At 35.1% G+C, this 71,510-nt stretch overlaps 5 protein-coding genes, 2 non-coding genes and 1 pseudogene across 7 annotated transcripts; 2 read left to right on the top strand and 6 right to left on the bottom strand.

Moving 5' to 3' along the window:
* Positions 1-20,373: 20,373 nt before the first annotated feature.
* On the top strand, positions 20,374-24,253 carry LOC142623862 (uncharacterized). Its single transcript, XM_075797339.1, has 4 exons — positions 20,374-21,088; positions 22,845-22,937; positions 23,685-23,752; positions 23,947-24,253. The coding sequence occupies exons 1-4, from the start codon at positions 20,462-20,464 to the stop codon at positions 24,104-24,106; spliced, it is 948 nt and encodes a 315-aa protein (XP_075653454.1). The 5' UTR covers positions 20,374-20,461; the 3' UTR covers positions 24,107-24,253.
* Positions 24,254-26,705: 2,452 nt separating this feature from the next.
* On the bottom strand, positions 26,706-28,313 carry LOC142625901 (uncharacterized). Its single transcript, XM_075799650.1, has 2 exons — positions 27,322-28,313; positions 26,706-26,896 (listed from the first exon to the last, which is right to left on the bottom strand). The coding sequence occupies exons 1-2, from the start codon at positions 28,178-28,180 to the stop codon at positions 26,844-26,846; spliced, it is 912 nt and encodes a 303-aa protein (XP_075655765.1). The 5' UTR covers positions 28,181-28,313; the 3' UTR covers positions 26,706-26,843.
* Positions 28,314-29,070: 757 nt separating this feature from the next.
* Positions 29,071-29,158, bottom strand: TRNAY-GUA (transfer RNA tyrosine (anticodon GUA)). Its single transcript is given in 2 exon segments — positions 29,071-29,106; positions 29,122-29,158. It is a non-coding gene; the product is annotated as a tRNA-Tyr (tRNA).
* Positions 29,159-32,437: 3,279 nt separating this feature from the next.
* LOC142625549 (chaperone protein dnaJ A6, chloroplastic-like) lies at positions 32,438-41,393 on the top strand. The gene is made up of 8 exons (XM_075799181.1): positions 32,438-32,618; positions 34,307-34,464; positions 36,051-36,192; positions 36,374-36,431; positions 37,824-37,866; positions 39,835-39,883; positions 39,977-40,054; positions 40,145-41,393. The coding sequence occupies exons 2-8, from the start codon at positions 34,358-34,360 to the stop codon at positions 40,976-40,978; spliced, it is 1,311 nt and encodes a 436-aa protein (XP_075655296.1). The 5' UTR covers positions 32,438-32,618; positions 34,307-34,357; the 3' UTR covers positions 40,979-41,393.
* A 1,189-nt stretch (positions 41,394-42,582) lies between these two features.
* Positions 42,583-42,667, bottom strand: TRNAM-CAU (transfer RNA methionine (anticodon CAU)). Its single transcript is given in 2 exon segments — positions 42,583-42,618; positions 42,630-42,667. It is a non-coding gene; the product is annotated as a tRNA-Met (tRNA).
* Positions 42,668-43,607: 940 nt separating this feature from the next.
* On the bottom strand, positions 43,608-46,839 carry LOC142623654 (linamarin synthase 2-like). Its single transcript, XM_075797094.1, has 2 exons — positions 46,224-46,839; positions 43,608-44,555 (listed from the first exon to the last, which is right to left on the bottom strand). The coding sequence occupies exons 1-2, from the start codon at positions 46,729-46,731 to the stop codon at positions 43,624-43,626; spliced, it is 1,440 nt and encodes a 479-aa protein (XP_075653209.1). The 5' UTR covers positions 46,732-46,839; the 3' UTR covers positions 43,608-43,623.
* A 7,202-nt stretch (positions 46,840-54,041) lies between these two features.
* Positions 54,042-58,617, bottom strand: LOC142626340 (linamarin synthase 2-like). Its single transcript, XM_075800162.1, has 2 exons — positions 57,973-58,617; positions 54,042-55,082 (listed from the first exon to the last, which is right to left on the bottom strand). Exons 1-2 carry the CDS (start codon positions 58,481-58,483, stop codon positions 54,151-54,153), a joined length of 1,443 nt encoding a protein of 480 aa, XP_075656277.1. The 5' UTR covers positions 58,484-58,617; the 3' UTR covers positions 54,042-54,150.
* A 12,205-nt stretch (positions 58,618-70,822) lies between these two features.
* Positions 70,823-71,510, bottom strand: part of LOC142625477 (linamarin synthase 2-like) — a 1,311-nt pseudogene continuing 623 nt past the window's right edge.

Below are 71,510 nucleotides of genomic sequence, written 5' to 3'. Positions count from 1 at the left end.
TTGTTAGAATATGAGCAAATCTGGAGTTGTTTGGCTGCTTGTGAAAAGTCTGAGTACAATTGCAAAATGCCATTGTATTTTGGTTGTGCTGTAATGTCATTTGAAGGGAAGGGATCAAAGGGTTTTTATTTTATTTTTTATTACCATAGAACAAAAAGGGAAAGGGGGCAAAAAAGGCAGGGTTATTTTTTTATTTTTATAAATTATTAAATAGAAAGCCAGGTATTTAACTCACTTATGTTGAACTCTTGAGCCTAAATAATGGTGCCCTATACGCTTTTATAAGCTTTTCTATGGAGGGGAGGGAGGAGGCAAGCAGTGGCGGAGCTAGAAATTTTGTTTAGAAAGACCGAACAATTGTGTCGAGATAAACTCAAATCATATATATACACTGCTTTAAAAAAACAACCACTTATGAGTGTGTATGAAAAAAAATATATATATATATATCTATATATATACACACACACTCTAGCATTACTCCCGTGCGTTGCACGGTTTTGGTTATGAACTTTTAGAAAAAATTTATTGAAAAATTACAAATTAATAATCACTTGAGTCTTGATCATATAAATTGTATATAAAGTATTGTTCATTGGATTCAAACAATCACACAACATATTTATATGAAAAAAATTCTTGAATTTAATAATTAAAAACCTAAGGAAATTTAACCAGAGGTTTTTCATTTGCTAGAATGTTTGTAGTACATCTAAAATGTGTTATGCACTTTATTTTGTTTTTCAAACTTTTATTTAGAGTTATGTTTTAATACACTAATGACCTCTTTTATCTAAACAATGAGTGGAGAGTCATGAAGATTTAATATGAAAGGAGTCTTAATAAATAAAAATGATAAAGACCATGTTAGAAAAAATTATTAGTTCAAGCAAATGGTTGCATGATCATATTAAGATGTGAATTCATTTACATGATATAGATTTAATATTACTTGCTAATAGCAATCTTGTGAAGGAATATGTTGTTGATATTTATAACATGCTATGTTTAAAAACACATTCATGAATACTATTCAAATGTGTTGTGGGTGATAAATATAGGTATGGATATTGATATTTGTAAAAACCAAAATAAAAATTAATTACAGTGAAATTTAAAATAAAAAAAAAAAAGTTACATGCTCATAATGTTAGACAATTTCTTTCACACACATATAATATCATTAACAACAAAAATAAAAATGAGAAAGACAATTTCTTTCGCACACATATAATATAATTGTCAACTAAAATAAAAATGAGAAATAGTAACATAAAAATTTTACTTCTTAAGAAAATTAATTTAATCTAATAACACACATAAACACAACACAAATACAAATGGAACCCTTCTTGTAGGAGAGAATACAAAATTTGATAATTCTTAAATAATATTTATAGAGGTTTATATGATAGATTTCATGGATTTAAATTTGCATTTATGACTCATAAGCAAAACCTTAAAAAAACAAAAAAAAAAAAAAACAAAGAAGAGAAATGCATACCTGTAATAGGTTGGATGGTAGGTGTGGGGATAAAAGAACTGAGTAGGAGTATTGGGCCGTGGGCCATGCCCGAGGATGCCAAGGAACCCAAGGATAATCAAACAATAGGATAAGCATGTGGGTTAATGGGCCGTGGACGAGGACAAATAGCGACGAACAGGTAGTGTCTCCTGAGGAACCAAGCCTCCTCGGTGGGTGATGTGGAGGGTTGGAGTCTAGCTGCTTAGAGAATATTGTGCAAGAGGTAACCATGCTTTTGAGGATAAGCTTTAGAGAAATGAGTCAATAGTGAACTAAAAAAATATCTGAGAAGAAGGCTGCTACCACCACATTAAATGGTCTGCACCTAATCTCCTTGCCGCATTTATGTGAAAATGACGCTAGAATAGGGATATTTAGGTGGAGTTTGGATACAGCTTATCTGCGTTTGCGTCTGCTGCTGCTGCGTTTTTTTTTTTTTTTTCCTGCTGATGCACGGGTCAGGGGGGACAGCGGCTACTGTTCATGCTACTGTGCATGAACAGTAGCCGCATTTGCTGACTTTTCAGCCCATCTGTGGGTCCCGTGTACTGTTCACGGGACCCACAAACTTCACTTTACAGAATTTTTTTTATTAAAAATGGGTCCCATGGTACTATTCACACATTTTAAAATTATTTTGGTACAGTGTTTTCAGTTTTCAGCAATAAGCTCTATCCAAACGGACCCTTAGTCTTACAACTACATCCAAAGCTTTTAGGAGAGTTCTGATGGGACATGTATCCAAGAGATCATCTACCTAATCAACAAATGGAAGACTAGGATGAAAGGAGAGGGAAGGTCTATATAGGGGGAAGGCCTCCATGAAAGAGGGGGCATCTAATTTGTAAAAAATAAAAAAAGAACTCTTTGTACTTAGAAAAAGTTGGAATAAATATAAGAACATATCTTCTTCAGATTTGACCGAGGAGTGTTTTTCTCTTCAAATTATACTTCTCAGTCATTCTAACACTAAACCAATCTACTGTGGCCCACACTTGATTCATTAAGTCTTTACTTGAAAAATCCACTCTCTAACAAATTTTTTGTTGTGAGCTTGTTGGGCCATCACTCACATCTCTTGGGCTGAGGGGCAATTTTAGTCCTTATAGTAGGTTTGATAAAGACTTTACTATGGATTTCACAAACATCCAATTGCCTAAGTAATAAGAAAAATGAGAGTTAGATTTCTAAACAACATAGAAATTGTAAGAGAATGAGAATTATTGATAATGGGGGAGAGAAAAGAAGAAGAAGAAGAAGAAGTTGTGCCTAAGAGTACATAAAAATACGCTGAAAAACGTTATATATCGAGAGAGAATTTTCAATTGTGAGGAACTTAGATTCTAATCGTTCTAGAAATTATAAGAGAAGAAGAATTAACTTAGAATGTATATTTATATATAAAAAAAGTCATATAGTCATTGAACCGTATTTTTTTTTTAAAAAGGTAAGTAAACGTGAATGGTAATAAGGAAATAGGATAGAAATATATATATATATATATATATATATATATTAGTTATAATTAGTGTAGAAGTTTAAAGTTATCCAAAGAAGAAGAAGTTAAACTCAACATAACTATATCCAAAAAAATGATAAAGTCATAGAAGAAAAGTTGATAATAACAAAATTATATCTATAAATTTCTGCATGCGTAGTATATGTTGCTTTTTTTTTTTAATTAAGATTTTTTAATAAATGAGTAGTATGTTGTTTTTTTTTTAATTAAGAATTTTAATAATTGACCAGATGAGGGATTTAGATTGTAATCAAATTCAGATAAAATTTGGATTGGAATCAAAGTAAGATTTTTATCAATTTAGAAATTATAGGAGAAGAAAAATTATATCCATTTTTTCTTAAAATCTAAAAAAAATTATGCAGTATGGTGAATCCACTTTAACCAACCATGGCGTCTAAGCCCAACTTTTATTTTATATATATATATATATATATATATATATATATATGTATATATGTGTGTGTGTGGGTGTGTGTGTGTGTAATTACCAACTTTAATATGTATACATACATACCCTGATACAAGATCTTTTTTTAAGAGAAATTTATAATCTTCTCAAACTCTAATGAGTATACAAATCTTGTATAATTGGCTAACAATATACAAATATATAGAACCAAAAAAAAAAAAAACGAATATAGTATATTCCATCAAAGTTAGTGGCAGTTCTAGGAATTTGTTTTAGGGTGATTACTAAGAAATTTAAATTATATAAAATTTAATAAAGAAACAATTTGAATATATCAACGTCACGAAAAAATCACGCAAATACATTAAATATTACAATTTTTTGTACTAACAAAGAGAATAAGAAAAAATATAGACTAATAAAAGATAAAGTGCAAATTGAAAATGTTAATACAAGAATAATAATAAAGTGACCATAATAATTTAATAACAAATCTTATGCAACAAGTTGTTAACCTATTATTGGTGGGTAAAACATGTCAACATTGAACCTGTGGGGAGTAAAAGGACCCTGATGGAGATATGGGCCTTTAGGCCGTGCCAAAGAAGGCCGACCTGCTCTTGAGTTTAGAACTTGTTAGTACTACGGGTCGGCCCATACGCCGAGGATCCGAGGATCCAGCCGAGGGTGAGTTTCTCTTCGGACGGACACCAGAGAACCTGGGACTTCATGATAAACGTTAGGCAATGACATGGTTAAAACCGGTGGATAAAAGGGGTAAACCCTTGAATGTCCTGGAAGCACCGATGTGATAGAAACACCAAAGATTAAAGCTGTCACCTCCACATTAAAGACCCTGCACCTACCACCCTGGCCGCATTAATGGGAAAATGACACCTGAACAGTGAAATGGAGACTTCTGGTTACTATTCAAAGGCACTGAGAAAAGAAATATCTAGGCTAAAGGGGAGTTTGGGGCAACACGTGTACAGAGGATCAAAAAGAAGAGTAGTATTTAAGGAGCAACTTAGAACAGAAATAGGGACCCCCCTTCTTTGTAACCTAAAAGAAAGAGAAAAAAAGGAGAGAGAAATAATATAAGAACAGTTCTCGGCTTACGTCCGAGCAGGTTGATCTACAGTATTCATTGTTGTTTTCAAGTGTTTACCATCTTTGGCTTGTCATTTAATCCTCAAACACTTCTAACCTGGGTTTCAAGCCCACACTCTACAAAGTACATTGTTTAAGGCTCATTGGGCCTGGGCCCGTAACTGTTCTTGGGGCCAGGTGCAATTGTGCACTTACAATTGGCGCCGTCTGTGGGAAATCTAGTCTAGAAGGGACAGGGATACTATGGCAGGCTTAGGTGCTCACCATGCTGAGTCATAGGGATCACAGCCGGAAGATCATTTTGAACGTCTTGAACATCAAAGAGATCGTGAGGGGAGTGTCCATACAGAATATCCAGGTGCTGGCCATATTCATGAAGGGGGTAGCACCACCCACGATGAGGGTTCTAAATCCATGCAGAAGGAAATCAATCGTTTAAAGAGAAAGCTACGCCGCGCTAAGCGTAGGTTTTCACCGTCCTCATCTAACTCTTCCTCAGAGGAGGATAGGGGAGCTGGCCACAGCTCAAGGTCGCGCTCTCCCACCAGAGCAACATCCTCCAGTGAGGAGGGCGACCAGCCAACTCGCAGACGTAAGAAGCCTCGTTCTAGGGGCTTAGGCAACGATGCTATGAGTAGGGCGTTGCACCAGCTCTCCAAATCTCCATTTGCACATAGGATTGAGAAAGGAAGGCTTCCCAGAAGGTTTACCCAGCCCAATTTCACCATCTATAATGCCCGGACTGATCCGGTGGAGCACGTGAGTCACTTCAACCAGAGGATGGCGGTGCACTTTCACAACGAGACCCTGAAGTGCAAAGTTTTCCCCTCCAGCCTGGGACCTGTTGCTATGAGGTGGTTCAACGGCCTCAAGTCGGGGTCTATAAGTTCGTTTGGGGAGCTTACTAGGGCATTCGCTTCATGGTTCATCACGTGTAGCAGAGTACCTCGTCCATTGGACTCGCTGTTATCCATGACTATGAGAGAGGGGGAGACGTTGAAAGCATACTCCGATCGTTACTGGAAGATGTTTAATGAAATAGATGGTGACTTTGATGAGGTGGCACTTAATACCTTTAAGGTGGGCCTCCCTACTGATCACGACCTGAGAAAGTCTTTGACTAAAAAGCCTGTTCGCAGTGTACGTCGCCTCATGGACCGTATTGACGAGTATAAGAGAGTGGAGGAAGACCAACAGCAAGGAAAGGGAAAGGAGAAGGTTATCCCGCAGGAGAGAAGGGATTTCAGGTCGGACAGATATCACAATAACAGGCCGAGGAGAGATTACGTTGGACAGTCCGCCTCGGCAGCACCTCAGGCCGTGAACACTGTATTCCGGGAACCAGTACATCAGCTGTTGGAGAAAGTTCGCAAGGAACCCTTCTTTAAATGGCCTGATAAGATGGCAGGAGACCCTGCGAAGAGGAATCACAACCTCTTTTGCCAGTACCACCGGGATGTGGGCCACACTACCGAGAACTGTCGGACCCTGTGGAACCATCTGGAGCAGCTCGTCAGTGAGGGAAAGTTAAAGCAGCACCTGTGTCAGCCCACTGGGCAGGTCAGTCAAGTAGGCTCAAACAACCAGAGGAACAATACATCTCGGCCAGCCTTGGGAACAATTAATGTTATCTTCGCTGCCCCTGGCAGGACCGGCTCAGGTCCCACTAGGGTGATGGTGGTTTCCCATCCACAGACCGAGGACATGGGTCACAGGCCGAAGAGGTTGAAGGGCACTTTGCCCGTCCTAGATTTCTCGGAGGAGGATAAGGTAGGGACTATCCAGCCCCATGACGATGCTCTTGTGGTTACCCTCAGAATTGGGAACTATGACGTGAGAAGGGTGATGATAAATCAGGGCAGCGGTGCAGATATCATGTACCCTGATCTATTTAAGGGGTTAAGGTTGAAGTTGGAAGACCTTACTCCTTATGACTCGCCACTTATAAGCTTTGAAGGGAGAGCCATTGTGCCAAAGGGACAGATCCGTTTGCCCGTTCAGTCCGGCTCAGAAACGGTGGAGGTGGACTTCATCGTGGTTGATGCGTACTCTCCATACACGGCCATCCTTGCCAGGCCTTGGCTGCATGCGCTTGGAGCCATCTCCTCTACCTTACATGTTAAAGTTAAATTCCCCTCGGGGGAATGTGTTGAGGAAATCCTCGGCAGCCAATCAGTAGCCAGGCAGTGCATATCGGCTACAGTACTGCATCAGACAGAAGCCGAGTCTTCGGCTTTGATCAACAAGGACTTATAGCAGTTAACGGCTCCTGATTCATCTGGAGTGGTGACAGGAGATGAGACACAGTGCGAGGGATTAGAGAAGTTTCCAGTGGCCGATGACCCGGAGAGATTCTTCCAAGTCGGTGTACTTTTGCCACACCAAGAGAAAATGGAGTTGTTAGAGTTCTTGAAGGATAATGTTGATGTTTTTGCGTGGGATCCTTATGAAGCTCCAGGCCTGGATCCGGGCTTCATTTGTCATCACCTAAATGTCAACCCGGCTATCATTCCGAGAAGGCAGCCACCTCGGCAATCTTCTAGGGAACATTCCGAGGCTGTGAAGGAAGAGGTGCTTAAACTCAAAAGGGCTGGGGCTATCAAAGAAGTTTTCTACCCTGAGTGGTTAGCCCATACAATCGTCGTCAAAAAGAAAAATGGAACGTGGAGGGTATGTGTGGACTTTACTGATCTGAACAAGGTCTGTCCCAAAGATTCGTTCCTAATGCCACGTATTGATCAACTGGTGGATGCCACTGTCGGACATCCTCGGATGAGTTTCTTAGACGCCTTCCAGGGTTATCACCAGATTCCCTTGGCACTAGAGGATCAGGAGAAGACTGCATTCATTACACCGACGGGGAATTACCATTATAAGGTCATGCCGTTCGGTCTGAAGAATGCTGGGGCTACCTATCAAAGGATGATGACCAGAATGTTCGAACAGCAAATGGGGAAAACCATTGAAGTATACGTTGACGATATGGTGGTGAAAAGCAAAACAATACCCTCACATGTGAAAGATTTGGCCGACACTTTTCAGATACTGAGAAGGTACAAGTTGCGCCTCAACGCCTCAAAATGCTCTTTCGGCGTGGGGTCTGGAAAGTTCTTGGGATACATGATTACTCATAGAGGCATAGAGGTAAATCCAGTGCAGGTTAAGGCTATTCAGGACTTGCAGCCTCCTCGGAACCCAAAAGAAATTCAAAGGTTGACAGGAATGATTGCCGCTTTGAACAGGTTCATAGCTCGGTCAGCTGACCGGTGTCGTCCATTCTTCCAATTATTGAATAAGTGGAAAGGGTTTCAATGGACCGAGGACTGCGAGTTAGCTTTTCAACAGCTCAAGCAATATCTTTCCCGGCCACCCATTCTGTCTCGTCCCGAGGCGCATGAGATTTTGTTTGCTTATCTGGCAGTGGCCGTCCACGCGGTTAGCCTGGTCCTGATAAGAGATGATAATGGGGTGCAAAGACCGGTATATTACGTTAGTAAATCTTTGGGTGATGCCGAGGTGCGTTATCAACCCTTAGAGAAAGCGCTCCTGGCCGTGGTTCATGCCACGCGAAAGCTTCCCCATTATTTTCAGTCCCACACAGTGGTTGTTCTGACCCAATTGCCCCTTAAGGCAGTGCTGCGTAGCGCCGACTACTCAGGAAGGATAGCAAAATGGGGGACTATCTTGGGGGCTTTTGACGTCAAGTACAAGCCTCGCACCTCGGTGAAAGGCCAGGTTCTCGCAGACCTGATGGCGGAATTTGCCGAGCCCTTACTGGAAGAAACTCTAAAAGAAGCACACATGGATGAAAAATCAGTTGGTGTGGTTACAGCTGCCATGCCTCCGATTTGGAAAGTATATGTGGATGGGGCGGCTAATCAGAGAGGATCTGGTGTTGGACTTGTTCTGACGTCCCCAGAGGGAATTGTCTTCGAAAAATCTTTGAGATTGGCGTTCTCGGCTACTAACAATGAGACCGAATATGAAGCGGTCTTGGTAGGCATGAAAATGGTGCATAGGATGGGTGGAAGGGAAATCCACATCTTCTCGGATTCTCAACTGGTGGTCGGCCAGGTCACGGGAACCATGGAGGCTAGAGATCCAAGGATGCAGGAATATTTGGCCCAGATTAAGCGTCAGCAAACTCAATTTGGCTCCTTCGCATTAACTCATATCTCTCGGAGCGGAAACACCCATGCAGACTCCTTAGCCACGCTGGCAACGTCCTCGGCTCAAGGTTTACCTAGGGTTATCCTCGTTGAGGATTTACTAGAGCCCTCTCTTGTTATCACCAACGCGCCTCGTATCCATCTAATAAGGCCTGGACCTAGTTGGATCGACCCGGTCGCATCTTTTCTTAGGGATGATGTCCTTCCTGAGGACAAATCCGAAGCAGATAAGATACGCCGAAAGGTGCCACGTTTCTGGCTGTCCGAGGACCAAAAACTGTACAAACGATCCTTTTCAGGACCGTACTTGTTGTGTGTACACCCTGATTTAACGGAAGGGCTTTTAGAAGAATTGCATGAAGGGATTTATGGCAGCCACACTGGGGGAAGATCCTTAGCCCACAGGGCTCTGACTCAGGGTTATTGGTGGCCCAATATGCAAAGAGAGGCCCAAGACTATGCCAGGAATTGTGATCAGTGTCAGAGGTTTGCTCCTAATATTCATCAACCTGGAGGAGTTCTTAACCCCCTTTCCAGTCCTTGGCCCTTCGCACAGTGGGGACTAGACATAGTTGGGCCATTTCCGAGGGCAACAGGCAATAAAAGATGGCTTCTCGTGGGAACAGACTATTTTACTAAGTGGGTTGAGGCCGAGCCCTTAGCAAATATAAGAGATGTTGACTCCAAGAAGTTTGTCTGGAAAAACATCGTTACCAGATTCGGTATACCACACACACTCATTTCAGACAATGGTGTTCAGTTCGACAGTAAGGCTTTTAGGAAGTATTATGGTGACATGGGTATTATAAATAGGTATTCCACCCCAGCTTATCCTCGAGGAAATGGGCAGGCTGAGGCCGTTAACAAAGTCATTGTCAGTGGGCTGAAGAAAAGGTTGGATGATGCGAAAGGCAGATGGGTAGAAGAGCTCCCTCATGTTCTGTGGACGTATCGGACCACACCGCGCAGGTCCACTGGAGAAACTCCATTCTCTATGACTTATGGAGCCGAGGCGGTGATACCTCTGGAATCTGGTTTTCCCACCCTAAAGACCAGCTCCTTTAGCCCGGAGAATAACAATGGACTCCTGGAAAAAGGGCTAGATTTGCTTGAGGAACGGCGCAAGGCAGCAATGGTCCAAATGGCTTATTATCAACAGAAGCTAAAACGGGGATATGACGCCCACGTGAGGCTAAGGCCACTTGCACCTGGTGATCTCGTACTAAGAAAAGTTGTGGGCACCTCTAAGAACCCAGCTTGGGGTAAGTTAGGACCTAACTGGGAAGGCCCCTACCGCATTGTATCAGTAGCAGGCGTAGGGTCATATCGGCTAGCTGACCTAGATGAAAGAATTGTACCACGCCCGTGGAATGTAAATAATCTTAGAAGATATTATTATTAATAAAATGTGCTTTTGTCGGTGAACATTTCAAAGTTATGACTACCTCTGACGCATGAAGTTACTGTTCTTAAGAATCAAACAGAAACTTGGTTAAGTGCAGTCCTCAGACCACAAACCTCGTGGAAATTGATGTCTTGTCATTTGTTAAACAGAACCTTAGTTATGCCGGGTCTTCGGACCTCCTACTTTGGGGAAATTAACATTTGAAGTTACTGTTCTTAAGAATCAAACAGAAACTTGGTTAAGTGCAGTCCTCGGACCACAAACCTCGTGGAAATTGATGTCTTGTCATTTGTTAAACAGAACCTTAGTTATGTCGGGTCTTCGGACCTCCTACTTTGGGGAAATTAACATTTGAAGTTACTGTTCTTAAGAATCAAACAGAAACTTGGTTAAGTGCAGCCCTCGGATCACAAACCTCGTGGAAATTGATGTCTTGTCATTTGTTAAACAGAACCTTAGTTATGCCGGGTCTTCGGACCTCCTACTTTGGAGAAATTAACATTTGAAGTTACTGTTCTTAAGAATCAAACAGAAACTTGGTTAAGTGCAGTCCTCAGACCACAAACCTCGTGGAAATTGATATCTTGTCATTTGTTAAACAGAACCTTAGTTATGCCGGGTCTTCGGACCTCCTACTTTGGGGAAATTAACATTTGAAGTTACTGTTCTTAAGAATCAAACAGAAACTTGGTTGAGTGCAGTCCTCGGACCACAAACCTCGTGGAAATTGATGTCTTGTCATTTGTTAAACAGAACCTTAGTTATGCCGGGTCTTCTGACCTCCTGCTTTGGGAAGATTAACATTTGAAATTACACTTTTTTTTTAAGAATCAAACGAAAAATTGGTTAAGTCTTATCTTCGGATTACAACTTTGATCAAAGTTAACTTCTTATTATGTCTGGGTGTCAATGTGTTGCTGTTTATTAACTTGGATCTTAAGTTTCATATCTTTAAGTGTTGAGCAAATTTGTGTAAGAAATGGTCCTCGGACCTTACATCCTACTAGAAAAGATGTTGTACATTACAAGTGTTTAATCGTTACACAAGATCTTCTCTTCTTTTTTTTAATCAAAGGCATTGTTTAAGTGTCTCAACCATATCACCTTCTGTCAAATCTTTAATAGTGCGCGCATGATTATGTGGAAATTATGATTGTGCAATCCTTGGAGTTAGATTTGTTTACTTTGAGAAACTTTTGTTATGTATTAATGGGAAACTTTTGCGATAAATATAAAAAGAATAGAGTAAAAACATATGCAACACAAGTAAAAATCAAGTAAAGTTGTTCTTCATTAATCATTTGGATATGCATTACATATAAAGGCTGAACATGGAGAAAGAGAAGCCCTAAGCTAAGTCCTAAGCTTTTGGAGGAGGATCTTGCTGAGAAGTGCTGGTTCCCTCTGTCTCTTTCAACTCCAATTCAAAAGGAGACAGAACCTTTTTTCCTTTGTCTGCTTCTTTTGTTGGAGGAACATTGGACTCCATGGCTTGGCTAAGTCCCTTCTCGGCATCTCCGCCTCCTTCCTTGTCTTTATTGGAACCCAAAGGTTCTGTAGGATCTGGAATTGGCTTCCGGACTATGGGAGGAAGAGCAGGAAGAGTTGTCTCAGGGGTAGGAGTAGCAGCAGGAGCTTCTTCGATCTCCTGTATTTCCAGGGGAAGCCAAACGTTCTCGGACTTCCTCAGATCCGAAGATAGAGGAACTCCTGCTACGTTTAAAGCTTCCCCCCATACTTTTTGACAGTATTCGCGGCACAAAGCCGCGAACTCCTCTGTCAGCTGCTCCTCTGTGGTTGCTACCCCTTCATCAAAACTCGCCTGCTTGGCAGCTTGTAGAGAGAGTTGGAAGGAGCTGGCTTCTTCCTTCATCAGCGCCAGTTCCTTTTTCAGATCCGAACACTCCCTTTGAGATCGGGAGAGCTCTTCATCTCTTTCGCGAAGGAGCTTGCGCTGTCCTTCTATCTGGGTCTTCATGGTCTTCAAGTTTGACTCTACCCCATTTTTCTCTCTCCTCAGCTCAGCCATCTCCGAGGTAAGCTTCTCGTTCTCAGCAAGGGCAGTGCCCAAGGACTTCTCAGTCTCCAGCCTTATCTCCAGCTCAGTCCTGGCCTTCTTCCGAGTGTCTTCTATAAATTTCTTGGCCACGAAGACCTCCTGAATGGCCTGCAACAAAATATGATGGGGTTAGGAATAGTAAAAAAACTTATGAATATTGTTAGAAGTGGAATATTCCTAAAAAGGGGGAAACTTACCAGCGCTAGGTCCCTTTTTAAGGAAAGGAATAGTTGTGGCTGGCTCATTTTCTCCAAGGTCTCCATGTCCTTGGGCAATAGAAGAGGGCGCTCCAACACTTCGGCCAAGTGGTGGGCATGGCCTTGTTGAACCGCCCTTATACTGGACTGGCAGGAGATGGGTGCGCTGTCCAGTCTTAGGTCGGGGGACCAAGTGGTCGGTACTCGGCGCACTTTGGCCTCGTCCCTGATTTCCCCGCTTTCAACTGAGTGGGCCCTACCCTTGCCTTTGTCCAGCTTCTGCTGCTGGACCGGTGGGAGTTGTTGTCGTGGTTTTTTGGGGTCTTTATTGATCGTCCCCTCGGTATCCCCCTTTCTCTTCTTCTTGGGATCCTCAGCTGGAAGTTTTGGCTCAGCTGGAGGAGGGGGAAGTGGTAGAGATGGGGGAACTTGGGACGTCCCCGTCTTTTTCTCCACAACCTTTGCAGCTCTATTGGTTAGGAGACCCTGCATCCTGCCCATATCTTCCTGAGATTCGTCCTCGGGTAGGGCGACTACAAAACCTGCGATTCCAGAAGCCTCGGTGGTTTCTTCCTCCTCGTCGGAAAGTACGACGAATTGATTCCCTCGAGGTCTCTCGGTGTCTTCAAGTTGGAATTGATCTATCTCTTCGTCTAGTGTGTGCGAGGAAGACACCTGCTCTTCTAGAATAACAGTTGCCTGAGAGTGCACGGCGAGAGGGGTTGCCGCAATGGGTTGTCCGTATAAAACGGTGTCAGGGGCGTCAGGGAGCTCGCGGTTGTCCAAAAAGTGGGGCCGGGCTACGTTTATTCTCCTTCGTCTTCGGTCACCCGCAATTATGGCGTTCTCTATCTCCTGGAAGTCCGAGGATATGAGAGTGTACCCCAGAATGAGATGAGCAGCCCTGAGTTGCAAGTCTTCGCTAACGAACACCTCGGAACGAAGTACTCGGTTTAGGTCTGCGATGTTACAGTGACTCAAACGAGGGCGCACGTGTTGTTTATCTGCAAAAAAGACGTCAAAACAAACAAACAAGCCTGATCAGATCCACACAGATATGCAGTAAGTTTAAGTAATTACGAACACTCATTTTTGTGTGTGTTAGAGGAAATTGTGTTGTGGGGTGATTAATCCTATGGCATCGCACCCGGGTCCCCCCACTCAACTGGGCAGTGGAGGCCGTCGTGCCAGTTCCCAGAGACGATCAGGTGGTCGTCCTTCATGCCTTTGTTGGATTTGGGCAGACAGGAGATTAACCTAACGACACTAGAACGGGACTTAATGTAGTAACCTACATTGGAGAGTTTATGGGACTCGTATAGAAAAATGACATCATGCCAGGAGAGGTTTAGACCCATTTGCTCGTTTAGAGCATTGACGCTACCCAAAACTCTAAAAACGTTTGGGAGGCACTGATCGGGACACAACCGGTGGTTGCGAAGGTACTCCCTAGTTACGGGTTTCATTGGGAGGGTTATCCCACCCTCTATAAAGGCTATCATAGGGATGATAACCTCTCCCTCTTTCCTAGAATCGGCGATGGCTTCCGCCGGACAATATTCTAGACCTACGTCGCTGGGAATACGGTATTTGGCCCTAAAGCCTTCCATCCCAGCGACGGTATCAACTAGACACTTGAATCTTCCCATTACAGAGGAACGAAATATTAAACTCTAAGAAGGAGAATGCTTATAGTGACAGCCGAGGACAAGAGCCGAGGAGAAAGGGTTAAGAATAGAAAGAACAAGAACTTACAAAGTTGGAGGTGTGCAAGTTCCCACGGTTTTCTGCAGATAAAGTATGATGGCTGATGTTTTGATGGGATTAACCCCTGGTGAATTAAATGAAGGCGCAGGTTCCCGAAGCGTCACTGCGTGCGGAAAAGCGGTCTCGAAATTATATTTGTCCCGCCCAAATTTTCGTGGAGTAACGAGAGTCGTTGGATGCCCATCTCGCCGTTGAACGTGGGGGACAAAGTGTAACGTGCAGTAATAAATGCGCGCGTTTTTGAAAATAAAACCGCCAAGTGGCATCTCCTGGGACGCGAAATGATTTCCACGCGTGCCATCACTCACAAAGTGTGTGGAGTAGGTTCTTGTCAGATCAAAACCCTATTTTTCTCCTCGGACGTCGAAAATTAGTGTTTTGAGGGGCTATTGTGGGGAGTAAAAGGACCCTGATGGAGATATGGGCCTTTGGGCCGTGCCAAAGAAGGCCGACCTGCTCTTGAGTTTAGAACTTGTTAGTACTACGGGTCGGCCCATACGCCGAGGATCCGAGGATCCAGCCGAGGGTGAATTTCTCTTCGGACGGACACCAGAGAACCTGGGACTTCATGATAAACGTTAGACAATGACATGGTTAAAACCGGTGGATAAAAGGGGTAAACCCTTGAATGTCCTGGAAGCACCGATGTGATAGAAACACCAAAGATTAAGGCTGTCACCTCCACATTAAAGACCCTGCACCTACCACCCTGGCCACATTAATGGGGAAATGACACCTGAACAGTGAAAGGGAGACTTCTGGTTACTATTCAAAGGCACTGAGAAAAGAAATATCTAGGCTAAAGGGGAGTTTGGGGCAACACGTGTACAGAGGATCAAAAAGAAGAGTAGTATTTAAGGAGCAACTTAGAATAGAAATAGGGACCCCCCTTCTTTGTAACCTAAAAGAAAGAGAAAAAAAGGAGAGAGAAATAATATAAGAACAGTTCTCGGCTTACGTCCGAGCAGGTTGATCTACAGTATTCATTGTTGTTTTCAAGTGTTTACCATCTTTGGCTTGTCATTTAATCCTCAAACACTTCTAACCTGGGTTTCAAGCCCACACTCTACAAAGTACATTGTTTAAGGCTCATTGGGCCTGGGCCCGTAACTGTTCTTGGGGCCAGGTGCAATTGTGCACTTACCCGAATTAAAATTAGTAATAGCTTTACCAAATAAGATTTACTGTGAAATTATTGTATAAATGTTATGGATGTAGCATTATTCTTATATTTATTGAACAAAAAATTCTTATGATTCTCAAGAATAGGTGTTCAACATTTTTATTAGGGTGGTCAAAATTGGTTAATTTAATATATAATATATATTTTTTAAGTATATATACACATTTTTTTCAAGTCAGGGTTGTCACAAAACATATTAATTTAAAATGACTATATATATATATATATTTTTTTTTTTTTTTTGCATATATAATTTTTTTTTTTTTTTTGGACAAGTGAGCCGCCAATGATCAAAGTCATGTTCAACAATAATACTTCACGTAATAAACTTCATCAATTATTATTTTTATAGCAAAATTATTCATAATTTCATTTTTAATATATAAATTGTTTGCAAAACTTCATCCATGTTTGACAAATCAAAATCATAATGTTACAATTGAAGTCTCATATCTTGAGAATAGAAAATTTCAACCAAATTGCATATGTTATCAATGTTAATTTGTAAGCATTAATGGAATTTGAAATTGAGTTAAAAATTAGAAGTTCCACTATTTACTGACAAAATTTACTCCCTAATTATTTCATTCTATTACAATTGTATATCAACTCTAAAATTTCTTTCTTTTTTTTTTTTTTTGGAAAGGATTACTAGATGAGATTAGTTGGGTCAATGCTTTCTATTTGGGGGGAGGGGGAGACTCCAATTTTTTTTTTTTTTTTTTTCATATAACCTTTAAAGATTTATACCTATATTTAAATAAAAAAAATTAAAATTTTGGAGGGACCATGGCCCCAACCGTGCATGTGGCTTTGCCACCGGAGGCAGAGACGAATCTAATTCTTGGAATTAGGGTAGATTCCAATTGGACTACAAGTTTGTTGGCTGTGTCTTACAGACTTTACCTTCTCATAAACTCTTCTCCAGCCAACTCCATTAAATGATAAATGTAAGGTTTGATAATTCCAAATCTATGATATTAAACAGCCTGTACGTGAGTTTGCTAATTAAACAAATCTAATTCTTGGAATTAGGCAGGATGTGTCAAAGCCTAACCAGATCCTATTCAAACTTGGGTGTACCTTTAATGGCATAAAATAGGAAGCACAACCGTTGAGAAAAATAGCAATGAATGGATATTGGCATATAAGTTGGGGGCTTCCAACTAGGTACCTTGTAAAAAACCAGTGAAATTTTGGGCATGTTTGGTACATGTGCTTAAATATATATTTTCAGTTTTTAAACAACATTACACATATTTTTATATACTTTTTTACCCACATGTATTTCCAAAAAGAGTTGTGTTAAGGGCACTGTGCGGTGCCCGTTAACAACAAAACTTTTTACTTTTTTTTGGACAAAATTTGTCTTTTTTTGCAATTTATGTTATTTTTTCAGTTCTGTAGGTACTATTTGAGAGGCTTGATGCTTATTAATATTCTCATTCTAAAAAATACAAACAACGTTATTAGAATATCGCTACCAAACAACTCCTTTGTTACTAGAGTTGACTAATTCTTCCTTAGACGCGATGTGATACGCATGAGTCATGACCATTTTTAAGGACATGTATCGTGCCACGTTTTTAGTGCACAAGCGCATTGAAGGTACAGTCAAACCCCACCATATTTGCAGCATCTTATTACGCCAGTTTGACTCGACTCCCAGTAGAGATCGTGGTTGGTTGCCTACATTACGCAAGTTAATGTCAGCTTAACTATAATTAATTATGGGGAAAATTAACTGATCCTCTAAGATAATGTCAGCTTATTATGATGCGTGTGTGACGAGGAATTTTATTTTTTATTTTTTAGGTTTATATGTTTTACTCATAAAAAAAAATGTTATCTCTACAACTTTTTTATAATATTTTCACAACAAATTTTATGTAACAGGTTGTTATAGGTTATTATTGGTAAGATAGAAAAATGATTTCTAAGGTTCAAATTAGAACTAATAACAACTAACTACCTATAATTTGTAGTGAAAATGTTTTGGACAAAGTACCTCTTTTTACTCATAACAGTTTTATTTTGTTTTTTTAAAAGAAGAAATTGTATTTGTACCTGACTACTAATGTGAGAGAGAAATGTGAAGGTGGAAAAAAAAAACTGTTTTGTGATTAAAAAAAAAAGTATGTTTGTGGGAAAAAAGCAGTTTTTTTTTTTTTTTCAAAAATAAGAAGTTGTATAAGTACTTGACAACTAATATGAGAGAGAAATGTGGAGGAGGGAGAAAAACTTTTAAATTTTTTTTTAAAAAATTTTAGCTAAAAATTAGGAGTTTTTAAATTACTAATTTTACATGTCTAACCCTATGATTTAAGTTTTATAAACCGATGAATTTGATGGTATTTTAGGCATCTAAATTAAGGATCTCAAACGGGAGAAACCCCTTAAATAGTAGTATAGATTAAGGGAAAAGTTATAGGAAATTCATAAGTACTTTCAGAGCACGAAAAAATAGTATTTTCTCATCTCACATTCATAGTAGACCTTATCATGAATTTAATAAGTGAACTCTACTATGAATATGAGAGAATGAAACACCATTCTCTATACTTCAGAAGTACTTAAGAATTACTCAAAGTTATAACTATAATTAATTAAGGAAAAAGTTAACGGATACTCCAAGTTAATATCAGCTTAACTATAATTAGTTAAGAGAAAGGTTAACGGATACTCCAAATTAATATCAACTTAACTATAATTGATCAAAAGAAAAGTTAACTGATATTCCAAGGACATTAGTTAAAAAAATATTATGAAAATTTTTTTATGAGGGAAAAAAAACAATTAATTGATTGGACCCCTCCTTTTGTATTTTTTTTCCTAATATATTTTTATTCACTAAAATAAAAGAGAAATGCTATGTCCATAATATTTTCACAACAAATTCTAAGTGGCAGGTTGTTGCTGGTTGTTATTGTTAGAGTAAAAAGGTAATCTCAGTGGTAGGTTCAAATTTGAACTAATAACAATTAACCACCTATGATTTGTAAAAATATTGTGGACATAACACCTCTCTAAATAAAAAAACTTATGATAACAGAATGACACGCAAGAATAGGACAACATTTGTCATTTTTAATCAGAGACGGAACTATTCAAGGGCAGAGGGGGGCCAGTGCGCCCCCCCCCCCCCACCACCCCCAACCTTTGGAAAAAAAAAATAGTATGTGTATTAACAAAAAGAGTTTTATTCTGGATGTTAAATTTATATTCTTGGTCCCTCTCCCCAAAAAGTTTACAAATTGACCCAAGAAATCCAACAAATAGATAACAAGCAAAATCTATAGAAAAAATGCATGAATACATATAATAAGAAAAAATTTTGGACAAATCATAAATTCGATCTAAGCAAAAACAATAGCAACAAATTAATTACAAATCCTAGCAAAAAAAATCACAAAAACGCAATAACCTTTACCAAATTTCTCCCTCTCACTTGAGAGCTTTATGCCCCTCTCAAATGACTCTACCTTCATAGCCATAGAGACAATTCCTATGCTACATATTGATCGCTTCATCCACACATTAGTTAGACTTTGAAAATATTAAGACGTGCCAATTGACTTGCAAAACTCTTGATTATAAAATCCTATTATTAAAATTTTTCCAAATGAAAAAATACAAATAATAATTAATAAATTAATGCTAATAATGCAATTTTGTCAACTTCTAGTATTAATATACCAATTTTATTAAATCTAAGAACAAACAACTTTAGTCCCCTAAGTTTGAATCCTAGTTCCATCCCTGTATTTAATGGATATATTGTTTTTATTTGTCATTTTTAATGGATATATGGAGATATAACTGATGCCTCAGCCAACTCCCAACTGAAACTTACCCAACAATCCTCATTGTCAACTGTGTAACAAAAACACCAAATTACGCAATTAGTGGCCAAATAGGCAAAATTGCACGTAATAACAAGTAAAAATGATGCCTTGTTTGGCAGTCCCGTGTACGTAATGGAAACGAATAAATTCTGTTCTTCTACTGCACTTCCCAAATTAATATTCGTTATTTATAAGGAGCTTATTAATTAATCTAATCGTTAGGTAATTCAGCAAATGACACGAATATTAGGTAGCCAAACTCCTAATTCAATTAATAAAGGGTAATGGTATTGGACCTATTGGTGGTGAGCACATGGGCTATTTGGTACTACCAGAGTATCATAAATGCATACTTTCACTTCTCACATAACTGTAAGTCCTACTAATTAAATTTATGGTGGGTCTCACAATTCATGTAAGGGTAAGAGTACGCATTTATGATACTTCTAAAGTATTCAATAATTTTCCGAGCACATTTAGTAGGAACTCTCCGCAATGAAATAACACATTTTTTCTTTTCTTTTTACTGAACTTCCGGTAAGTTAGAATAATTTTTCACCTTAATTTCATTTATTATTATTTATTTACATTCATTTAAACATATACCGAGTAAAAATATGGTGAAGCTTGTGTCTTGTGACTTTTTGTACTGGACATGCTATGATTCAAACAAGCAATTAGTTTGGACACATGTCCGCATTGTAGAAATATATAAGTCTAAGAAATAAAAATAGAGCATATATATAGAAAAATTTTAGAGTTACAAATTTTTTATAAATTATATTTACAAATTGTTGATATCGTGAGTAATTATTGGTAAATAAAAAAAAAAATGTTATTAGTGAGTTCAGGCAAGAACAATAAGAAATTGATCATAATAACAGTTTGTAAAAATATTGTAAAATAGTTTATAATTTTAGTATTACACAGGCACACACATACATACATACATACATACATACATACATACATACATACATACATACATACATACATATATATATATATATATATATATATATATATATATATATATATATATATAAAACTTAGGATAGGGTTTTTCTTAGGTTTTTCCACGTGGTTTAATAAAGTCAAAAAAAGAAAAAGTATTAAAAAAGAAAAAAGGAAAAAAATGACCTTACATTTCTACCCTTTAAAACAGTCCTATAATTGTGCCACATTCGTCACCTCTCCTTCACTCGCTCTCTCCACTCTCAAAAACAAAAACACACAAAACACAAAACACTCCTCCTTGCTGTACTTTAAAATGTCAAATTGCTTTAGCATCGCTAAGGCGTTTGAATGGTACCACCGGTACTCCTTCCAGAAGGCGGGGCTGCAGTCGACGACGACGGACCTCGGCGAAGGCACGGTGATGCACTGCTGGGCCCCGAAGGCCCACGACCCATCGAAGCCCAATCTCCTCTTAATCCACGGCATGGGCGCCAACGCAATGTGGCAATGGAACCACTTCATCTCCCATTTCGTTCCCCAATTCAACCTCTACGTCCCGGACCTGGTCTTCTTCGGCGAGTCCCGCTCGACCCGACCCGAGAGGTCCGACGCATTCCAGGCCCAGTGCGTGATGGGCCTCATGGAGGCCCAGGGCGCGAGCAAGAACATGCGCGTGGTCGGAATCAGTTACGGCGGGTTCGTCGCGTACAACATGGCCACGCGGTTCAAGGAGAGCGTGGAGCGCGTGGTGCTTTGCTGCACCGGGGTGTGCATGGAAGACAGAGACATGGAGGAAGGCCTGTTTAAGGTGAAGAGCGTGGACGAGGCCGTTAGTATTCTGTTACCGCAAAATGCGGATAAGATGAGAGAGTTGTTGAGATTAACGTTCGTTAAACCCAATTTGAAGGCCCCATCTTGTATTCTCAACGATTTCATCAATGTAAGTGGGTCCCTTCTCTTTAATCATTTTTGTTTTTTAAATTAGTTTAATATAATACTTTTTGGATTTTGTTTTGATTTTTGGTACGAAATTTGGGGAGCTGTCTCTGTTTTGACATTTTGTTTGTTTGTTTAGGTTTTTTTTTTTTTTTTCTTCTAAATTGTACTTGTACTTTAGACGGCTTGCAATTTATTAGAAACAATAAATAATGCGATCCTTCCTTTCTCTCTCCTGTGATATTGGACTCGTTGCCATCATGATATGCGTCATTATTACTGCGGGTTCAGTGTATTAAACATATTTAACAGAAGTCACACCCTTCATCATTAACTTTTCTAATAGCAAAAAACCCCCCACACTCTCGGCTTAATGCCTACTCATACCCCCTTAGGGTTGGAATAACAAGTAACAACTACGGCTCACTAATTTCCTTTCTTGTAGGTTTGGATCTACGCTAGAATACTCCTATGGTTACTAGGAGTACCTATTAAATGCCATTAACTCATTGAAAATGTTTATTTATTTATTTATGAAAAATGCTAACGAATGCTCTAAGGGTATTAGTTAATAATCCATTTAAAGAAAGTTTTTATGGGAAAATGAAATAAAACAGTTAATATTTTAACAATTTTTTTCATTTCCTATGAAAGTAGTATTAAAGTGATATTTTTTATTTTATTTGGTAAGATTCTCACAAATATCGATAGAAGGGATATATTGACTTGTTTATAATATTGGTATTGGAGGTGTATATATATATATATATATTAAATTGGCTATTACTTATTAGATATGCTCCTCCTAACCCTCAAGCTCTAAGGCTTGGAAAATCAAAGGTCTCTGGGATGAAAAACTTCTCCCTGTGAGAGAGAGTATCGGTAACATGTAATACCTTCCTCTCTTGGATAGAGAGAGGGTAACGGGTATGGCTTCTTTGCTAAGATTTTATTGTGGGCATAAAAGAGAGGCCCTTATCTCCAGAGCCAAGTGGTTCTTTTAAATAACAGGGTTTTAATGCTTTATTGACCATTGCCGACGAAAAGAAAAGGCAGTGACGCAACTAATATCCACTGAGCTGAGTTAGATGACCATGGAAGCAACTGACGCAGTGACACTCCTTTTCACAATGTCTTTATTAGAAATGAGGTAGAGGTGGGGCACTATCAACCATTAGGAATCCTCATTATTATGTTAATTAATACTAGCTTTATCCCCTTATTTAATTTTGTATTATGACGGGACCAAGTGTCATTCCACATCTCAATAATTTTGTTTTGCGCCGTGTTACTTATTATTCAATCAATAAATTTATATGTATGATATCAAAATACAAAAAAAACACTTGATATTTAAGCATGTTATAGACGACATTATAAGTTTTGGGGAGAGTAAATTATACAAGTGGTAACTTGAACCTATCATGATATTTACGTGCCACCAAAGTTGACCTTGGAATACTTTTGTTTGTGCATATAGTATGCATCTCCTGCAACTGGTTTCCTTTGGAGTTATACTCTAAAGCTGTCTCTAAACAGTTTCATTTTTCTGAGTATCTAATATATATCTCAAAGCCTCTAAAATGCTACTTAGCTTATTTGTCTTGATATGATTGTCCAAAATTGTTCTTGTGACATGAAATATTTATTTGGGGGGCAATCCAAAATTGACAGGGATAAGTTGATAATATTTGGCAACAATTCATCTCTAGTTTTAGCTTAATTAAACTTTTTGTGTTGGTAATTGCTTGCACTGGCAGGTGCTGGGTAAAGAACACTATGAAGAGCAGAAAGGATTGATTCACGCGTTACACAAGGATAGGAAATTGTCTGATCTTCCCAAGATAACCCAGGTTATTCCATATTACATGTTATACAATCACCGTAGCTTAGTTTCTGTATATATTTCTTACCTCTTTTCTGAGAATATTTTAGAGGCATATATAAGTAGTGATGTCAATGGGGTGGGGCGGGGTGGGGCCGAAGGATGAAGTCTTTGTTCCTGCTCCGCATGGTTTTGTCTTGCCTCATCCCTGCCCCCCGCATGATGAAGAAACTTTCTCACTCCATCTCTGTCCCTTGGGGCCCTGAGAAGACCTACCCACCCCGTAAAACTCTACTTTTTGTTAATTTGTCCTACAATTAGTACAATTTTTTTAATGAAGCTTATTTCATTAATAAAAATATACTTGAAATTATAATCAAATATATCCCATCAAATCAAATCAATTTTTAGAAAAAATTGAATAATATATCTAAGTGTTTAACAAAACAATCATAAAAAAAAATATATATATATATATCATAGTATAACACATAATAAAATAAAGACAGAAAATCATATTAGGTAGAATAAAATAAGTTAATATTGATATGTTTATTTAAATAGTAAGGTTTTAGGGTATGAAAAATTTACAGTTATAACCCTTAGCAAAGCAGGGCGGGTGGGGTGGGGCGGGGCTAAAATCTTGCCTCATTCCCGCCTCGCCACCTTTGCGTGGTGGGGAATACCCGCGCGGGATGAAGCGGGAGGGGCTGATTAAACGGGGTGGGCAAAAATTGTTATCCCTTTATATAACTTCTTCTTCTTATTCATGCAGCCTTCATTGTTAATCTGGGGAGAAGAAGACCAGGTATTCCCGCTGGAATTGGCACACAGATTAAAAAGGTAGATATGAAGACCTAAATAAGTTCGACAATATCATTCATACTTTGATTTTCTCTAACCTATTTGGGTAGAAAACAGAACCTCTGTGTTGTGTCCTTCAGATCACTTTTACATTCTATTGTCATGTCCTCATCAACCAACTCATGGGTTGTTTTTAAGGTTCGAATTTTGAAATAATCTTCCCCACTATACAGGCATTTGGGTGAGAATGCGGAACTCGTAATCATAAAGAATGCAGGGCATGCAATCAACGTTGAGAAACCCAAAGAGATGTTCAAGCACATAGAGTCTTTTCTCATGGATCTACCTCCACCTAAGCAACATAACCACAACAATGGCCACAAGGTAGACTAAATGGTCTATTTGAAATGGTGTAGAGAATTCAGGAATGTATGATTTCTCAGTTGACTCTACAATTTTATGAAACTTGATTGTGTGGTTTTGTATAAACATGGACGCTATGAGGTTTTCTTAAAAGTACTAATTAGCTATTACTTACTAGTATGATATAATAGAGGTAAGAGGTAGATAAGTGTATATCAATGCAAAAAGTATATTAGCTATTATCGTCACAACTGGAAAGTTAGAGGCTTAGAATCTGATTCCACAACATTTGCAAATGATTTGAGCCTTTTGAATTTCTATTAGAGACTATTGTTGGTCGAGAAGTGATACATTTACAACACTTTCGTAACAAATTTTAGGTGGAGCTAGCAACAACTTTTCCTCTGGGAATTGTTGCGAAAGTATTGTAAAAATTTTGTGAACGTAACATATTACACATTTTATTTATAAAAAAGAAAAGAAAAAGAAATTAAGCTAGATTTTGTCTTGGTTATGGTTGATTAAGTTTTTGGCCTTGTGGTCGTTGGGAACCCCTTCTCGTCCCGTTTTCCCTTTTGCTTTTTCTTTATTTGCCTATCCTATTTTAGGAGTGAATTCAAGATGCAACGATAAGAGCAAAGCCCCACTGAGACTAAACTCTTTAAATAAATAAACTCTTACCAATTCGAGTACGAGACATTCTATTATAAGATGCAGGACCTCTCTTTATCTAGGCGATGGGGGAGTCAGTTATGATTTGGTTTTTTCTCACCTCGCCTTACTTAAGAGGTTTTTTGGCTTTTTAAATCCCCTGCTGTTTCAATTTCGTTAGCTTGGAATTTTGGAAGTTCAAACCGTTTGGCAGCTCCACCAAAACTATCCTTCTCACCAAAACTAAACTCAAAGATCGTAAAATCCCAGTGGAAGTGGAGTGTGACATTTGTGGGGAAGTTGAAACAGCTGGACATGTGTTTTGGGGCTGTGAACTTGCGACTGCGGTGTGGTAAATGGCGAACCTCAAAGCTCCGGGCCTCACTGCCATTGCTCCAAAATTTCTGGACTTGTTTTGGTGCATTAAAGAGGCCAAACCCAGCCAAGGCCTTGACACCTTCGCAGCATTGGCATGGTCCATTTGGAACAACCGTAATGCTGTTCGGCATGGGGAGACTGGCAGAACTGCTTTGCAGATTTTTGAAGCATCACGGGCCTTCCTAAATGAGTTCCAAAGCTTCTCTGTGATTCCACACCCTCCTCGCCCCCATGGCCTTGGCTTTTGGAAACCCCCTCCTCTTGGATGGTACAAGGTCAACGTGGATGGTGCTGTTTTTAAAGAACTTGGACACTGTGGGATTGGGGTGGTGGTTCGAAATGACAAGGGACAGATTATGGGAGCTCTCAGCAAACTACTTCCATATCCACTTGGTGCCCTCGAGACCGAAGCTAAAGCTGCTGAGATTGGCACGATTTTTGCTTGGGAGCTGGGCCTTAGAGAGATCATTCTTGAGGGGGACTCCCAAACTGTCATGGCTGCCATTGCTAACCATGATTCGGGCCCAATCCAAGTTCATCATTTAATTGTTGGCATAAAGTCATGGGAATCCAAGTTCAGCACATGGAAATCCTCCTTTACTCGCAGAGACGGGAACAAGGCAGCTCACCAAATGGCCAAATATGCCAAACACATATCTGACTGTATTATTGGGGTGGAGGCCGGATACTCCCCCTGTTATTGCTTCTCAAATTCTAAATGATGTAACTGTTTTGGGTTTAAATCCCATTCAATGAAAGCGCTTTAGCATCCCTTTCAAAAAAAAAAAAAAAAGTTTGGAAGTTCAAGACTTCAAGTGGTTACAATTTAAACAATGCTAGAAACACAATTTTTCACAACTTGGGATGATAAGTTGTGATTCTTACATTACTTCTGTATCATGTATTAATCATAATATTTCTTTTCTTACAGAAACTATCAATCATAATATTTGATTATATGTTAAGCAAAGTCTTTTGAATAGCTTTTTAGCTTATTTGTTGATACTGTTCACATACATCAATTTTGTATCTTCTTTTTTATGGTATAATTATATTTCAATTACTTTTTAAAAAATAAATAGATAAGGTTTAGGGGAAATAAAGAGACTAAATTCTCTTATGCCACATTACCAAAAAGAAAAGGCACTTACGCGACATTAACAATGAAAAAAGCTAGTAGAAAATTTGGAGTCAGCGGTGGTAACGGTTACGTTGGAATGTAGCAATTATTCCACGCGTATGGTTCACATTCATCCATAGGAGATGCTTGAGCGTTAACTGCCTTTATTCCTTTTCTTTTTACCACTTTGCACGCCAAAAACTACTTCAGACACGTCAAAGTCGCACTAAAACTTAGAGTATCTCCAATAGATTAAGTAAAGTAAAATAATCTTTATAACGGAGAATGAAACCAAAATAGTTCTCCAATAGCTTCTTTAAAACTCAAAAAGTTTTTTGTTAATGAACAATCATTCTCCAAACCTAATGTGTTACTGTTTATTAGTAAAAGAATAAAACATAATAAAAAATTAGCAAAGAAATGAGTGAGGATAGGTATGGGAATATGTGTGTTAAAATATGAAGAAATAATATTTAAATGAGATAGATAAATAATAGAGAATTTGTTGAAAGATGTATTTAAAAAAGTAGGTAGGTAAAAGATAAATGTCACTGTCCACTGTTCAAACAGTACAAAAATATAGAGATATTACTAAAGATGCTTTTATTGTCTCATCGATCAAGTTACTAAGCAGAAGATTAGGCCTGCCAAAAACCCGAACCAAATTTTCCCTGCAACATTATGAAAGATAAATAAGAAACAAAGAAATCACGGACTCAGATCCACTTGAGAATAACATAAAAGCAAACTTTTAGTTAATTAAGCTACACTCTGCATCTAGCTATAGCCTATCTATTTTTTATGTTTCAAATGCGATTTTATCTAATTGCAGAATAGCTGCTAGAGCCTTTTCCCTTGTTGTTGCATACTGTAAAGTGGACACACACACCATACACACAACACTTGTAAATCATGTGTTTCACAATTTTAGCTTACGAGGCACATACTCACTATGTGCAATTAACAGCGCAATTAGCAAATTCTGCTATGAATAGCAAAAAGCTTAACATAGTAGGTTTGCTTCAAGGCTAAGCACCTAGTGCACTGAATAAAGCAATAATGACAATTTAAAAAAAGAAAAGAAAAGAAAAACTACCTGTTGGAAAAGAAGCAGTGCTCCAATATTGCTCCTCGATCTGACCGTATAATTTATTATTGTAGCAATCCACTGTTGTATTATATCCATTCTTACAAACACAGACAAACGAATTGCTTGGTGGCGCATACCCACAAATACCATCACTCATCTCGCATGAGTTACATTTGCTGCCAATAACGCTATTATCCAATTCGTCATTGACATATTTCAAGGCCACCCCATATTCCCAATGTGAAGGGTTAGTTGGATAGTCTCCTAATGACACCACAGACGAGTACCCATCACACTTTAATTCATCCAATTCCAATTCTCCTTTACCATTAAAGTTCGCCGGCGCGTACACGCAACACGTGTTCGTAGGCGGGAACAACGGCAAGCCGAGGGAGACGACGGCTGGGCACGTGTAGAGTGAATCACAGAGGTGAACGCTTGAGGGGTCACATATGGGGGTGCTCTTTAGGGTTAAGGAAGACGTAGGGGATGTGCATGAAATGAGAATGAAAGTTGATGGGCCTAGCTGAAATGGGCTGGACCAGTCTAGGCCCAAATTGGAGGAGTGGTGCATGGATGAGCATGTTGACATTTCTTGGGGGCTTATGGTTAGAGAGGAAGTTTTGTAGTCTATGGAGGTGATTGGGTATGAGCCAGTGTGGGTGGCGAGGAGGAGCTGGTCTCCGCTGGGTGTACAGGTTACATAGGGCTGGAACCGTGGTGAGCCGCAGCCGGAGCCGGAACCAAAAGGGTACTTGATTTGGAGGGAGCCGCAGGAGCTTTGACATGTTGGGTTTGGAGCTATGGTTAGCTTTGGTGTGAATAGAATTATCACGAGGAAGAGAAGGAGAAGGTGGACATCCATATTGGCTTGATTAATTTGATTGATCACTTTCTCTGTATGGCTCTCTCTTTTCTGATGAGGGAAAGTGGTGGATGGTTTAGCCTAGTTGTGTTAGTTACAGGTGTGAACACATTTCAAGAATATAACAAGCGCACCAACCACAAAAAGAACCATGAGCCACAAAATGAGTAGAAAGTTTTCTTTATCTCTTCTCAAACTTTTTCATTTATTCTGTTTTTTCTTTTGACTGTTTGGATTGTTGCACATCTTCAATTAACTAGAAATTGCTTTTTTGTATGCTTGATTTATTAAAGGGTAATAATGGTTGCACATAACGCTTATATTTTTAAAATAAAAAGTGTGAGTTAAAGTCATATTTTCTATTTATAAAAATATTATACACATTGTGTGTAATACTACTCTTTATCAAATATGACTCTCAAGTGGTTCAATAAATCATGTGCCTTAGCTAATTATGATTTATGGATTATAATAAAGCTTCAACTCCCCACCACCCCCAACCCCTTTTTCTTCTCTCTCTAACAAAGCTTTAATCCCTCTTACTTTGCCTAATGGGAGTATTTTGTAGTTTGGTTTCTAGCTGGCAAGCAAAACACAAACCAAAAATTGGAATCAAATTAATATCCTTATTGCAAACTAGTTCGAATATATTCTATATGTAATGGTTATTAGTTATTACAATGTCCATTCACCTTTGATTTAATTAACACATTAAAGCATTGGCTTCTTCCTCATGTTATTATCAAAAAACACATATTAAAGCATGGCATGTATACTAAAGGTAAAGGCATAAAGGCTCAGTGGAAAAAAGTAAAGAAAGGCATAAAGTATTTGTGTGAAAGTAAGGGGAAAACTTCAAGAGAAAGATTTAAAAATTAAAAAAGAAAAAATCCGACCTGCCGGATTCGAACCAGCGACCTAAGGATGACAATTGTTTACAACTACAGTCCTCCGCTCTACCAACTGAGCTAAGGTCGGTTGTTGGTAGTTCTGTACATATTTTATTAATAAAGGTTCTATTTAGGTAAAATGACCAAAATATGCATGCATGAGTTAATCTTGGGGACACCGACTCTATAAATTAGCAGTTATCACTTAAAATAAGTTCAAAGGATTCTAAAAAAAAAAAAACTTAAAGTAAGTTCAAAGAGTAGGCTAATTATTACATAAAGACCAAGACTTAGGTTATGTTTCTTATATTCCCCTTTTAAAATTTTGCAATGTGGATTTTTTCTCATGAAATGAAAGTGTATTTTTTAATTAAGTAATTATATGGTTGAATCTTAAGTGGAGAATCTAAGATGATGACTGATGTAACAAGTCGTTAACGGTTAATCAATTATCACTTACAATTTTATATATATATATATCTTTTTTTTTTTTTTTTTTGGGTTTAAAAGTGTAAAGGTATTAGATGATTCAATGGGAAGAGGTCTTATACTTCCAACTGAAAAACCAAATAGTTGGACAGGGGTGGTGTTGAATTGTTTTTGATGTAACTGTCCAGAGAGAGGGTTAAGACAAAAGAGAGCAAACTCAAATTCCAACTAGCCTCGAATAAGACCTCGGCCAATTATCCTCACCTCTATTCAAAGAGAAAATATATCTTGTTACGGGTGTATGTTTCTCTCCTCTCACAGCTGGTGGGACCCACAGTTAATGGGTCTCACTAGCTTGTGAGAGGGAGAAAGCATGCACCCGTAACAAGGTGTACTTCCTCCTATTCAAAGGGCCTTCTAAGCTATAACTTCTAAACAGCTTCTAACGCTACGCTCATAGGAATAACAAAAAAAAGGGTCTTTTAATTTATTTTTAGGGCCATAGCTAGCTAGAAAGACACGTTTATGGTGTTTTAAAATCTTGTTAAATTTTTCTTCGAAAAATAATGATGCAATTGCAAAGAGTTATAATTTTTTTAAAATCTTTTATGATTGACCTCACAAATTTTCCCAGTTCGTTTAGTTATATAAATATTTCAAGTAATGCATGTCAAACTTTTAAAAAAAAGTCCTAGTATGCCACTCACTCATTACTTATCACTATTCCGATCATTATTTTTTATTTTTTAATATGTTATGGTGTCTGATACAACAAGTCACTTAATAAACTTTTTTTTTTAATTGGATCAATGGAAGATAAGCAAAGTTGAGTAAGAATGTGTTTGGATCCATGTTTTATTGCTACGTTTTAAGTCTACTGCATTTTAAGTTTTTTTTTTTTTTTTTTCTTCCAGCACATGAACAGTAACAAGTACTGTTCATGCACATGGAGTTACTGTGCGGGAGACTAGAGGTACTATTTATGCACTATTCACTCACTGTTCATGGGACCCACAAGCATTTTTTCAAAAAAATAAAAAAGGGTCCTACAATATTATCACACATTTAAAAATTATCTTACTACAGTGTTTTCAATTTTCAGCAATAAGTTCTATCCAAACAGACCCTAAATAAAATTTGAGATCTAAGGTGATAATCTTAATGTGCATTTTTATATTTAAATATAAATTAAATAATACTTAGTTTAAAGTTCTATATATAAAAAATTAAAAAACCATTATTCTTACTTTTTAATAAGACTAATCCACTTATTAATGGTGATTGAGTTGAATTTCCTCATTCAAGCAAAAAATCAAAATCAAAATCAAATCTCTCTCTCTCTCTCTCTCTCCTAAATGCTAAACGGAAAAAATAGGAAATGTTTCCATATTTGGGGTATGTTTTGTGAATGAAAATTATTATTCTTATAATTATTTGGTATTACAATAAAAATATGAATGCTTTTTAGTTCGAGTAAAACAAAAGGAAAAATATGTTTTTAGTATATTTTTAGGATTGCAACCAAACACAAAAAAAAAAGAGTCAAATTTTGAACAATGTTTTTCTATCAAAACAAGTGGAATGCTACAAACACAATAAGCGAGAGAAATAATTTTGAATATTAATTTTCTCCATAAAAGAGATTGAGCAATATTATTGAACCTAGAGTTGAAAACAAACTGAGCCTAGCCAAACAAAGTATTTAAGGTTCATAATTTGTTCATTTTCTTTTCCAATATATATATATATATATATATATATATATATATATATATATATATAGTAAACACCAAAACTAGCAAATTTTATATCCCTTCAAAATTTTATTTTAATAATAATAACAACTAAATTACAGATGAAAGTATATAACTTGAGTTAATTAAGTAGTATAATTTTCATTTATGAACTTACAAAATTCACCAACTTTATATGGTTAAAAACTACATTAATTTTTACAACTAAAAATACCATTCATATTATCAATAATTTATCAATAATATGTTCATATCTTATGAGTTTAGTTAAAAAACTGTATAATTATTTATGAAGTTCATGTAAATATAGAAACATATAATATTATATACACTTATCTTGAATGTGATGCTTGTATGCTTGAATTTATTGATTAGCATAAATCTTTGTGTATACAATTTAATAAAAACTAGGTCCTTTCTCGAGCCACACATCAAAGTTTACAAGAGCTCGGACTATTTAGTTTAGTATTATATTTACTTTATTACAAGAGGTGGTATCTCATATTATAGTCATATATGTAACAAATCACTTACAATACAATACTTGGGTCACAACTTTCTCATTTTTGAGTCTAACTTGTTTATTAAATAAAATTACACATAACAACTTTGCTACAAACTTAATTTTTTTGAATTTGGTGTAGTGGCAAGATTAAGTCATGGATAATTACTTTCACATAGATCATTAACACCATTTTTATTTATTGTAATCACAAGCTACTACTTCAACCATCAATAGCCTCATAGATCGATTAACACCTTTAATATTTTCAAAATATCTAGATTTATTGTAACTATAGAATTATTAAAAATAAAAAAACCCACCTCTTCAAGCAATTGTCAAAAAAACAGTTGTCACTATACTAATTATTCTATAAACCAAAACAAGCTTCTTTGGTATCACTAGTTCACAACAGAAATAATTTGCAAAAATCTTTTACATCTCTATTATTCTATTTTACAACCAGCAGAGAAAATATCATAAAGTTAGACCTGTCCACCTCAGGTCCAATAAAATATCAGCATTTTGACAGACTAGTCTGAGAGAAGTCAGATCTCCAACCCAAGATCACAATCGAACGGTGGAGAAGCCGTAGAAACACGAAACAACTAGGTCGCAGAAAGCAACACATTAAAACCCAAAACCCAACCCCATTGAAATGACAATATTATCACTATCAGCCTTATTTTGGTCTCCAATTAGAGCTCTCTAGAGCCTCATCTTCCTCCTCTGCAACCAAAACCCCCACACACTCTTTCCCTCTCATTTCACTTCACTTCTCACAGAGAGAGAGAGAGAGAGAGAGAGGCTGTGACCTAAGAGCTGCTGAGATTCAACGAAACAAAGAGCGAAGCCAAACACAGGTTCGTCTTCCATTTGCAGCTTCGAATAAATGCCCTAATTTCTTCTACACTGCTTTACTGCTCACGAAAAGTTCGCGACTTCGAATAAATGCTTTGCGTTTTTTTTCTGTTTTGTATTGTCTTGTGTTGTATTGCTTGAATTGGATTGATGTCGATATGCTTGTTCTTTGAATTGAGGAACGATATGCTGCTTCGTGTTGTCATTGTTTTTGTGTTCAATTAGTTGTTTGGTTCTGTTAATGGTGGATGTGAAATGAAACCCTAGTGGATAAGGACTTTTGGCGTAGTTTGAAATGGAAAATTTCTTTGAGAATGATAACTAAGCAGGAGTTTTTAGTTCTTAGTAGGTGGAGGACACTCATAGAGTTAGTTCTTTGAGAGAAATATGTGTTAAGACCCTGTTTCGATGCACTTTGTTGTTTATGGGAGGGAGCTGGTACTCGAAAATGGAGGAAATTGACGGTACTGAATGACTGGGAAATGTAGTTATACATTGTGCGAGTGTGTTAGGTCACTCATTAAGTTTGAAGTAAAGTAGATTTTGATTTGGGGGATGTTAATGCCATTGTGTATAGAGTAACGGAGTGTTTGCTGTTAAGAGAAGAAAAAGAAAAGTGTTTTGAAGTTGAGGAACGAAGATTAATGAGTTGCAGCAGCTCAACTCAGATTGGACTGTTTCCAAGTTCTGTAGACAGTATATAACCCTGTGATACCATAAACTTGCCAAATATCTTGGGTTTCAGAAGTTAGATTTCAATTGTAGCCCATGGTTCTTAGCTTTTGAATCTGGATGAGCTGAAAAAGAAAAATCAGTGTATTGCTGTAAACATATGCTGCTAGTCTATTTATTATGAAGACTTATATTGCACTTCCTAAATGATAAAATAAAAGGTCACGTCTATCTGCTGCCTTTCTAATCTTGTCCAAATCATGAAGTCAGAGATGTGTTCCACTTCATAGGAAACCAGGGATTGCATCCCAAAAGTTTAGGTGTGGGATTAATGACTCGTCAAATCTTGCTCATTTTGAGTAAATATGTCAACCCAGGGAGCTCACCTACCAATCTTACCCTCTTTCAATGTAAACCAGATGGCAGCAGAAGTATCCTTTGTTGAAGATGCTTTCTGACATACCCAAAAATTTAATTTTTTTTTAAAATTAATAAAAAAAATTTGGTACAACAAGAAATTTTAGTAAATTATTGTTCAACCATTCATTACCTTTTGACTTGTGCTAAATCATTTTTTTTCCTTAAAAAATTTTATGTGCTTGAATAAACTTATGAACTCTTCTGCTCTTGTGTTTGTGCTCTCTCTTTAAGCTCTTTGACTGGGAACAATATTTTACACATGTTCATTTGCAATTTGAGTTTTTAAAATTGTATAAAGAGTAAAGAAATTGGTCGTAGTGAGTCTCATGAATGTGTGCCATGTATTGATATGCTTATTGAGCAAGCAAACCGTGCTGCACAAGTCCTTGCATGTCCAAACTTCTATATGGGGCCATTTAAGGGGGCTGTGTTGCCTACATAATCATGCTGGGGATTATATATCCTTTAGTCCTTTCTTGAGCTTAATCCATTAAATCAAATTTTTTTTTTCTCAAATTAGAGGCTCTCATTAACCAGTATAGCTTCTTTTGTTGTATTATAAACTAATATCCTGATTTATATGTTTTTCTCTTGGCAGAAGTTCATCAGGCATAAACTCATAATTAGTTCTTTTTAGCCAACAATATTGATGGCAATTTCACCTTGTGGAAGCACGTGGGTTGCTCAATGGGGAATTCGCCCTCAGTGTATGCTGAGATCTTATGTCACAAACAAGATTCCAACATCCCGAAATTGGTGAGTATCAGTCTATATGTCTAAGTTATCATCAATAGATTATACTTCCTAGATAATTGGATTGTATAGAAACTCCTTTCTTATTATATTTCTTCAAAAGTAGCTTAAATGGCACCCTCTTCCCTTGCAAGTGCAAGGTGGAGTATGAGATCATGGTTCAAGAGCAACTAGGTTCATGTGTAACATACCAATTAAAAAAAGAATTTAAATGTTAAGGTTCTGCTACAAAATAGAAGAAACGTACTAGGCTACTTGCTAAGTGCGAATACAAGTTGTCACTCTTAACATCCCTAAAGTGTGAAGCAATACTTGCAGCTAATCTGAAGAGAATTTGAGTATGTGATGTGCTGATGAAAATTAATTACACACTCCTAATTTTACATAGAAATTGTCATAATTGATATTCTCCTTCATAAAATCTTGTAGTCTTAAAGTCTTCTTAGAATCTTCACAAAGAGTTCTTCGAAGAATAATGAAGGAGTTCTAGATGCACCATTAAAGTTAGCACAAAGGAATGTAGTAATTGAATCTTCGTGTTTTTGGTCATACACTTGTATTAGTTTAGCTGAACCATACCTTGGTGATTTGATAAACTAGTGCAAAACTTATTCTTGTAAAAAAATTATTTTGACCTTCCACCTTTCCTTTAAGCAGACAAGCCATCTGTTTGTAGGGCAAGGCTTTCAAAGAGTAGCTTACTAGGAATTGCGGTTCAATCCAAGATCCAGCATCTACTTTGCAGGAGTACCAATGAAAAGGATCCTAGTTGTTTCTATAGGTTTGGATTTAGGATCGTTTAGATCTCCCTAATGAATTGACTCTCTCGAGGGAATGAACATGACACAATAAATTTTAGGACTTGGACACCTACTCTCTTGTATCTACTTCCATGGAGAGAGAGAGAGAGAGAGAGAGAGAGAGAGAGAGGAACGCATGAGGTTGGATTGAGATAATTATGTAACACTTAGTGTTATGACCCAAGGAAAAGTGCTAGCCACATCTACGTTATATTCCAAAAGGACTAGTCTAGTCACAATTGAGACTCTTTGTACACTCAAAATTATCTCATTTTTATTTATTTATTTTTAAATTTAATTTTTAAGTCATATATTTGACTTGTATAAATTTGGAGTGTTTTGACTGCAGCAATGAAGAGATAATAACGGAAGCTGAGTTGTTGAGTGATAATTGCTTGTATGTTAGAATGAGGATCAGCTTGTTTTCTGTGTGATTATCCCGGTGTGTGTTTTATAGCTGTTTGATCTCTCTCTCTCTCTCTCTCTCTCTGTGAGACTCTTGTTTGAATTTGATGTGATTTTAATTTTCGTGGAGATTTATTGTTTGGGTTTAGTGTCAGATATTGGTGGCTTATTGTGATGGAAATTGAGTATTGGCATGCTCTCTGATATTTATATCTGGCTGTTAATATATATATACTTTAAAATTTACTTAGTATTTGTTTTCCATGTACATTTAGTCATCTCTTCAAATAAAATTTTATTTACTTGTCAGAAAAATGTTACCTAGATTTTCAGATCTGGTAAACTGTGGAAATGTTTGATGTGCTTATATCAACTTCTTTGCAGTACTACAACCAGTATAAGCTTTTTATCAGCACCAAGTTCAAGCTTATTTTCTCGAGGTTCCTTCCCTATGCTATCATATCCAGGGTCATCTCAAACTTCACATCGCCGTAGGGGTGCACGTTTCACAGTTAGAGCAGATTCTGTGAGTGTAAAATTGTTTTGTTTTTTCTTCAAAATGATAGTTGGGGCTCAATGGTTCAAAATTTTATTTTTATTTAAAAAATAGGGTATCTGTGTTTCCTTATTTATTTATTTAACTTTTATTAGAAGGAATGCTCTATTTTACTTATCAGATTAAGGTACTAATATCTTTTTATGTACAGGATTTCTATTCTCTTCTTGGGGTGTCAAGAAATGCCAGTAAATCTGAAATTAAAAGCGGTATATACACTTTTTACTTTTTTGGCATATTGTTCTATGAACTTCTTTGCTTTTAAGTTCTTGCTTGAATAGTTGCTAATTCATCCTTGCAATGGTTATACAAGTTTTCACTTAATGGCTTTAAGATTAACTGTATGCAGAGAGATCAGACCAATTAGAGTAGACTTCTCCATGTTTATTAGCTAAGCAAATACTTCAATATTATGCCATGCAACTCATTACCATCTTATCCCTACCCTTATTGATTTGACTGATGTTGCTTTGGAGTTGTTTATGGAGTTTGGCTTCCCCTCCCCATTTTTTTTTTCTTTTTTTGAAAAAGGGGAATACCATTTTCTAGTAACTAAACTTGTTGATAATTTCTGGGGATCATCCAGTGCTCTGAGATTGAAAAAAGGGCATTAGGGTATTGTATGAGATGGTTGGAGACTGAAACTGCCAAAGTAGTATTAGGTCAGATATAAATGTTTATGTGACACAGTCAGAACCTCCTTTTGACACCTCAACTTTATGCCTGACTTAATGATGAAAGCAATTGGCTGTGCACCTCAACATTTGAGCCCTTTCGGTCTTAAGTTGTTAAGTATTTTATTTGCTTTATGATTTTTACTTTTTCTCCCTTGTAAATATTTAATGAAGTGAAAAGCAATACCTTCCACTAGATCTGGTGCCCAGAATGTTGTAGAATCTGAGAGTGATTGTGTTGTTAATGCACATGTAAAATTGCATTTGAGATTTTGTATTAGTTTGATGAATGGGAAACAGTTTTGGATGGGTTTTATTAATTGAGCCTTTTGGATGAGTTTCAACTCCAGAATGTAAAACCTCCAGAATGGAGACACTTCAAACTGATATATTAGTTACAACTTATTTGGATATTAAATATGGGTTTCTGATCCAACATTTTCTTTTTGAAGATTAAAAGGTCTCCAAAAAAGTTACTTATCACAAGAAAAAGAAAAAAAAGCTTCCAAAAAGTAACATTTATGCCTTATGTGGTGTGTTTGGAGAGAAAGAAATGCTCAAAGCTTCAGAGGTTGTTGAAATTGGTCCTGGACTTTGAAGCTTTTGCTACTGAAGACCTTATATGATTTGAGGGCTGCCCGCACATATTTTTCTTTATCTAATTTATTTGGTGTATCTTTTGTTTACTTCCCATGTACATTGCACATCGGTTGTGCCTCTTTTCTGCATATATATATATAGGACAACTGCAAGAGTGTATGAAAGATTTTATTTCAATTATTTCAAATGGAACTCAAGGATACATGCACGATTGTTTGATTTGTGATGACCAAATTGAAATATATATTGTTATTGAATTCTGATTTTTAACATTACATGTTCGATTGACTAATGTTTTAATATTCCTCCTATGCTTTCACTTTTCAGCTTATCGGAAGCTTGCTAGGAGTTATCACCCAGATGTGAACAAGTGAGTCCTTTCTCTTCTTCTTTTTTCTTTGTCCTTTGGCAATGTATGCTCAGGATAGGTTTCTGTTATAAGTGAATTGCTTATTGGTTTTGTAAGATATGAACTATTTGTACTAGGTCATTTTTCATTTGAGAATCTGTTGCACATGTTTGTTATTAGATTTTAGGTGTTATTTTGCAAGCAAGGTTTCCAAGCGGGCTTCGATTTTTTTTTTTTTGTTGTTGTTGAATATATATAACTATTGCATGCATCAACGTATTAAATAACTATGGCATTTTGATATTTGAGTCAGTCTTTTGAGTTTTATATATGATGAGGCCCATGTCAAAGTTACACAACTTGACTGAGGTAGAATTGATAATTAGGCAAGATTCAGTGGTTTAATTGTTTGGTTTTGTCTTCCAAAGATTAAAGGGGAGTTGGCTTTTGGGATTTGTTCTGATACATTTTAAGTAGGGGAGGGAGATTCCAACCCTGAACATTTGTAAATGACTTAGGGGTCATTGCTGCTTTTGGGATTTGTACAAATGTGATAAAGGCCCATCCATTTTGAGGTTGGCCAAACCTCTAAAACTCAGCTCAAACAAAAATAAAGGCCAAGACCTGATTTCCCAACATCTATATATATAATAATAGGTAAAGCTAAGAGAAAATTCAATTAGATTTCAAATTGGAATTCAATTAGAGTCTAATTTTAGCGCTATGTGTTCCATCTAATCTAAGTTTTTAAATTTTTGTGCCAAGTGAGTTAATTCAATGTAAAAATTGGATTTAAAATAGAGTTTAATTTTGTGACATGTATCTCATCTAATTTAAGTTTTTTAATTTGTGTGTCAAATGAGTTAATTTAGTGTAAAAAACGAAGAGTCCAATACAAGTAAACCATAAAAAAACATAATTTTTGAATGATTTTATATTTATGAGCATCTTTTTAATTTTTTATTTATATAAAACTAAAAACAATTCAAGTTTATAAGTCATCCAAGTTTTTAAATTTTTGTGCTAAGTGAGTTAGTTCAATGTAAAAATTAGATTTCAATTAGAGTTTAAATTTGCGACATGTGTCTCATCTAATCTAAGTTTTTTAATTTTTGTGTCAAATGAGTTAATTCAGTGTAAAAAACGAGGAGTCCAATATAAGTAAACCATAAAAAAAAATTTGAATGATTTTATATGTATGAGCTTTTTTTTTTTTTTTTCTTATAAAACTAAAAACAATTCAAGTTTATAAGTCATATATATATAGAGGTAAAGTTGAGAGAAAATCTAATTAGATTTTAGCTTGGAATTCAATTAGAGTCTAATTTTGCGTCACGTATCTCATCTAATAAAAAATTTTAAATTTTTGTGCCAAGTTAGTTAATTCAGTGTAAAAATTAGATTTCAATTAGAGTTTAATTTTAAGGCATGTGTTCCATCTAATCAAATTTTTTTAATTTTTGTTTTAGATGAGTTAATTTAATGTAGAAACAAAGAGTCCAATATAAATAAATCATAAAAAACATAATCATTTATCTCGCACTAAATAAAATTAGAGAAAGAGAGTTTATATTTATGAGCATTTTTTTTTGTATAACTAAAAACAATTCAAAACGGATAAGGTAATAGGAATTTTATTGATATAAAAGAATATTGTGTTCACAATGATGAACACTCAGAAAATGAAACAAATACATACAAATCAAAACCTAGAGCTAGCAGATTGATTGGAAGAGGGAGAACATGGGCCTTGTACCAATGAATGGATATGAATTTTTAAAGCTTGACTTCACAGAAGATATGGAAGATAGTACAATAAGTTGTAGGAGCATTAGTAGTAAAAATTTTCTCTATGAAGTTGTTTATATTAGATTATGATTTTAGGTTCATGTTTCTAGTTGCATCAACTTCTTTTTATCCTTGATCTATTTGGTTAATGTTGCATATTTTTGCTTATTTTGTTTGACACTAACCCAAATCATTGTGCAGAGAACCTGGGGCAGAGCAAAAATTCAAGGATATTAGCAATGCATATGAGGTAAAAGTGAAATCTTATGATTCATGATTGAGCTGTGGCAGTTTCAGAGCCACGATCTGAAGTAGTTACTCGATGGTTTTTCTTGTTTTGCAGGTTCTGTCTGATGATGAGAAACGATCCTTATATGACAGATATGGAGAGGCTGGACTTAAAGCTGGTCCAGGCTTTAATGTAAGTAAATATTTCATGAATATGGGAAATATCTAAATTTTTAATCACATCATCTACCTTCTTATGGTTGGACAAACTCTGCTGTTACAGGATTTCAGCAATCCCTTTGATCTGTTTGAGTCGTTATTTGAAGGCATAAATCAGGGGGGAAGACCTTCTAGGAATAGAGCGGTTGATGGTCAGGATGAGTATTACAATCTTGTCTTAAACTTTAAGGAAGCAGTTTTTGGTGTTGAGAAAGAGATTGAGATAAGCCGGCTAGAGAGCTGTGGGACTTGCAATGGTTCAGGTGCTAAACCAGGGACCAATCCATCCAAATGTAGCACTTGTGGTGGGCAAGGACAGGTTGTCTCATCAGCGAGGACCCCATTAGGTGTCTTCCAGCAGGTAATGACCTGCTCTTCTTGTGGTGGGACTGGGGAAATATCCACCCCTTGCAACACATGTTCTGGGGATGGTCGGGTAAGAAGGACAAAACGGATAAGTCTGAAAGTTCCTGCTGGTGTGGACTCTGGTAGCCGTTTAAGGGTCCGAAATGAAGGAAATGCTGGAAGACGAGGTGGGACTCCTGGTGACCTCTTCGTCATTATTGAAGTTATGCCAGACCCTGTCCTTAAACGTGATGACACCAACATTTTGTATACATGCAAGGTTTCCTACATTGATGCGATCTTGGGAACTACAATCAAGGTTCCAACAGTGGATGGTGTGGTTGATTTGAAGATTCCTGCTGGTACCCAACCAAACACGACTCTTGTAATGGCCAAGAAAGGTGTTCCTCTATTGAATAAGAGCAACATGAGGGGCGATCAGTTGGTTCGCGTGCAGGTTGAAATCCCAAAGAGATTGAGCTCTGATGAGAGAAAGCTCATTGAAGAACTCGCTGATCTAAGCAAGGGCAAGACTGCAAGCAGTAGGAGATAGTTGTCTGCGGCATCATTTTGCATTTATCTGTTTATTGCTGATCTCATCAGTTATATTCTCCTTTGTGGGTCCAACTTTGTTGAACCCTTGATGCATATCAAGGGGAATTCAGCAGTTCGCAGGACTCTGGAAAGGGCGAGAGCACTTGTTTGTAGTTGTAGGTAAATTATATTTTGTGATAATTTTTCCCCCACATAAGTTATCTTAAATGACAGGAGGTAGAAAAGGAGGTGAAAATTGAGGATCCATTACTCTTTCATCATCTGTATTTAAACATAGAGCTTATTCTTTGGGCTTGAACATAAATTTCAGCTACATTGTAGTCTTTTTGTGTTTTTATTCCATTTTTTTTGAGGACATTTGATGAATCAAAAAGCATCTTCATAATTGTATCACAATTTTTTAATTTTCAAAATGTTTTTAATTAGTTTTCCTAACCAGGAATGGGGATTATGGTTTGGTTGGTGGTAACTGATGCAATATTTGGGCATCCCAGGGTGAATTAATTAGTAGTGTAGCTGCGTCTTTTATTTATTTTTATGGTGGACAGGCATTTCTTTATGATCATATTTTTCTTTACTAAACCGGATGAGATGTTTCGGATGCATTTTTTTTTTCTTTCCAAATGGCGCCATATCATGGATGTTTTCTTTATGGTGGGAAAGGAACTTTTTATTTATTTATTTATTATTATTATTATTATTATGACAAAATTTAGTTACAAAATTAGTTGTAGTCTAAAGCTACAACCTTATTTGATATATTTTTATTGGAAGTGAATTTTGACAAATCTACAATTGAATTACATTTCCTTCTTATATCTTCTATGCTTGCAAAATTAAAAAAAAAAAAAAATCAATACTATGTTATCAATAAATTGTTTAAATTGCAAGTTTTTTGTGTTCAAAATTATACATAAAATATAAGCTTATAGATCATATTGTAAATAATATCCACTTGACACAAAATTTGATATGTGTATTAAGAGTATAAAGAACACGCAATTCAACAGTTAGATTTTCAAAATATGTAGTAATGTGAATGATATTGGGTAAGGTTGTAGTTTTAGGTTACAACTAATTTTGTAGTTAAACTTTGTCATTATTATTATTATTATTATTATTAAATAAAAAAATTAGTAGCAACTGAAGCAGTTCTTAAATGTTGGAAAAACCAATTTCTTATGTCAAGGAGATCATTCTATTTTAAAGAACTCGTTCACTATATTATTTCAATATTTTGGGTACTTATTTTTATATAGGGATGGATTTACTCTGGAACAGTGTATTTTGTGTTAAAACATTAATCCAACTGATGGTTTCAACTTCCTCAAAAAAAAAGAAAAAAAGAAAAAAAAGAAAAAAAAAAACTGATGGCTTCAAGGTTAATTGGCAAGCTCTTTTAACACACATGTCGTTCACTACTTGGACCGTTTTATTTTGGAGGGTGGGGGAAGGTTAAGTGGATTGGATCCGTTTCCAAAAAATGTTACTCGGTCAGCAACATTGGTATTTCCATATAATCGTCCAAATTCACCGATGTTGGGCCTTGTGAGAAGGCCTTCTTTTGGGAGAATTGAGCAGCAAAAAGCAAAAGAAAAATGATGGGGTGAGAGAGGCTCGAACTCTCGACCTCAGGATCACTCAGAAGCTATGAGACCTACGCGCTAGCCAACTGCGCCACCACCCCATTCGTGTTGGTGTTCCTTCCAATTTGCTACTTGTTTAGCTAGCTCTCTCTCATATGTCTCTTCCAACCTTGTCTCGTGATGTGGTAGACTTTCTTTGTTTCAGCCTCTCAAAAGGTATTAAACTACTGGTTATTTTGATGACAAAATTTAGTTACAAAATTATTTGTAGTTTTAGACTATAAATTTACTTAATATTTTTTTTGTTGGATGTGAATTTTGACAAATCCATCACTGAATTACTTATTCTTCTTATATCCTTAATACTTGAAAAATTTCAAGAAAATTAAAGATTAATAGTTATGTTATCAATAAATTTTTTTAATTGCAAGTTTATGTAATTTAAAATTATACACAAAATATAAGCTTATAAATCATATAGTAAATAATATTTGATTGACACAAAATTTAAGATGTGTAATAAGAGCGTAAAGAATATGCAATTCAATAGTTAGATATTCAAAATATGTTGTAATATTTATTTTATTGAGTGAGTTTGTAGCGTTAACTTACAACTAATTTTGTAACTAAACTTTATCTAGGACCAAATGGACAAATTCATGCATTTTGCACTCATACCGTGCATATATATTAGAATTATGTTCCATCAAGAATATCATTAAATTATTAATTGCGCCCTTAGGGCTTTAGAGCCATGATCAATAATTTTTCCGCTCATACTGATGCAGTTCAATTCTATATGCAAAATCCTTTTTCTGGTGTCATTCCATACTAAATACTTGAATATTACTAGCAAACGTTCCAGTAATTATTTAAAAGAACAAGTCATCGAAGAATTTACAGAACAGATTTAAATCTATCAAAAAACAAAAAAATAACAACATGGGCAGATGGAATGGAACACATACATGTGACCACAATAGTGTAATAATATTACCATTCACCTTCAGCCCAAATTATAATTATATATATATATATATATTTTGGTATTTATTATTTACTTTCCTACATAGAGAGCCTCCTTAATTAACCTCTCAAAATCCTTGTAAGATGATCCTCCTATATCAGTTGCTTCCACTGCTTTTTTCTTCCATTCTAGGGCCTTTTGCTTTGCTGTCTTCCCCTTATCCCCTTCTAGCATTTCCTTAACAAGTGCTTCAATCTCTTCACGTTTTACATCATGGTTGATCTCCATGCCAATCCCCCAAGTAGTGCAAGCATATCGACAATTTGGTTGTTGGTCAGCAAAGAATGGCCAGCAAATAATAGGCACACCAGCGCATACACTTTCTAATGTAGAATTCCAACCACAATGTGTTAGAAATACCCCTATAGATGGGTGTGCTAGCACTTGGTCTTGGGGGCACCAACTTGTTAGGAATGCCCTATCCTTTGTCTCCTCAAAAAAATTTTCGGCCAAAATTTCTGAATCCCCCATTACCACATCAGGCCTAACTATCCACAAAAATGGGTGCTTGCTATTTGCAAGCCCCCATGCAAATTCATTAAAATGTTGTTTTGTCATTGTAGTCACACTGCCATAATTTACATATACAACTGAGTTGGGTTCCCATCTATCAAGCCATTGGATGCATTTTGGGTCTTCTTTCCACAAGTTTGCACTTATAGACTTGAATTGGCTCTCAGGCACATGTCGTTCTAGCAAGCAAAGTGGACCTATATTGTAAATTCGAGGGAATATGGCTGAAATTGCTTCTAGGGCTTCATGTTCAAACTCTTCAAATGTGTTGAAGATGATTGCCGGAGAATTCAAGCAATTTCGAGCTTCCGATCCCATAAAGTCGAACATTGTTTCGGTAATGTCAGTGGTTCTAATGAAGCTAGGGAGGTCCATAAGCCTGATATTTTTCAATCCTGGAATCCAATTGATTGGTGTCTCAAGAGTGCCATCATATTTGAAAGTTTCATCTGTAACACATGAAAGATAAAATTATGTTTTTAGAAAATAATGTGTTTAAGTATTTCGATTTTTACAAATTAAAATCATGTTGGTATTACAAAGTTGCATGCCCCGTATATAATTTTTTACAATATTAAACATTTTTCATGTGTCTTGTCAATATAATTTTAACTTGTGAATATTTTTCTTGGGACATAAGATCAATATTCATCACTCTAGGAGTAAAATATAAAGTAATGATCACAATACAAAATTAGAAAAATATAAGGCTCATTCTCGTGTTCAATGACTAGCAGATGGACCAAGACTAGGTGCAAATGGATTATTCCTTCAGAGATTATCCAGATTTATGATTTACACAACAAAATATGCCTCTCCTATCCCTTAAAACCTTAAAAGTTTCCTTCTTAACAAACAAACTATGATCTTTGGTTTCATTATGATGACAGTAGATTTTATCTAAAATTTAGCTAATGCTTCTGATTTTTTTACATTGACGAATAAAAGTAACTTTAACCAGTACACCAATAATAAACAATAGTTAGGTTTTATTATTTTGAAAAATACTAAAGGTGCTATAACTTTTTACCATACAAAACTTACAAATTGATATATTAATGAATAATTAATTCACAATAGATGGGTTTTCATTTGATTTTTTTTTTTTTTTACTGTTTTTTTTCCCTAATAAGGACCGCTTCCTTTCGTCTTTCATTAAAACATAGTAGTATTATTATTAACTTTAGTAAAAGCATTTTGACACGTCTTTTTTGTTGCCTGTGACATGAACTTGATGCCATATAAGGATGAGAAGTATTTGCAGTAAGTGCAAAGCCACCACAAATTTTACATCTGTTAAGGTGATAAAGTGATCGATTCTAATTGATGTATAATAAAAATAATGTTAATAATTGTTTTATATATAAGTGATATTACACTAATTATATTTTAAAAAAGAAGATATTACACTAATCACAGTATGTTATTCCAACCATCGTGAAATACTTTGTGCATGTAGCATTGTTGAAGTATTTATACAAAAAGAAAATCAGTCCCCTATTGTCTGGTCCCCTTGCAAAAAGGGTCGCATCAGTGGGTATTGCACATCAATTGTTATGGTATGTATTACACATAATATGCTTCTCAAAGTATATGGATGTAGGATTCACATACTACCTACAGATATTTTCTTCTTCCACTTGGGGTTTATTGGTTCATCCTCACAAAAGAAACTTCTATACAGAATTACTACTTTTGTTAATACAAGAGTATCGATTTAGATTTTTTCAGTACTAAAAAAAAAAAAATATTTTGTGTGCATTTGGTTCCAAATTAAAAAATTAACTATTTTATTACCCAGCTTATTTTTACTCCTATTTATAGTACACTACGCTTTTCAATATTGTCAGTTATCTTTTATTTTTATCTAGCGAATTACTTCAAATAGTAAAGTCCAATTTGTTAAAATAATAAATTATAAGTGATAAAAAGTAAAAGTAATGTTCATAATGAATTGATACAAAATTGCTTAATCTCTGTGAAAACGATGATCTTTACTCACAACCTAATAGTTTTAAAAGGTTATAAAAGAAAAAAAAAAGTTAAGAAAGAAGCATAGCAAAGAAGTTGATACTCATATAACATACGCACTTCAAAACCAAAAGTAGCTCAAGTACCTTTGAATGGAATAATTCCTCTTTTGATGAGTTCAGAGAAGTAGAGGAATCCCATGTAGCCACAAGCTGAGGTAGTCCAAAATTGAACCTCCGGGATGCCTAATTCTTCTGCAACTTTAATTGCAAAACTCATAACCCCATCAGAAACTATGCAAGTAACCAAAGGCACTTCAGAGGATGAGTTAAGCTTAAGCACTAGCTCTTTAAATGGGGCCAAACAATTCTTTCTTGTGGAATCACATAGAGCTGGTACATATTGGGTTGCATCACTGTCAGATGGTGGCAACCCATCTGGTATTGTTTCAAACTGGAAATCAGGTAGCCCCTTTATGTAGTCAGGTCCTTTGGACCTGATTAAGCGTCTGTGGTTGAACTCAGTGTTAACAAAGGTAATATGAAAGCCCCTTGAGTGAAGGAGCTTGGCTAGTCTCATCATGGGTGTTACGTGGCCTTGTGATGGGTATGGAACACAAACTACATGGGGTTTTTGGGTTTCTGCAGAACCCATAGAGCCAACTTTAAGCTATTAGAATTTGGAATCAAATACTGAATTGGGTTTCAGAATTGTGATGGTTTTCCAAGCTTTGTGCCACACTCTCATTTATAGGGAAAATGCTTCAATATTAGCCGTTAGATGGGTAACATAATCAGAAGATCAGGTGATGAGAATATCTTTGGTCCATTTGTGTACCATATAGGATTGCCTATGTATCTGTCACTTTCTTGCTCAGATTGAAAACATTTTACCCCACTATCCCTCGAATATTCTATTTTTGGACATCTGGTTATTAGTACTTTAGTTATGATTAATTGAACTGCAATGGTCTTGTCAATCAAAACTTATACTTAAAGAACTTATAAGTATTAAATAAGTAGAGCTTGTCGGAGACAAAATAATTGTTAGATAGTTTACACCGCGATTGGGCCAATCAAACAATTATTAAGCCACTAGTGTATTAATTAGTTCAATTATGCTTATGGCCTCGGTTGATGTAATCATACACAAAATTGCGTAAAGTAATAACATTGAAAAAAGAAAAGAAAAGCAATATTGACAACCAATGGAAAAACTATTCCAAAGGAAAGACTACTGTAACTGCAAGGACTTAGCTTCCAACCCCAAGATAAATAGATTTACTATATGGAATTAAAGTTTTACAAAACAATATAACCATAGTAGAATTTGTTACTAACAAAGCCCTAGAAGTTTGGCTTTGCTTTGTTCCTGTTGGAGTAAGGACCTTCGCATACCATCTGTTGTGAAGATAATATCTGAGAGAGATTCCTTAAATAGTTAATATAATACATAGAAACACACTTAACCTAAAAAACCTAAGCTTAATGGGTATGAGCTCAACTATATTATATTAGCCACTTCTTATCATTATTCAATATAAGATTTCAATTACATTTGTTTTCCTAATAAATTCTGTTAGGTTCTAAGATTTTTAGGTTTAAATGTATTAGAACTCTAATTTGTAATGTTAGCAAACCATGATAAAAAAGTTTAAGTCGTGTTTAGACTGCTTAAATTATGTGTCTTTAATGTAAAATTGGAATCGAGTTGCTGCAGAAGTTACTGTGCAATTCTGTCCGGCTCGATCGATCGAGAATTAGACTTGATCGATCGAAAGTCGTGTAGATTGTTTTTTCTGTAGAATTTTCAACTCAGCCCTAAGCCCATATGACGTGTAGGGTTTTATGTTTTGCCATAGGTATAAAAGGCAAACCCTAACCACGTTTTTGTAATGGCTCATATTGCTGTTTGTGTGAATCTCTTGTGAGATCTAAGAGGTGCTTGCCTTCACACAAGCTTAGGATTATCAAGAAGGAGATTTCTTCAAAAGTTTGATGATCATTCAGTTGCTGCCATAAGAGTTTAAAGATATACAAGCAGGAGTGCTTGTACTTGTTGGAGAATCCAAGAAAGAAGGAGTTCGTGGTCTCGGAGCTTGCACGTGGTCGTGTCAGTAAGTTTTCTATTGGTGGGTAGCAATAAGATGTTAGTGGTCTAAGTTGTTATTGTACAAATTTCGATTCTTTCATAGTAGATTCAGTTTTACCTTAAGGATAGCTAGGTTAAATCCTCCTCAGGTTTTTTACCGGTTTGGTTTTCTTGGGTTATCATATCATTGTGTTCTTTATATTTCCGCTGCTTTGCATGATATGATATATTTGTGTTAACCTAAATTTGCATAATTTACCTAAGTTAATAACTTGGCTAAATAACTAGGTTAATTTGTTGTTTTAAGGGGTCTAAAAATGTACAGATTCTTTAATGTCGACTCATCAAGTACTTTTTACATTATTATTTTGGACCCATTAATATGCTATGAACAAAAAAACATTTTTAAAAAAAATCAAGAATTAAAAGTGTCGTGACTATATCAAAAATGTGAAGTTGATATGGGTTCTATACTTCTATGCAGTTATTATTATTATTATTATTATTAGTTTGGGCTGTGTTAGTCTTGGTTTCTAAAGTGGGGTGTTTTTTTTTTCTATGTCAAAAGGTTAAGTAACATACAAAAGATTTTTTGGGAAGAAGCCCTTGGCTTCCGCCTCTGGTAAGTGGTAACAAACAAATGACAAAATATGTGTCATTACTGATATGGATGTGGCCAACCTAGGGTTCATGACTTCGTAGCATCTCCTCAACTCGGTCAAACTCAAACTACACCAAACCAAGCCCAACTTGGGAACCTAACACCTCACAAGACCTCATGAGCTCAGCTAACTTAAGGATGGTCAATTTAAACATGGAAGTAATAAACATGCTCATTAGAATCTCGTCTACAATTACAACCGGTTATCCCATAATTTATAAATGAAATTACAACTGTTATTATGGTAAGTGTTGATGATATATGTAAAAAAAAAACTTGTTTTCTTTCTAAAAAAGAGACAATACTAACTAACTTATGTTCGGTTTGAATTGAGGGGAGTGAGTGAGAGTAAATGGGGAGTAGAGTAAGATTGACCCAAAATTAGTTTATTTTCAACCAACTTTACTCTATTATCCTCCTCTCTCTCTCCTTGCCCCTTCAATCCAAATGGGCTATTAAGCATTGAAGATCTTGTGATCAATACCATCTAGTATCTTTCCAATTATTATTTTTTAGGTGTTTATGACTTTATGTTCGCATCAACTGTAGAATTAATTAATTGCCAAGAGCGCTATAATTCATTTGAAATTTTCTAGTATATTTAATGGACATATTCATGGTTTGAATCCCTCAAACTCATTTTGACTATCGAAGAAGAAAAAAAAAAGAATTGTTTCATTAATTAATTGTATGCAAATTGACTTTTATGGTCCATTTGAATTAAAGGAGAGTAGATAAAAATTAGCTAATTTTTAATCAACTTAACTCTGCTTCTTCATTTTTTCTCCTTAATCCAAACAGGCTGTTAGTCTACCATTCTTTCATCATTTGATTGTTCAAAAAATGCTATCTTGATGATTTACAGCTTTGCAGGAAGTTCATCTTAAACAAGATTGCTTACAATAATTTGATAGAAATTTGACATCAACTATGCTAATTGAGAATGGTCGAAACTAAGTATATTGGATTAAAATAATATACAACATCATGAGACTTGTTTTTTAATTTTTTTGATAGGACATCATGATGAGACATTATTGTAAGAAAGCTCAAAGAACCTTTTTTTTTGGTTACCTAATGATAGGTTGAATAACAAATGGCAAAGCTTTACTTGCCCGCAATGGTCCAGATAGAATTAAAGATAAAAATGGATTGAATTCTCCATATCTCTATCATTTAGCTGTTTGCTTTTTGTACGCATTGGAGCAACCGTGGTTCCAAGAAACTAACAGTCAAACACTACATTGGTGCCTGCAACACGTGTGCTTCACATATACGTGGTTCTTTCTTCAGCCTAAGTACCACGTGCGTCGGCGCCACTGTTCAAGAATTCTCTGCGGTGCTAAAATTTCAGTCAACCTACAGCTACATGATTATATTGATAGTTTTTATCCGATGAAAACTCCGTGCATGAAGAACATTGAGGGTATATTATATATACATATGGGCAGTGTTTATTAAACAGGCTGTTGGTCGCGGTGTTGTAATTATTATAATTTTATATTAATGTAGTTTTAATACAAAAATATAATATTATATTATTTAAAAAATGATGATATTAAAATGATAATATTAAAATGATGTGATATATTTTATAATTTTAAATTAGAGTAATGTTAGAAAAAATAAAATAAACTAAAAACTTTAATGTTATATCATTGTTATGTGCATCACATTAGCACATCACAATGAACCAAATGCCTCTCATAATAAGAGTGTAGGACTCCTCTTTTCTTATGGTTATACCCTAGACGTGTGTCACAAATTGATTCAACAACTATCGGTTTGGACTTTTGTTAAAAGTAGGCGAGTCAAGTAGGGATGGCAATTTAAATCCGACCCGCGGATACCCGGTCTAGCCCGACCCTAATGGGCCGGGTTTTACCCGGTCCGATAAAGAATAGGGTCAGGTATGGATTTTTAAAAAAAAACCCGAAGCGGGTCCGGGTCGGGTCCGGGTTTTATCAAAAAAATCCAGACCCGACCCGGAGCCCGACCCGGATAAATACCCGGTTAAATACCCGGTATATGAAATTACTAAAATACCCCTTATATATATATTTTCTGATTTTGTTTGGAAAACCCTAATCTCTACTCTCTACTCTCTCACACTCACACCAGTGACCAGCCGCCTCTCACACTCAGCCCTGCGCCCCTGCCCTCTCGCCTCTCTCACACTCACAGCCAGCCGCCCTCTTGCCTCAGCACACAGCCCTCTCGCCTCAGCTCACAGCTCTCGCCTCGCCTCGCCTCGCCTCGCGGCCTCGCCTCGCCTCGCGCCTCGCCTCTCCTCGCCTCGCGCCTCGCCTCGCCTCGCCTCGCGCCTCGCCTCGCGCCTCGCGGCCCGCCTGTGGATTCTTTGTCAGGTTGATTTGTGTAGCTGAATCTTATTGTTTCCTCGATTGATTCATTGGGTTCAAATTTGGGTTTTGTTGTGATGCCCATTTGGTGTAGCTGAATCTGATGGATTTGTTAAATGATTCAGCTGAATTTGGTTTTGGGTGGTATGCCCATTTTTTATTTGTGTAGCTGAACCTGATTGGTGTATTAATTCTGTTGGATTGGCTTTTTGTTCTAATGCTTTTGTGGTGGATTTTTTTTTTGGTCATTTTGGTATTTAAATGGGTTGCATTGGTTTTGAATTGAATTCTATATATTCTGGTACGGTGTAATTGATAATGATTCGTCTCACAAGTTTCATATTTGTTGGTACTTTATGTTGGTTTACTAATGACTTGTTGGAGTGTTTATATTGTTGAACATGTGAAATGAATAGACTCTTATCAGGAATTCAATTGTTTTGTTTGATTGAATTTGAGTATGAATTGAGAGTTGATATATTTTTCCTTAATGATATATGCAAAAAATCGTGATTGGATGATCACTGCATGTTCTTTTTTTGGAGATGGGCCCAAGTTATCTCAATTGTTGGCAAAATGAAAATGGCAATCATGCTTACTTCCCATTTACTTCGTTTTGCAGCCTCAGCACAGATTTGAGGTAATGCTTGTTTTTGCCTTTTGAAAAGCTCAGCTGGGTTTGATTTGGTTTTGTTCAATTTTGTCATGTTTTGGTTTGTGATTATTGTTTATGATCTGGGTTGTGGTTGTTGAGGAAATTTTTTCAGAACAGGGAAAAAAGATTGGTTGGGCTAAATTTGGTTGGCCTCGCGGCTTAAATTTTTTTTTTTTTGGTTGGGCTAAATTTGGGCCCAATAAGTTAAACGGGGCCCGCGGGGCCCGGCGGGGCGGGTCTGGGCCCCGAGAAAAAAACCCGATTATTATTCGGGCCGGGTCCGGGTTTCGGGTATTGGCCCGCGGGTCGGGTCCGGGTATGCAAAAACCCGGCCCGAACCCGACCCGTTGCCATTCCTAGAGTCAAGCCTTATACTCCTGCAAAACGAGCCTTTGGTTCTATTATGCCACCATTTGCTTGGGCACAAACATCAAAATAAAAACAAAAAATAAGGGAAAAGGTGGATGTTTTAATATTATTAATTTAGAAAATATTTTTGAAAACTTTTTATATGAAAAGAAAAAAATTAATTAATTAATTTTATAATTTTTTATATTTTTAATAAGAGTAGTGTTATGACTTTTTAAAAATAATTTATTAAAAATTGCTCTAAAAGTATTAATATGACGCAAAAAAAAAAAAGTTATGTTAATGAAATGACATGGATTAGTCAATACTTCTCTTTTAGCAAAACAGGTATAATAGAGTAGTTGCTTATTGCTATAAGGGAACTTTGATCCCAACTCTTGTAGACTTGCTGCCCAACTAGAACCAATCAAATCTAAGAGGTTTGGAATCCTATCCAAAATAGCCCGATGCCATATCCCAACAAAGGCCAAGTGTAGGAGCCAATTTAGTATATGTTTACCATAATTATAAGCTTAGTTTCTAGTTTTTAGTTTTTAAAAAAAAAAAAAACTTTTATGTACAATTTTTTAAAACTTCACTTTTTTTTTGTATGTTTTTACTTTTTCAAAGAATATATTTAAACACATTTCAAGCAAAAAGCTAAATAAACTGTTCTCAAATGGACATTTAGTCGTTAATCAATTCAAAATTGTGATGAAATGGACTTGACATGCATCTTGTAATAGCTTTCGCCCTTTTTTTCGTTTTGTTTTGTTTTGTTTTTTTTTTTTATAACTTTTTTGGGACATATGTGTTTCCCTTGCAAGCACAATAGCCAAAAACCGCGACCAAATGGTACATTACCATATCTTCCCCTCTTCTTACCAATCTTATCTCCTTGGGCCTTTGCAAGCTTTGGCTATGGATCAAGCCATTTTACTCGGCTTCCAAAATATTGTTTTTTGAATGAACGATGGTCATATTGGTCATTTGTCATAGATTTTGAGGTTGTTCAGTCTTATCAATGTTGGAACCTCATCCCCTCCCGTTCTGCCACATAGACACTCTCTTAATTCAAGGCATATCACTAGGTTGATTTCCTCATGATATACGGAAACGCTGGTTTGGGTTTTAGGCTTGGGCCCTTGTGGGCCTTTGTTGAGGGTCCACTTTGGAAAATTAATGTAGCAGAGAATTAGTATTGATGGCTTGATAATTCTATCGAAACTATAATCAAGATTCAAGATGGTGATTTGTTGATCAATAAGAACATTAATAGTTATAATTATAATATCATCTCACCATTAGCTTCACAGCCACCCTGAGGACTTGTACCTCATAAATAATGCAATTGTTTCATCTTCACCTTTTAGCATTGCAGGATACTAACAAGCTTGACATATTGCAAAAGCATGAAAGAGTTTGTATATTATTCTAACTAGTCGCAAATTCTTGAATTTACAAGGAACTTCTTGAATATATAATAAAAAATTTTGAAATCAACCAGATGAATGTAAATAAAATGATTACGATTTATAATTATTTGAATCTTGGTCTACTATTTAAACACTCTATAAATCTTTTTTTTTTTTTTTCAAAAAATTGCGATTAAAACAACAGCATAAATTATTATACATTACATAATAAAAATGAACAAACTGAACCCATATTATGTCCTACCTCACAAATGCGGAACATGATCTTTTAAATGAAAAGAGCTCATTTCATGGTTAAGATTTTAATTCTAGGATCTAATAATTTACAGATTGTCACACCATTTAAAATTTTAAATGAGGTGGCAAGCTTACACTTTTAGATTAGGGATATTTAATCTAAAACATGAAATGAATGCAATTCAAATAGAGATGACCATTTTCCCACATGTAAAGCATGACAGGATAACATTAATACAGATGTAAAAACAATAGCCTAAGATTTTCACAGGATAGTTTTACCATTTACTCACCAATGAGGAGAGCCTCCTTAATTAATCTTTCAAAATTCTTGTATGATGATCCTTCAATATCAGTTGCTTCCACTGCTTTTTTCTTCCATTCACTAGCCTTTTGCCTTGTGGCCTTCCCCTTTTCCCCTTCCATCATTTCCTTAACAAGTGCTTCAATCTCATCACGTTTAACATCCTCATTAACCTCCACACCAATCTCCCAAGTGGTACAAGCATACCGACAATTTGTTTGTTGCTCAGCAAAGAAAGGCCAGCAAATAATAGGCACACCAGCACATACACTTTCTAACATCGAATTCCAACCACAATGCGTTAGGTAAACCCCTATAGATGGGTGTGCTAACACTTTATCTTGGGGGCACCAAGTTGTTAGCAATCCCCTATCCTTAGTCTCCTCAAAAAATTCTTCAGGCAAAATTATTGAATCTCCCATTACCACATCAGGCCTAACTATCCACAAAAAAGTGTGCTTGCTATTTGCAAGCCCCCATGCAAATTCATTAAATTGTTGTTCTGTGATTGTGGTCATGCTACCGTAATTTACATACACAACTGAGTTGGGTTCTCTTTTATCAAGCCATTGGAGGCATTTTGAATCTTCTTTCCATAAGCTTGAACTTATAGACAAGAATTGGCTCTCTGGTAAATGTCGTTCTAGCAGGGAAAGTGGACCTATATTGTAAATGTGAGGGAATTTCGATGTAATTTCTTCTAGGACATCATGCTCTAACTCATCAAATGTGTTGAAGATGATCGCTGAAGAATTCAAGCAATTTTGTGCTTGTGATCCCGTATAGTCGAACATTATTTCAGTAATGTCAGTGGTTCTAATGAAACTAGGGAGGTCCATAAGTCTGATGTTTTTCATTCCTGGTATCCAGCTGATTGGTGTCTCAAGAGTGCCATCATATTTAAAGCTTTCATCTGCAAACATTGAAAATACATTTTGCTTATTGAGAAAATTTGTCATAGTGCAAGCTAAATATTTCAATTCTTACAAATAGAAATCGTGTTGATATTGCATGTCCCAGATTGCAAATACAAATTTTCACAATAGTAATCACTTTTCATGTGCCTTGTGAACGCAAATTTAACTTGTGTATACAAGGCTGACTCAAGGTATTGTAGGGCCTAAGGCGACAACTTTAAGTGAGGTCTATTATTATATTTTGAATATTAATAGAATATTTATTTAACTTTTGTTTTTTTTTTCATTTAAAATATATAATTTTTTTAGAAAAAAAATTACAAATTAAAACGAACCTATCACATTACTCAATGACTATACAACTAAAATAAACACTATTTATTGAATGAAGTTACCAAATACTAAAAAATTATGATTGAAAAGTTTAATAAAGTTATATATTCAATATTTCTAAATAGAATTTGTGTATAAACTAGTGTAAAATTAATGAGTTCTTTTAACATTTATGTGTGAGAGATTAAATGATTGGTCCACCCAATGAAAATATTTTTCTTTAACTGGTTTTTCTTTGATAGAAAACAACTTTTTATTTATTGGTTAATATTTAAGGCTTAATTAATACTTCTATTGGTACAAGAATATCTCTATTGGTAAAAATTTAGGAGAAATTATAAAGTTCTCTATTCCAGTAAAAGACTCCCACTTGTTTAAAATTATGGGGTTTTATATAAAAACTGAATATTGACTCAGCAATTTTAAATATGTGGAAGCCTTTTACTGGAATGGTGACAAGTGACGTGATCCACCATTAGCACCGTATAATTTCTCAAAATTTCGTGGCCTTTTTTTATTGGGGGTCTTAGGTGGTTGCCTATTTGGCTCACCCATTGAGCCGACATTGTGTGTATATTTTGTTGGGACATAAGATCATTACTCATCACTGTAGAAGAAAAAGATAAATTTATGATCACATAAAATGTTAGAAATTACAGTGCTCATTCTCATATTTAAGTGACCAGCAAATGGGACAAGACTAGGCGTACATGTGATCCCTTCAGATGTATGAGCCACAGTGCTACATAACAATCATCAGATGTTAGCTAGATAAAAAGAGCCTCATAACTGTGTTTTGCAATTCCTCAGCCTCTTTTTTTTTTTTTTTTTTTTTTGGGGGGGCAATCAATATATTTTTTTTGGGGCAATCACTACATAGAAAGACATAAATTTAGACAGAAGGATCAATTTAAGTATTTCTCAAATTAGAAGTTTAGGGGTCAATTTGATTTTGACCCAAAGTTAAGGGGTGTTTTGCATTTTACCCATAATACTCCCAATAAAGTTAATTTTTTATTTAAACAAGGGCTTGTTGCTCCTTGACTATTTACAAATTCTTATTTAGGAAAAAAAAAAAAATTTAATGGGTAATTTATATTAAACTGTTTTTCATTTGATACAATAAATTACTATTTTTTTTTAGTAAAGTAAAAACGGGTTCAAGTCAACTTAACTTGAGGTCAAATGGGTTGACCCAGTTCCAAAACATTTCTTTAAAAAAAAAAAAAAATCAAATAGCCAAATGGGACAATTCACAATTAAAAATACATTGTATCCACGTCACATTCAAGGAGTGTGATTTCTTTCACAGGCTAACCTAATGGTTTAGTACACCACATCATTATCAAACCTAAACCTAAACCTAAATCTAAACCTAAACCTAAACATTTGGAATGCTATTATCTTCGTCTCTACTTCTCAGCCTCACTCTCACATCTCAAATCTCAAGTATATATGAAGATTTCCAGTATTGGATCTATTGTTAACATTAAGTTGATTGAGTTGCAATTCATATTAAATATTTACTCATTCTTTTTTACCTAATATGTTATGTATTATTTATAAAGCTTTTTTTAGTAAAAAATAAAAAATTAATTATCATTCTAGCTAATTTAACTTATTATTGTTATTTTACATGCAACAGGAATTGGTGCACATGATTAGGTTGGGTCCACGACATTTAGTATATTCCCCTATTCTTTTATGGTGATGATACCATTATTGAACTTTAGATTGTAGAAAGTAAACTCAAGAATTTGTGCATCATTTAACTTCTATTTTTGAGTATTTTTTTAGTTGTTCTCTTATTTGTATTGACAAGAAGGAAAAAAAAAAAAGATTATATGTTGTTATTATTATTATTATTTTTTTTGTATGTGAAAAAATACTGGCTGACCAGTACCTGAACAAACCAACCCACAACTCACTTGACTTGATCTTCAATGTGTTTAGAATGATCAATTTTTAACTCGAACGCGATAAACCTGACCTGAGTCGACCCATTTGTCAAGTCTATCTAATATCAAGCCATTTAAACGTGAAATGTGAAATTTATGAAAATGAAAAAGTTCACGTATCTTCTTAATTTGTGCCATTTATACTTATAAAATAAGTGAAAAAACAAACTTAGAATCATAACCCATATATACTGGATTCAAAAAACCCTTTGTACCACTTTTTGTATTCTCCTCTGTATTACACTAATTACAATTTGTCATGTATCTAATTTTTTTCTTTTAATTTTAAACTTTAGTTATTTTATAAAAAAAAAGTAAAAAATAATATAAGATAAATGGTAATTGGTGGTGTAAAAATCATAAGCTATATGATTTGTATTCTTAGAGTGTGTTTGGATTTAGCGTTTTCAGTATTTTTTTTTTTTTTGCAGGGGAAAGGTATTGTGCGCGTATTGGGCATGTTTACATACTTTTTCAGTAATCTTTTATTAAAAATAGGTTTCATTGTACTATTTACCCGTTAAATTAAATTATTTTATTACAGTATTGCACCATCCAAGCTTGAAAAACAAAAGTAGACAAATGTATCAAGTACCTTTAAATGGAATAATGCCTCTTTTGATGAGTTCAGTGAAGTAGAGATATCCCAAGAAGCCACAAGCAGAGGCAGTCCAAAATTGAACCTCCGGGATGCCTAATTCCTCACCAGCTTTAATAGTAAAACTCATGAAGCCATCAGAGATTATGCAAGTAACCAAAGGCACTCCAGACTCGGATGAGTTGAGCTTAAGCACTAGCTCTTTAAACGGGGCCAAACAATTCTTTCTTGTGGAATCACATAGTGCTGGGATATCTTGGGTTGCATCACGATCGGACGGTGGCAACCCGTCTGGTATTGTTTCAAACCGGAAATCAGGCAGACCCTTTACGTACTCAAGTCCTTTGGATCTGATAAAGCGTCTGTGGTTGAACTCGGTGTTTACAAAGGTTATATGAAAGCCCCTTGAGTGAACGAGCTTGGCTAGTCGCATCATGGGTGTTACATGGCCTTGTGATGGGTATGGGAGAAAAACTGCATGGGGTTTTGGGGTTTCTTCTGAATCCATGGAGCCAATTTTTAAGCTATTAGAATCAAATACTTGGGTTTCAGAATTGGGATAGCTTTCCGAGCTTTGCGCCTTACTGCCATTTTATAGGCAAAATGCTTCAATATTAGCCGTTAGATGGGTGTAGCATAATCAGAAGATCAGATGACATAAATATCTAATTTGGTCACATGCACCATATAGGATTGCATAAACAGTTCTATCGTGTATAAAAGAAAAATTATTTGGTTTTTCAGAAAATGCCATAATGATAGCTTACAATTTAAATGAAATTCAATCAACATCAACTTTGCCAATTTAGAATGGTCAAAACTATTCATATTAGATTAAAATAACATACCTCATGATAATTGGGTGAATTGGCTATATCGATGGGATTAAAAAGTTTACATTATTAGTCAATGAGAAATGATATGTCCACAACATTTTTACAACAAATCTTAAGTGACAGGATGTTACTGGTTGTTATTGTTAGGGCAAAAAAGTAATCTTAGTGTTAGGTTCAAATTTGAACCAATAACAACTAACCACCTATGATTTGTTGTAAAAATGTTGTGGATGTAACACCTCTCTTAGTCAATAGATATGGTTGGCTGCGTTAAGCAATGCCCCTTTTAATGTTTGAAAGCGCAATGCCCCTTTTTTTCTTTTTGTCAATATATTGATTTATTCCATTTTTTTTGACACATTTTCCACTTCCATATATTTATATCCATACCGATAGTATGTCGGAATTCCTTGACACAAGCAGTGAATCCTTAATGTCTTACAAAGAGTAAAACTTCTAGATAAGAATATTCTTGTTATTTAAAAAAAAGGAAAAGAATCATCATAGTAACTTATTGTATGTAGTTGTACTCTAGTTATGTAATGTATTATAAACCTGGTTTAAAGCACTATCATTATTTTCGTGTGTGTTCTAATAGGTATTACTGTTTACTAAAAAAAAAAAAGTAATTTATTGTATCAAATGAAAAACAATTTAATATAAATTACCCATTAAAATAATTTTTTTTCCTAAATAAGAATTTGTAAATAGTCAAGGAGCAACAAACCCTTGTTTGAATAAAAAATTAACTTTATTGGGAGTATTATGGGTAAAATGCAAAACACCCCTTAACTTTGGGTCAAAATCAAATTGATCCCTTAACTTCTAATTTGAGAAATACTTAATGTAAGTGCACAATTGCACCTGGACCCAAAGATAGACGTAGGCTCAGGCCCAATGAGCCTTAAACAATAAGATTTGTAGAGTGTGAATTTGAAATCTAGTTTGGGGATATTGGAAAATTGATAAGCAGGCTAGAATGCCACAATCTTTGCAAGTGATAAACAAATATAACAAGGGGACCTCCTTGGACGTAAGCCGATGACGATTTGTATATTGCTTCTTTTTCTATGCCAAAAATTACAGTTCTTCCTTCTTCTTTAGCTAACTCCCCCTCCCCTTTTCTTTCCTCTCTTCTCTTCTTAAATACTCATTCTTCTTCCCTATTCGTCCACGTGTCACACGAATCTTATCCTTTTGATACCTCTCCCTTCCACCACCTTCTTGAAATTTTTAAATAATAAACTTCAATAATAGCAAGAAAGTTGAATTATACTGTTCAGGGGTCATTTCCCCATTAATGCAGCCAGGGAGGCAGGTGCAGGGTCTTTAATGTGGAGGCAGCAGCCTTTTTCTGAGATATTTCTCTCACACCGCTGCGTCTAGAGGGTCCTTGGATCCCCCTCTTACCCAATAGTTTTTCCAGAACTCTGCCTTTAATCTTCTTGGCAAATTCCAAGGTGTTTGCCGGGCCCATCCGATGAGACATTCATCCTCAGGCAGTTCCTCGGACGTTTGTAGTGTAGGCCGACTCGTAGGCTTGGGGGCCCAAAAACAAACTGATACTGATTGATCAAGCTCACGACCCATTTGTTTATTTAATAAATCTTACCCCCCACACTTAAATTGATCCTTCTGTCTAAATTTATGTCTTTCTATGTTTCCCTTTTTTTGAAAAAATTCATACCAGAAATTAATAAAAAAATCTGTTTAAATTATAATTTAATTAACCTGTGTTTTTTCTCAATGAAGGGAAATTAATTCAAACCAAATAATCAATTTGGATATTTATCAAAGTTCAGGCACTTCTAATTCAAATTAGAAGTTCAGGATTTTTTTTTTCTTCATTTTACCCTTATATTCTATACGTTATCAACACACAATGATCCACCAGTGACACACATGCTCTAAAACATAAAGTAGCAAAACACAACAAAAAGAGTTTATGACAACAAAGCACCTCAAATAGTAACCTCCAGTGTATCAACAAAAAAAAAAATGTCCAGCAAATATCTGTCCATTCCTGTAAGAGACGCCACTCCATGGCAAAATCGTACTCTACTGTATTTGGCTGCGCAGGGTGTGATGTTGATACTGCAACTTGGCTACAATATTAATGGTCTAGTATTACAGAGAAAAATACATTGAATTCTCCGTCTCTATCTTTTTTGTTTTTTGATAGGCCGTCTCTATCATTAGCTGTTTGCTTTTTGTTTTTGTACGCATTGGAATGGATGAAGCCACCGAGATTCCGGGTTCCAAGAAGCTAAAACGTACAGATATTTAAAGTCTTATATTGATGCCAAGTCGAATCCACTGAATACGTTAAGATACATATAGTCACAGACTCACAGTATTATTGTTATATTGTTGACTTTTATGATTTTTTTTTTGAGAAAGAATGACTTTTATGATTTTGTCTATGAAAAATCTATGCCGAACTAGTTGGCAGATGATACATGTTATCTCAAGCGGATTGCGTCAAAAAACACTCATATGAGTTTTTGAGGAAAAGGATATTTTGAAAAGGGACTCTCTCATGAGTTTTTGAAGACAAAGGATTTTGGTGGAAAAACTTAAAACCTTAAAAGGGCGACTAATCTTTTTTGGAAAGGTAATGTTTCATTTACTTTGGAGAATTCTTTTCATTATTAAATCTGAAGACTTTTTGAAAAATGGGTTTTAAAAAAAACATACATTTCATGATTTCCATGGGTTTTTGTAGTAAAAATTCTTTTGATGATTAAATTTCATGGCTTTTTAAAGTCTTTTTTTTTTATATTTTTTTATTTAAGAAATCCAAAATTTAGGGCTCTTGAGACTTAATTTAGAAAGTACATCTATCAAATGATTTAGATTTTAAAATAATTTTTTAGAGTTTTAGAAACCAACTTGAACAACATTTTTGAAAACAAATTTTAAAGCAAAGATTTAGGTAGCTATTTGGAAAGCATTTTGTAAAATTTAATAAAAGCCTTTTAAAAACACTTTTTATTTATTAGAGAGTTCCTTTGGACCAAGCTTTTTATTTTTGAATAATGCTAAAGATACAAACTATTTTACAATTTTTTTTTTACAAACGGATGATGTGATGAATGATTATTGGTAAATGAAAAAGTAATATTAATGGCGAGTCTAGCTGAAAACCCATAAGAGGTTGGCCACATTAACATTTTGTGAAAATATTGTAAAATAATTTGTGATTATTGCATTACTCTTTATTCTTTGGTAGCTTAAAAGCTAGCATCATTAACACTTTCACCCATGAGAAATCATTCAAGGAGATAAAAATTACACATTCATTTACTTTGTATCATTATTTCAAGGGAAATGCTAACGAATGCTCTTATGACATTGGTTAATAATCCATTTAAAGAAAGTTTTTATGGAAAAAGGAAAAAATGCAATTAACATTTTGACAGTTTTTTTTTTCATTTTCCATAAAAGTGATGTCAAAACTTTCCTAAAATGGATTGTTAACCAATACCTTAAGGGTACTCATTAGCATGACCCTTATTTCAATATCCACATAGCTATAAACATCTTAATATCAAGATCAAAGGACTTAAATACATAAATCATAGGTGATCTCGATATTTAAACGCATAGAACATGGATATATAAACTAAAAGTATATAAATATCAATATGGATAAATTTATTCAAAAAAGCATAGATGCACAACTTGGTTAAAAACTCTATACCCATGGATCTATCAATATATGATTGTGTACATCAAGGTGTATGTGAGAATATAGCCATATATATGAAAACAATAATATATATAAGAGCAAATCATGTAGTTAATATACATTAATCTAAGCTTAAAAGCATAGAGGTAATATATTACTCACATAAATTATATATGCATTAATATATAAACCTAGAATACATAAAGCAAAAGATGAAATTTATTTGCTTAAATGGAAATCTAGACCAATAAAGCAATAAAAGGGGGTAAGAGGCTTACTTTAGGGGTGATTAGAAGCCTAAAGACTCCTTAATTTATTGTTGGAAATTTTAGGAAAAGAGGATTTGGAATCCTAGGACTTGGTTCAAAAAAGTTAAAAAAAAGATGATATTTGATGATGGTTAAAGATTGATGATCAAATAAATGGGGGAAATCTGTAAAGGGAAATGGGATGGTCATTAGGCTCAACCCTACCATGAGCCAGGCACATGGCAGGGCTGGGTCTGCTGGTCATCTCCTTTTTCTACAAGCTTCTAGGCCTTTCCGGTCCCATTTTTCTCCTCTTTCGACTCCTATCTTTGGGCAGCTGTTTGGAGGTCTTCTAGAACTTGGATTTTTGTGTTCTTGCTGTCCTTTAAAAGTTCTTGCAATCTACTTTCTAAAGGTTCCGGCGTTATTTAATTCAGAGCAGCGGTCATGAAGATATTCCAATTGGAAGAGTGGTTTCAGCGTAGAAATTTGCAAAACTGATTTTTTGCCTATCTTGTAAATACGATATCTCTCAATCCAAAAATGATATTGTCAAGCCATTTGTTCTATGACATACATAATTGATCCTAATTCAATAAAGTTAGGGCTTTTTGCATAAATTATGGCTGAAACGAAACAGTTATTTGTGCAAAGATGCCCCCCAAAATAGTTTTTGACTAGGGGGAAAAAAAATTGTGAACAAACTTTATGGTCTTGCTGACCTCCTTTTTGGCCAATTTGCTTTGTTTGTTTTAATAATGAGGTTTCTAGAAAATGAATCATTTTCCAAAAAGTATTTTTTATAAAACTATCTAATTTTCCAATATTTGGTAGCAACTTTAAATGAGTTGAAAAACAAGAGAGTTATTTTTCAAAAAAATTTAATGGAAAACAATTTCTAAAAATAAGCCAAACTTTTTATGTTGACCAAAAATAGTTTTCCTTTGACTCATCCTTTTTTATGCTATCAAATACTGGAAAATAAGGAAAATTATCTTTACACAAAGTTTTCATTGAAATAAACGGAGCAGTGTAGTTAGAGGAATTATAATGCTTATTTTCTAAAGATGTTTGTTTTGCGGTCCCATTCCTCTAATTTTGCAAGTTGTTGGCTTTGGAAAATGGTAATAAAATCATGATTATGCATAATGTCATGTCCCAAATCCATGAAACATGAATTTAGATACATGACTAACTTGCTAACCTTACCTAGCTTAATAAACATAATTTATTTAAATATTGTTCCATAAAACTCCAAATAAACAATGCTTCTGATAAACCTCTTATAATAACTAAACTCCACAAATTGAAAATAAACTCCACTATATAAAATGTGAACTACAAAACAAAAGTAACTAAAATTTTATGAGTCTTCAAGTAACACTGAAGCCGCCTACAACTTCCACGCTCTACCTTGCACCTCACAAGCGGTCCAAAGGTTCTAATTCCCAACTATACTTTAATCTGAAAATATTAATTGATAGGGTGAGCCACACATCTAGTAAGTAATTATACAGAATACACAATGGAATAGAGTCAAGCAAAGCACGAGTTTGATTTCACAATTTCACTCTAAATATCCAATATAGTTTTCAAAACATGTAAAGAATCACTTAATACACATATAATCATATCTTAAAGTCTTTTGGAAACACATACAAATAATTGATCAGAGCATAGTGTCACATATACACATCGCATATTCTCACATACAATCCTGTGAGCGGATACCAACATCTAACTCCTGCTGGTGAGGGATCAACACATATTCTCACATACAATCTTGTGAGCGGATTTACACATATATCTGATCAATTCTAAAAACACTCATTTTGAGTCACATATCACAAACAATAAAGTTTAAACAACATATAATAATTTTCTCAATATTAACAATTGTTCCAACAATAAAGATATATTGAATATCACAATATCAAATTGAAACACAAATCAAAAGATGCTTGACTCTCTTAGGGAACGAATAGGAATTGAAGAGTTTATATAAATGTTTTTACAATTCTTGAATAAGTTTGAAAATCCAGTTTGCTAAAAGGAACGTCTTAAATACCATTTGAAAAATAAGAATATGATTTCGAAATCGTTGGTTTGAAACAATTTAAAGAACAAAAATCTTTTTAGAAAACTTACTTTGAAACTCAATTATTTTCAGAAAATAGTTTAGTTAAAAATCATCTTTTAAATGGGTTTTGGACATTTAAAACGTTATTCAAAATTCAAAATTTCTTTTAAAACATTATGTAAAAGCCAATTAAAATTTCTCTTTCAATAGTGTAAAAATGCTTTTTGATAAACTTTAAAAAAAATGTAAGCTTAAAAATATAACTTTGAAAATCTTTAACTTTGAAAATCTTTAACTTCTAAGAACCTAAAGAACAAAACTTGTGCATATTATGCATAATTACTTACCGCACTCGAATCACTCTGACAGTCCAGCCAAAATAATCTCCAAAGAGCCTCAAGACACTCTTAAATAGGATCTATAATCAATTATGGAAATTACTCAATATCCTCTACAAAATATAAATTTTACTAAACTACAAAAACTGGCTCACTAGTAAAATACTTTGCTGAACTAAATGATAGCACTAATGCAAAGTATCTCTACCCAAAAAAATATGTGTTTTCCTTGAATTTATCAGAACGCAGAGGCAGCAGCTAATACCTTAGAGTTTAAGTTGATATACATAACCCCAAACAAGCCATATTATATATATATATATATATATATATCCACCATAGAGAACTTTACAGCTATCCTAATATCCTAATATATATATATATATATATATATATCCACCATAGAGAACTTTACAGCTATCCTAATATCCTAATATATATATATATATATATATATATATATATATATATATATATATATATATATATATATATATAACACCACACTGGCATAGCATAAGTCCCAGTGGCAATGAAACCAGCCGCATTATACACAAATCCAACAGAAGAACAATAGCCACCTTCTTTGACTTCTTCTATAACCATTATATATATATATATATATATATATATATATATATATATATATATATATATATATATATATATATATGTACCAATTCAATGGAAGAAGAATGGCCGAATTGTTTGACTTCAATCTAGGATTATATGTACAAATCCAATGGAAGACTTAAACCAAATATTGATTCGTGAAATCCCATGGTTCAAATCTAACATCTAATCCAGCAGCAAATCTAAACGTTAGAATATAAATCTTAGGATCAAAATCAAATTTCTAAATAACCTAATAAAAATTCTAATTTTTCTTGTTTCTAATTGAGAGAAATCTTACCTTGAACAATCTGATTGTCTCTTCAATTGTACGTGCTCTAACTCCAAGGAAAACACCTCTTAGCCGCTTAGCCTTTTAGATAAGACCCTGACTATCTCTTCCTCTATTCTGTAGCTTGTATTATAAGATGTGGGCTTAGTGGGTAGTGGGCTGCAATAATAATTAAAAGAAAGCCTATAGCCCAACAATTATAATTTAAAGAAAACTCTTAAATAAAAATTATGTGGGGTATTACACATAAAGTTTTCAGTTTTTTAAAGTTTCTTTATTCAAGTGGGGATTTTTGCAATCCATGCTAAATTGAAGTACACCATGAGACCTTACTAATGACTCCTCACTTGAGCCAATTTGTGGTCATTTGATTATAATTTAATTGAGATTAAATTATAATCAAACGTTACAAAAACAAGTGTTTTTTTTAATATTAAAAATTGAATGTTTTCGCAATGGACTAAGTTTAACTTCAAAATTGGTTATAGCCTGTACGTGCAAGTTAGATTTGAGCTTAATTATGAAAGAGAAATAAGTTATTTAACAGTACATTTACGTGAGAAAACTTGATAAGATGCAAGTTTTGACATGACACTCAAATAAGAAATAAAGAAAGTGATGGTAGGACATGAAAAAGACGCACATTTAGAGAAGAAGAAGAAGCCAACTATCAAAGCAACACAAGATGTACATGGAAAGCCCCAGAGAAAGGATAAAAAACCACGATTTGAGCAAAAATACAATATTCTTGCTTGGCTTAGCTTGTATCATGTATCAGAAAGAGATTAGTTTACAATGGAGTAACTGTTTTCTTCCTACCAACTCTCCACTTTCATCTCCAAAATATCTAGTTGGGTTCTTGCCCTAGAAGTTCAGTTGCATGTTTCTTTTATACTCTAAGGAACATGGCTGAGTACAAGGACATATGTCAAATTATTATAATCTCTCTTTCAAGATCTTTTTATAGCTGTGAAGTTATCTACTAACTAAGGGGTAAGGATTGTTTCAATGTGGCACTGAGACCTGTAGGTAGGTAGCTTTGCCACTGTTTAGGAGACAAGTCTTGGTCATCAAGAGAGACATCAGGAATACTATGATTAGTACACGTGTCTTTAAGGTGACTCACCATACATTCAACCAATAAGGGATGTCCTTATAGCATTCAGCTTTGAAAAGTCACTATGTCCCTTTTTGGTAATGCTTGAGTACCGTGTCAGGTCTAAATCTCACTTCCTTCCCAAGGCAGTCATGCCTTTGGCACTAACCAAGACAAAGTCTCTTAGCCATCAACTGCTCTCCCTTATCTCACAACTGCTCCACGTGTAGAGTCCAGATTCAACCACTTATGCATTCTCCCATGCCTTAGTGGTTTTATGTACATAGCCTAAGGTTACAAGCTTACTTAATAAAATAAATATTATTATATATTTTGAAAATCTAACCGGTGAATTGCATGTTCTTTACACTCTTAATACACACCCAAATTTTGTGTCAATAAGATATTATTTACTATATGATTTATAAGCTTATCTTTTATGCATAATTTTAAACTACAAGAACTTGCAATTTAAAAAATTTATTGATGACATAACTATTGATCTTTAATTTTCTATAAATTTTGTAAGCATGAAGGATATAAGAAGAAGATGTAATCCAATGGTGGATTTATCAAAATTCACTTCAAATAAAAAAATATTGGGTAAGTTTGTAGGCTTAGGTTACAACTAATTTTGTAGCTAAACTTTGTTATTTCACAACATCTTTTTTTGTTTCAACTACAATCTAGGCCCATGAACTATCATTTCAAAGAGAATTTCATGATCTTTAAATTGGATGGTTGGACTTTTGGTCAAATCTTGATTAAACCTTAAGTAGGGTTGGTCAAACTTAGTTAAAATTGGCCAAATGGTTTGAAATTGTAATTAGGTTGAAGTAAAGTGGAATTTGGAGGTTGGATGAACTTCGAGCTAATTTGAATGTTTAATAGCTTAGTCAAACTCAATCAAACTTGGTTAAAATGATGAGGTAATTTTGGGATTTTCGGCTCTCGAACCATTGAAATAATTTTTCCAACACCTAATTGGGAAAAAAAAATTATTTCATGTAATTCCTTATTTTTCCATGTTAGAAACGTAATTTTTTGGATTTTAAAGCTCAAATTGACATTTCATCAGACAAATCGAGGTAAAAAAAAATATGACATCTTCTAGTTTCTATTTCCTCAATCTTCTCCTCTAGTTCTCTCTTGAGATCCTTGCAACAACGCGAATTAGGGATCTCTAACGTGATCTTAGCAATGACAAATGAGCTAGATATTGGTGTAGTGCTAGTGGTGGCATGGCGGTTTGGGTCTTAGATTCACCAGATCTTGGGTTCTTTTCTATCAAGTTGAGATCCGTGGGCTTATGGATGGGTTTTCTTGTTGGCTTGGGTTCTGGGTAGTGTGGTTTTGTCATATGACAACTATAGTGATTATCAGTGGTGGTTGGGATGAAATTGGTGTTGTGATGTGACGTGGTATAAGGGGTTTGTGGTGGCGCCAAGGTGGTTAAGGGTGGTGATCGCAACTGGGACTTTGTTTGTGTTGTTTTCTGTTTGGCTTGAAAATTTGAGTATATGGGTGGGGTTTATAGTTAAGGAGGAGGAACAAAATTTCTCTCTAAACTAGTTTAGAGAGAAGCCCTATAAACTCCTCATGTATCTTTATATTGAATAGGAATTTTGAAAATCTAACCATTTGATTGCATTTGCTTATTATATCGTTCATGCTCGCAAAATTTTAAAAAGATTAAAGATTAATTGTTATGTCATCAAAAAAATGTTAAAAATTTCAAGTTTTTGTGATTTAAAATTGTATAAAAAATAAGTTTTATTAATCGAATAGTAAATAGTGTCTGATTTAAACAAAATTTGATATGCATGCTAAGAACATAAAGAACTTTAAATTTAACAGTTAGATTTTCAAAATTCACACTTAAAAAAGATCTGTATGAAAAGTTTAAATAGAGTAACTTTGTTCAGAGGATAGGAGTGAGATAAGAGTGAAAGAGATGATTTGTCAAAAATATTAGTAAAATATTAGATGAAGAAATGGTATTTGAATAAAATAGACAATAGAATAGACAAATGTTTTTGAAAAATGGTTATGTAAAATAGAAAAAATAGGTTCTTACGTTAAAATAGACAGAATTTTCTGGAAGTATTGACACAAATACTTTATCATCTCTAGAGCTACATGAGTTGTTTCCAATAGTACTTGATACATAAAAGATAGTGTAAACTACATATTTAATTCTTGAACTTTTCTGTATTTTTCAATTTAGTTTTTAACATTTCAAATGTGTCAATTTAATCCATAATCTTTAGGTATTGTGTTAAATTAGTGATAACCGTTAAGTGATTGATAAAAAATGCTGATGTGGCTAATGGCAAAAAAAAAATTTATTTTTATTTTTTTGTCAATTCAGATGCCACCTAACATGGATTAAACTTAAAAAATAAAAAAACAAAAAAACAAAATAGACAAAGCCCAGCTTAAGGAAGACGCCAAATTATAACAACTTCACTAATATCGATTGACAAATAAAGGCTACCTATGACATTCATTCTGTTTTTACTTACCAACTTCACTAAAATCGATTGACAAATAATTCTGTTCTTATTTTTATTTTTGAGGGATTTGTTTTTCATCTCTTTTCTCCTATACGTGGATAGCCCACTCTTTATAGGAAGTTTCTGGGCAAGACAAGTCATAGATTATTGTAACTAGTCACATATACTTAAATCCATAAAATAAATTTTTTTTTTAAACCTTCTTATATACAAGAATTTTAAATCAATAGGCCAAATTAATTTTAAATGAAAATGTAAAATAAAATCAAAAAGTGTTTAGCGTTACCTTTTTTTTTTTTTTTTTTTTTTTTTTTTTTTTTTTTTCAAATCGTAATCCTTTATTGGTGATGCTTTTTAAAAATCGCTAGAAAATTGTGTATTCACAAATTATATCCCCATAGCAACAACATTTTTCATATATTTAACCAAACAACAGATTGCGTTTTTAAAAATCATGTTTTCAAAATAAAATTGCTTTATATTCAACTTTTAGGATAGCAGGATACTAAAAAGCTTGACATATATAAAAAGTTTGAAAGGGTCATATATATTATTTTAACTAGTTTCAAACTCTAAAATTCAAAAGGAACTTCTTGAATCCATAAAAAAGAATTTTAAAATTAACTAGATGAAAGAAAATAAATTAATTGCAATTTTTTTTATCATATATTTGAATTTGGTCTACCATTTAAACACTCTATGAAAATTATTATTTTTAATTACTGAACAATTGTGATTAAAACAATACCACAAAGGATTACAATTTAACTTGTAAACTTATGAAAACATCTAAATTTAAGGAATTAAAATCTTAAATCTTAAACTTCTAAAAATTTTATAATAAAAATTAACAAACTGAAACCTTATTTTGTCCCACCTCATCAATAGGGAACATGATCTTTGAAATGAAGAGAATCCATTTAATAGTTCAGATTTTATTTATTGGATCTAATAAATTGTCATATCATTTAAAAGTTTAAATAATATGGTAGCTTATTCTCTTTTAGATAACTAGAATCATGAAATGATTCTATTTCAAATGCAGATGACATTTTACCACAAGTAGAACATGACATGATGACATAGAATATAGATGTAAACACAGTAGCTTAACTTTCCCGCAACATAATTTTACTATTCATTCACCAATGAGAAGAGCCTCCTTAATTAATCTTTCAAAATTCTTGTACAATGATCCTTCAATATCAGTTGCTTCCATTGCCTAGCCTTTTGTCTCATAGCTTTACCCTTATCCCCTTCCATCATTTCCTTAACAAGATCTTCAATCACATTACGTTTAACATCCTCATTAACCTCCACACCAATCTCCCAAGTGGAACAAGCATACCGACAATTTGTTTGTTGCTCAGCAAAGAAAGGCCGGCAAATAACAAGCACACTAGCACTTACACTTTCTAACGTCGAATTCCAACCATAATGTGTTAGGTGAACCCCTATAGATGGGTGGCCTAGCACTGTATCTTGGGGGCAACAACTTGCTAGCAATCCCCTATCATTAGTGTCCTAAAAAAAAATCTTCAGGCAAAACTGTTGAATCTCCCATTACCACATCAGGCCCAACTATCCACAAAAATGCATGCTTGCTATTTGCAAGCCCCCATGCAAATTCATTAAAATGTTGTTTTGTCATCATGGTCACTTTGACATAATTTACATACATGGCTGAGTTGGGTTCCCTTTTATCAAGCCATTGGAGACATTTTGAGTCTTCTTTCCATAAGCTTGCACTTAGAGACATGAATTGACTCTCAGGTAAATGTTGTTCTAGTAAGGGAAGTGGACCTATATTGTAAATTTAAGGGAAT

This window comes from Castanea sativa, chromosome 2, assembly GCF_040712315.1.
Source record: "Castanea sativa cultivar Marrone di Chiusa Pesio chromosome 2, ASM4071231v1".
NCBI lineage: Eukaryota > Viridiplantae > Streptophyta > Magnoliopsida > Fagales > Fagaceae > Castanea > Castanea sativa.
This window is presented reverse-complemented; position numbering and strand designations above follow the sequence as displayed.

What these genes read in the sequence shown, in the direction of transcription:
- LOC142623654 (XM_075797094.1), bottom strand. Translation starts at nt 46,731, where the DNA reads ATGGGTTCTGCAGAAACCCAAAAACCCCATGTAGTTTGTGTTCCATAC. An exon ending in AGGAATTATTCCATTCAAAG is followed by an intron (nt 44,556 to 46,223) that starts GTACTTGAGCTA and finishes CATGTGTTACAG; the next exon opens with ATGAAACTTTCAAATATGAT.
- LOC142625901 (XM_075799650.1), bottom strand. Translation starts at nt 28,180, where the DNA reads ATGGATGTCCACCTTCTCCTTCTCTTCCTCGTGATAATTCTATTCACA. An exon ending in CACTGCTTCTTTTCCAACAG is followed by an intron (nt 26,897 to 27,321) that starts GTAGTTTTTCTT and finishes ATAATGTTGCAG; the next exon opens with GGAAAATTTGGTTCGGGTTT.
- LOC142623862 (XM_075797339.1), top strand. Translation starts at nt 20,462, where the DNA reads ATGTCAAATTGCTTTAGCATCGCTAAGGCGTTTGAATGGTACCACCGG. An exon ending in ATCTTCCCAAGATAACCCAG is followed by an intron (nt 22,938 to 23,684) that starts GTTATTCCATAT and finishes TTATTCATGCAG; the next exon opens with CCTTCATTGTTAATCTGGGG. An exon ending in TTGGCACACAGATTAAAAAG is followed by an intron (nt 23,753 to 23,946) that starts GTAGATATGAAG and finishes CCCACTATACAG; the next exon opens with GCATTTGGGTGAGAATGCGG.
- LOC142625549 (XM_075799181.1), top strand. Translation starts at nt 34,358, where the DNA reads ATGGCAATTTCACCTTGTGGAAGCACGTGGGTTGCTCAATGGGGAATT. An exon ending in TAAATCTGAAATTAAAAGCG is followed by an intron (nt 36,432 to 37,823) that starts GTATATACACTT and finishes TTCACTTTTCAG; the next exon opens with CTTATCGGAAGCTTGCTAGG. An exon ending in AAGCTGGTCCAGGCTTTAAT is followed by an intron (nt 40,055 to 40,144) that starts GTAAGTAAATAT and finishes CTGCTGTTACAG; the next exon opens with GATTTCAGCAATCCCTTTGA.
- LOC142626340 (XM_075800162.1), bottom strand. Translation starts at nt 58,483, where the DNA reads ATGGATTCAGAAGAAACCCCAAAACCCCATGCAGTTTTTCTCCCATAC. An exon ending in AGGCATTATTCCATTTAAAG is followed by an intron (nt 55,083 to 57,972) that starts GTACTTGATACA and finishes CAATGTTTGCAG; the next exon opens with ATGAAAGCTTTAAATATGAT.